Consider the following 72089-nt stretch of genomic DNA (forward strand, 5'->3'; position numbering starts at 1 on the left):
AAATTCACAAAAATATCATTTACAAGGAACTTAGTGGTTTAAGGATAAAATATAATGAGGGGTAAAATGGTAGTTTGTACATGACTTAGTTGTAGATCATCTATATAGGATTGAATGAAAAATTATGGTTGTAACAATGGATAACATATTTACTTTAAGTGTAAAGCATTCTATGAGTTCAAGAGTGCAATTCTGAGTCTTTAGCGGAGTCACGAGGAATTAATAAGGTAGTGAAATCATTCAATAATAATTTTATGGTAACTTATTGTAGCTTGAATTTATGAGTTCATGGTCCACACAATGCATTTGATTAAATCATCTAGATAATCTCGATTAATTGATTTAATTATCTTTTAAGATTGTCAAAATTATTTTGTGTCAATTTCGAACAATTTTACTAAGATGTAGAATTTATAGAAGAAAATATAATTTTGGGCAAATTAATTAATTATGACAAATTGATGTCAAATTGATAAATGGTATTAAATCAAGTTTCAAATTATAATTAGTTAGTTTGAATAAATGATTTAATTAATTAATTAATTATTATTTAAATATAATTGTAATTATATATATAAAGTTTTAATAAAACAGATTTCGTATATAATGAAATTGTTTTATAATATATATTATCTTTAATAATTAATTAATAAGATCTTTGTTTTATTATATAATTATAGAAAGTAATATTATTTGAATTTAAAAGTGGAGAAATCCCAAGACTTGGCAAAATATCTAATATTCAGCATATATGGATTTTTAAGCTATTGTTTTAATTATTTAATTAAATTAAATTAACCCTAAAATGTTCCTATAAATAGGGACTTAAGTCTACGGTTGTCAAGTAAGTGTGTTTCAGCAAAAACCTAGACTTAAAAGAGACCTATTATGGCCACCCATCACTACTCTCTTCTTCTCCATAATTTTCTCATCTCATGTGTTGAGCATTGCCCACCTTATTCTAGGTAATCAAAGGAAATTGTGGAATCCTGTGTAGTTTGAAGATCCAATTCAATCTCTTGTTATTTCTTTGCGACAGAAAGGAACAAGGGTTAGAGAGAGTGAATGAATGAGTCTCAATATCTGTCGTGTAAAAGTAAGATTCTTAAACTCTATTATTTGATTTAGTTTATGAAGTTCATTAGAAATATGTTTCTAGGTTGTTTTATATGTTAATTTGTTTAATATATGAAACATACATGAAAATATTTATGATCTTATAAAATATATTCTTAATAACATGTCCCGCATATCTGACTCTAACTTCTAAGTCGCTTTCTCTACGTTGTCATTTCTTTATAATACTTTCATTAGGGTGATAGTCTTATTCCATAAGACTTTATTCTTTCTATCCAGAACCTCCACTGGCTTCTCTTCTCAAGATAAATTCCGCTGAAATTTTCCGGGGTCTCCTAACCCAGATAGATGTAGTATTTGACACATCTTTCCTTAGTATTGATAGCTTAAACACCCTATGACCCCCGCCAATGCTGGGGCAAGGCTAATTTGCAGGCCACTTGCCTAATTCCTGTCAGGATCTCAAGGGTCCAACAACCCTAGGGTTCACTTATCCTTTTCTTCAAAATTATTTTATCTCTTTAATCTGCGATACTCGGAGAGCACAAAATATCCAATATTGGAACTCCACGTTCCTATATTTGGATATGCGTAGCTTTTCTATCCTTTCAATGAAGCGAGCATTCCCACTCTAACATTTCCCAATAATTGCATTGGTTCTCTTAACCGTTTTAGGACCAAGATACTTCCTTTCTCCCATTTCATCCCTAGAAATGGGTGGTTTAGACTTACTATCCCACAAAATCTCATACGGAGCCACTTCGGTTGTCAACTGATAACCATTGTTGTAGGAAACCCAATCAATGGATTGTACTTATTCCAAGGTCCCTAAAAAACCTAATTCACATGCCCAAAAAAGTTTGAATTGTCCCCTCAGATTGTCTATCTATATGAGGATGGTAAGGAATACCAAATCCCAATCCTGTACCCATCGCCCTTTGCATGCTCTTTCCAACACTTGGAAATTATTATGGAATCTCGATTCGACACTAAAGACTTCGCTGCCCCATGGAGACATACAATCTCCCTTCATATATAACTTAGCATATTGATCCACCCATATTTATTATGAAATGCTCAATCGTTATGATAATCCCGCTGGCCTCTGCTATTCATCTCTCACTTGTTGAAAGGTTAGGCACTTAGCCACCAATATATATATATTTCAAATTTGGATACACATTTGTGGTTACTGGGTGTAGCAAGCATGGAGTGGTATGAGACTTATCCAGAATCTCCCTCTCGAGCCAACATTCATCGGAACACATAGTCGATCGTCATATCTCAACATATCCATATCAAAATAGCAGAGCCTCAGCCACTCCAATTAAATTTCTTTTTCTATATTTCACCAATTGTAGAGTTATATCTGTCAATTTATCAATCACGAACTCTATACCGATTCTAGTCATTTCCTCAACTAATTTTTTTGTGATATGTTTTGGATCATACACTTGGCCAGGACCTTTCCAACTTAAGGCATCAACCACCACGTTAACTTTCCCTGGGTAATAAATGATTTCTCTGTCAATCCTTCACCAGTTCTTACCAATGTCTCTATCTTGTATTCACATTTCTATGGGTACAGAACACTTTAAATTGTTATGTCAGTGTATATCTCACACTTCTCCCCACATAAATATTGTCTTCATACCTTAATACAAACACCATTGCTGTCAACTCAAAATCATGTGTCGGATATCTCTATTCTTATTCCTTTAACTACTGTGAAGCATAAGAAATCACCTTCCCAACCTACATACCGACATATCCTAGTCCCTGTCATGCCGCACCTTCAAACACTACGAACTTCTCATTTTTCAAACAACAAAGACAGTATCCATTATACAGTCTTTGTATATCAATCCACCACATACTTATACTGATACCATGGTGCAATGATCAATCTCTACTTCAACTCTTGGAAGCCCGGTTCACATCTACCAATCCAGACAAACCTCAGATTCTCACGTTTTAATTCAGTCAAGGATATTGCGATCCTCGAAGATCCTTCAACCAAACACTGATAGTATCCTACCAGTCTCAAGAAATTCCTAACCACTAAAGCATTCCTTGGCCAATCATTTACTGATTCTATCTTAACTAGATCAAGTACAATCCCATTCCTTCCCATAATGTGACTTAGAAACATTACTAAAAAAAATCAAAACTCACCCTTCTTATACCTTGCATGCAACTTATGTTTCCTTAGCCTCTGTAATATCAAACAAATATGATGCTCGTGTTCTGTCTCTGATTGGGAGTAGGCCAATACATTACCAATAAACTCAAACACGAATTGTCCAAATAATCCTCGAACTCTCTATTTTCCAGATCCATGCAGGTCATTGGAGCATTGATTAGTTCAAAAGACATCACTGAAAATCCACAACATCCATACTTAGTGCGTAAGGTAGTTCTTAAAATATCTTCTTCCTTGATCCTCAACTGGTAATAACTAGATCGAAGATCAATCCTTAGGAACATTGTCTTGCCTTGTAATAGATTAAACAAGTCGTCAATCCTTAGCAGTGGATACTTATGCTCGATAATCACTTTCTTCAACTTTTGGTATTCGATACACATCCTCGTTGATTCGTCCTTCTTCTTAACAAATAATATTGGCGCACCCCATGGTGAAAGCTAGGTCAAATCCACCCCAAGTCGAGTAGCTCCTTCAACTAAACATTAAATTATTTCCACTCTGCTTGTGCCATTCTATACGGTGCCTTGGATACCAGTTCTACCCTTGGTGTTAGTTCAATAACAGACTCAATCTCCCGATGCGATGGCAATCCCGGTAGCCCTCTAATCCAACTAATACAACCCTTGTGGTATCCACCACACTAGCTAGGAATCACATGCACCATCCTTGGGATAGGTCTCTAACCTTCAATATCAACATCATAGGAATGTGAGGTTCATTCACAGCACCCAAGAGCACAAATGGGTCCTCTCCTTCAACTCAAGAGTCACCATTTTCCTCTTATAGTCTATGGTCACTACCATTTGGCCAACCAATCACATCCAGTACCATGTCAAACTCTTTCATTACTAAATCTATCAAGTCCACAGACCACTCCTTACTATCTACTTCTACTGATAATAACCTAATTTCACCTTCTAGAGGCTACCGATTCCTAGTAGGCGACAACATCCCAACTTCCACAACATACATATTCGAGGACCAACTCAATTCATCCATAACCTTACAAAATAAATAACTGCATGCCTAGTGCCAAAATAAATTCCTACTATACAAGAAGAGTTAATGCTATAAATCTGACGTGTCACCATGGAGGGACTAGCCTCAGCCTCCATTGGTGTCAAAGTAACTGCTAAGGGCGGGATTGAATTGTCGACTTTCCTTGGTTCCTCCTTTTCCAATTGCGGGCAATCTTTCTTGAGATGTCCCACCACGCCACACAGTAAACATGCCTTAGCACGATATTCTCTCATGTGGCGTCTCTTGCACCGAGCGCACTATGGTAAGTCTTCCAGTTCTCACTCCGCCCTGACGGCTACTCTGAGTGCCTTGGAACCCCCTCTCTGGTCTAGGGGTGCTAAACGTATCTACAGCCTTCCTTTTCTGATCACTGGGGCCTCCGCCCCTAACCAACCCAGTAAACAGAGGCACCACTCTCCAAGCATCGTGCCCTACGACGCTCTCCCTCCATACCTCATCCTCTTTGTCCTCAATAGTAAGGGTCTTCTCTACTATCTAAGTATAGATAGAAATCTTAGTTACTGGGGCGATTTTGATGACTTGGGCTACCTTGAAATTTAGCCCTCGAACAAATCACTCCTTTCGAGCCACATCAGTCGACACTAGGTCAAAAAGAAAACTTGGCCAACCCATCAAATTTAATGGCATACTCTGTCACTTTCATGTTGCCCTGAACTTGATTCGTAAATTTGTTCGTCTTCACAGTTCAAATTGTGTCGTTGTATACCACTCGTTGAACAACTGTCTAAACTCCTCCCAGCCCATCGTAACGACATTCCAAGTCTAGGATACCAATTTCCACCAAGTCTGGGCGTCATCCCACAACATATATGTGGCACAAACTACTCTATCATTGCCTGACACCCTCATAAAGTTGAGGATGGATCTAATCATGCCCATCCACTACTCAGCTCCGAGTGGATCTAGGCCTCCCTCAAAGGCTGGAGGGTAATGTCTCTGGAACCTTTCGTACAATGGTTCCCATTTGTTCGCAACCCCAGGCTGAGCCAAAATTGGTGCCACTACCGGTGAAAAAATGAAAGGGTTCCCTAGTAGAACCTGCTGTCTCAACCACCAGATCTATTCCACTTGCCTCTACAGTCTCGCTTGCGTATCTGTAAATATTTACTGTCAATTCTAAGGGGCAAGTGCAGGGTTCTGGCCCTAATTATCATTTCCGACTTCGATACCAACACTGTTTGGTCCAATTTACTGCCTTGGATACATAACTTGCAAGTATGTCTGCAATCAATGACTCAGCCTATCAGGCATGACAATCGTATCCAAGAACCGTCCCATGGTCAAAACCAAACAACACAGCATCCATATGCAGTAATAATACTAATACACATGTCTATAACATTCATATATCAATAAATAGGCCCTAATATAATAGTATATATCATGCTCTCTATTCTAGCATGCAGACAAGACATATAGTTTAATTAAACAACTCAACAAGTATCCAACCCATTGCCCACTGAACCGTGAGTCGAGCTTTTCATTAATAGCAAGTGTACATATTCGGTCAATCTTCAGAAACCATAAGCCTTGGCAGCTCTGATACCAAACTGTAACACCCTACTAATCCAGGACTGTTACACCATGTGTTTAAAACATTGCTTAACTTGTTAAGCGAGGCATTTGGGCTCAAAAGTGTAATTAAAGCTAATCAAATGTTTTGGTACTAAAAATTTTGGTCAAACATATAAATTTTTATTGAAACTTTAAATATTTACATGGGATCCCACAACTAGTTTTAAACAAAAAGTAGTTACAAACGTAGTCGGCCTAAGCAGCAAAATCAGATTTGTAACCTAAGCCCCTCAAAATAACTCGACCGTGGCGGCCGAGTTGGTCGAATATGTATGTGTCTCTCCAAAGTTCTCCAACTCATGGATGGTAACTTTTAGCTTTCCCTTACCTACATCATAGAGAACCCGTGAGCCGAGGCCTAGTAAGAAAACACCTAATAAGCATAATAACAATCCAATTATTCATAAGCAATAATCACATGCTTCACAAACACTAAATGCATTTATTCCAATCATATAAATCATAAACACGTTTCACAGTTTACAAGTATATTCACCCCAATCACATGAATCATTTACATGGCCCATGAAAATAGCCTTGCCGAACATCCCAACCGAGCGAGGTGTATATTCCGGTGCTAAGCTTACGGTCCATGCCAAGCGAGTGGGGACTACACCCTCAAACTGGACTCGCCTTCACGGCCTGCGTTACACACGTTTGCCGACCGACCCCACATTCAACACGATGGGAGAGTATAGATTTTACCAATCATTCATAGATAATTCATTTCTAGTATGCATAGCAACCAATCAGCTCTATGTGCATATGCCCGTATTCTTACCTCAAGTCTTATGCTGACGACAAAGCAACCTCGAGTGTGACCCTCCTTCCCAAGCCTCGCGGAACTCCCAATACTTGGCTGCAAGAATCTGAATCCTATGGAATGATGGTGCTCCCCAACAGCTGCTAATCCTTCCCTTGGTGCTAAATTCTTCAAGAATTTTTCCAACCCCAACTTCCAACTTAGATAACCATTGAGAAGACAAAAAAAAAACAGAACAACAAGAGGGAGGGAAGTGTTGAACGTGTGTGTGTGTATGTTATGCCCATCCCTTGGTCAAGTTTACTTAGTTTAATGGTCAAAAAGACCATTTTTCCTCTAGATCAACTAAACTTCAAATCAAGCATAAGGGCATTTTGGTCCTTTAACTTAAATTCTCACTAAACCTCAATTTATACCTCTAGTCTCCAAATTAAATCCACTAATCTTCCAAACACAAACATTCCACCAATTTATCTCATTTACCCAAAAATTCCCCAAAATATACTAAATTACCAAAATACCCCTTGGCTCATTCTAAGCCGAGTATTTATCCCCATTGTGACTTTTCGCTAAAATTGCTCAAGAGGATCCACTCCTACTGATTATCACAAATATATCCACATAACCATGTGGTCACAAGGGTGTATCACATAAAATAAAAATATACCGTCAACAGGTCAAAATTACGAAAATACACATTTTTAACAAAAGCGGGTCTTTAAACACATTTAATACACATAATCATGAATACTCAATTATATATTAATATAATTCACATATTTGTCCCACTTGCCCTCCCAACACGCTAATCCAATCCCTTAATCTTATTAGGAGTTTTGGGATATTACATCAGCTAGTTGGTGCAGGGCTTTGTTACTCTCATACATACGAGCATCAAAGTGCTTTACCATTGCCTTGTAGCACTCAAGGAGCACCCCTTCATACCGCTCTGGGTACACCAGTAGGCGGGGGATGTTCTCGACAACTGGGCTCTCCACTGCCTCGAGAACTTCGTAGCTTCGGGGATTTCAGCAGCCCCGAAGACTCTTTATACATCATAGTGGGGAGATCCACCCGAGGAAACTTCAAAAACGGGTGTATCCTCCACCCTGAGGCTGCTCACCTTGAGTCGATGAAGATTCCACCTACTACCTTTTAGGGGATGGAGAAGGTTCCATCCTCTCGCGGGGTCTGTGGGATCCTCCAGCCTCAAATCAGCTCGGTTTTGCGATAAATCCCTTGTTGGGGCGGCAAGGCCATAAAATCTACAAGGAGTAACAACAAGTGTTAGCACTTATAAAAGCAAGGGAAAAAATTATAAAAATAAAAATAATGACAACGTCCAAAGCACGTGGGCTTCTCGAGAAGCCCCACCGCTGGATTGCTCCTCCGAGTGAAGCATCGACAACGCAAACTCAATTTTGAGCCTCCCCGTTTCCTGAGTGGTGTTAGTCTCATACTGGAAGAACCACCTCGTGTGGAAATAAGTCACGTCATCCAAGGGCACAAAGCCTTGAGAAGGTATATGTCTCTTCAGATGGCAGAGATAAGGGCCAATCAAATCCTGGTAGTCTTGGTACTCCTCCCGAGTCCAATGACGATCTGAGGTGAAGCCGCACCTAAGAAGTAATGGAAATGCCTAAACGTGCTTGGAACTTACCCCATCTCCCATAAACTTAGCACTATAAACTACAATGGGGGATTTACCTTGATCTAGGGAGGAGGACTCGATGCCCGACTGAATCTCCTCCGCTAGCCGCTGATTATAACAGTTGTGGACCAGTTTGTTGATGTGGGCTACAACCATCACCAGAGACTTGGTGGAGTTCCTGAAATGAGTAAGGTCCAAGTTGTTGATGCACTGTCTCCTCTTGAGAAGTCCTACATTGACTAAGTTTTCCTTCGGAATCAACTGGCTTAGCTCCAGGTCCATGTTCGGGAGCGTATTCATCGCCTCTAGGAAATTTTGGAAAGCCTGTACATGGAGTGTGCAATGAAAGGGACCCGAAAAAAGGAAAATCACTAAGTACAAATGATTCTACAAGTTTCAGAGAAGGAAAACTCATAAGGTAACAAGGAACTTACCAATTCTAGAGAAGTCCAGGATAAGAGTAGGGTTGGTCCAGAGCGGGAAGCCATTAGGAAGAAGAAATGGTCTTTAAAATCACGTGTGTGGCTTTCATTGAGATGAGGGGCCTTGTATGTAACATTGGAGAACTTTATGAGGGTATATAACTCGTCAAGATTGATCCCTTTCTTCTTCAGGAAAGCCCGAAAGCTGTAGATATATAAATACTGCTATAGAAGGTTCGAGCCAGTTTCTTCTTTGGTATAGGACATACATGTCTGTGAGAACCCTGTAGCTGTCTGGGATTAATTGGAAATGAGCCATCCCTACATACTTCAAGAAATTCATGAAGTGTTGATGTAGGGGCAGAGTGGCTCCGCCTTGAAGGTGCGACTGGCTCCAAGCTCCGAGGTCGTACACACTCCGATGAGATCTCTCTGTATCCCGGCAAAGACGGACAAGATGGTCCTTACCCACAATCCCGTAGTGATTCATAATGCTAGTCCTAGCATCAGGGTGCTTCAACTTGCTCGGGATCTGCTCCGCCTCAAATCTCCAGGCCTCGTACCGCCCTATAGGGTGGGGGATGGGAGCAACGTTTACCTCATCCTCCATCATAAAGTGGATGCTTGGCATCGGCCTCTTTGCAACCAGAATGACCTCTTTCACTACCAGTGCCCTTCTCGGGGCATTGTCGTCAATTCGCTGTCAAACGCGTGAAATCTGTGTTGGTGTAGTTCCTGAAGCTCCTCTGACATATGAAACAAAACCAAGCACTTAGCACTTTGACCCAAGGAAAAATGGCCAAAACACGAGAGTACCCTAAGACAACTACTCAAGGACAAGGAAAGGGAGAATTTTTCTAAACAAGGAGAGTCCCTAGAGCCCCGAAATGGCCCCCGGAGCACCACCGAAAGCTCAAGAACACAGTCAGAATCTGGGAATTTCCTAAAAACCAATTTGGTATCAAAAAACTCAAAAAATGCAAAATGACCACTTACAGTTGATTTCGACACCAACAAAGGCCCAAACACAAGGCTTACAAGAGGTAAACAACCTCAAATCATAACCAATCCAATAGCCTAAACAGAAACCCAGAAACCCAAAGATTCACAAGAACAAGCAAAAGCAAAAATCAGTGGAGAAAACTTACTCGATATGTAGCGCCAATAAGTGCTAAGTTGGGTGCGAACACGAAGATATCATGTATGGTTCACTAAAAAATACCAGGATCTCCTCCAACCTTCCAGAGTTGACGATGAGAGATTTTTGGAATTGATAAGCAAGTTGTTAACGAAATGGGAGTTTCTTGAGCTCTAGGAATGAGAAATTTCGAATGCAAAAGTGAAATAAAAGGGAGTCAAATTTTTTAATATATACCAACAGACGTGGGCAAAAAGTAAGTCTATCTCAGTTTTTGATCACCTAGGGAGTAGGTACTCGAGCGTGATCCAACAGTCACACAAATCAAGGCGAGGATCGTACTCGAAAATTTGAAAGAATGTCTCGGGTACGAAAATGACCCTTTAAATGGCATTGATTGATAGGCCCAACAATAGGGAGCTGACACATGGCAACCTCTTTTTTGTAAATGTCAGGTTTCAAGGACACCCACCAGTCTCAACTCGAGTACGATCCCCCGAGGATACTCTTCTCAAATAAAGTCTCCACTGCCCAAGGACGAGTAAAGACTTGGGGAAAATGTTGTTTGTGTTTTCATCGAGTGACACATGGCACACGTTAAGGGGGATCAAGATTCCACATAAGATGATTAAGTCTCCTGGAGCCTACTCTAGGGTCCACGGGAGATAGGCCCATCCTTCAAACATAGTTCACCGCCATCGAAGGAGTACATCCTCCTAGAAACATCACTTTTCGAGGACCATGTTCCAAGATGGCGCTCCGAGTCTCATTACAAGACCATCTCCTCCATTCACTTCCTCTAAGTCTACAGGGACCTTCCTCCAACCTAGAAGAAGGGTAGCCAGGTGTAAAGGACAGTAACCCTGGACCACAAACAAATTTCTGACACCAACTATCACATGGATCTTGGTGTCGATTTCGTACAAGCGACAAAATGGCTATCCCACAATGCTGTCTGACATGGGAAAATGAGGAGCTACCACTCTAATAGTGTCAGGGATGTTTCCCCCAACTACATAGTAGGCTAACATTCCTCACAATGGGCCCACCAAGATACTCTGGAGCCCACCAACTCATTTATTACGAGAATATTTATTTATTTTGTAATAAATCTCCATTAAGGGAAAATAATTGTAATCAACTCCAATTAATGAGCTTAATTGCCCAAGCAACCTATATTTAGGGCTATGACACACATTGTAAAAGATCTCAATTTCATTTCAGAGTGAGCCTATACGCTCCCTGAAACCCAAGAGAACTTGAGCATTGCAAGTTCTCAGCATCCTAATACAAGTGATTCGTGGACTGGGGTTGATTCATAACCTGAATCACGTAAAAATCTGCGTTTCAATCTTCATTTCTTTAAACATTAGTTTAATTAGCTGTTAGCGAAAAAGCTAGCCAACAACCTGCTAGGAAGATACTTGCTAGAAAGAAACCTGCTTGTTAGTCTTTCTACACGAGCCAGTTTGCAACATTCTTTTTAATTGTATCTTTACTTCAGAATGTGCTAAATATATGTACAATACATTTATAAAAAAAATACTTAAAAAATTATTAAATTATTTCATTATAAATTAAAATAAATTAACAAATATATTGATGAGATTCAAACTATTACTATTTTAATAACATAAATTTAACTAATAGATAAACAAATTCAAATCCAAGTCTTTTATTAAAAAAACAAGTCCTTAATCCTTAAATAAATATATATATATAATTAATATTACTACTACTATTATTATAGAGGTACAGGTCAATTGATATTCCTTGTTTAGTGAATTACTTTATAACCCTTGAACTTTGTTTAGAAAATTATTGGTGGATGATTTTTGTAACAACACAAAACTATGAGCACCTGAGCTTTGTACACGAGCACTCAAATAAAATAACGATGACTCAATATATTTATGTGCTGAGATTAACATTTTTTAAGACTTAGGTAACAGATTGATATTAACATTTTTTAAGACTTAGGTACATCTATTTATAGGTCAATAGATGACTGTTACAATGGATTGGACCATTGTGATGGTTGTTCAAGACATATTTATCAATAAAAAATAGTTACAATATTAATAATAACACTTCCATAAAGTTCAGTTAAGTCGTTGGCCACAGATAAGAGTCGTTTGGCCTGGTTGCGACTTTTGTGCGTTTTCTGCTTGCTGAGCTGAGCATATCACACCTTTGAAGACGGTGGTTCGAACTTGCAAGCATGCTACAATGAGAAACTTGAGGTTATCATTAAAAAAAACTTGGGGTCATTCTCACTTTTGGTATCTCTTAACATCTCCATTATGTGAGCATTCTCTTTTAACACTTTTTTTTAATGGTAAAAGAACCTTCATAGTTCTTTGAAAGGCTAAAAGAAGCCAAAGTACATTACAAGCTAACAGCTCAAGGTCTAAGGCCAAATATAGATAGGTAGACCATGCCACCACACTTTCCCACTCTCTAGATAATCTAGAGCTAACTTAGCTAGAGAATGGCCTGTGAATTGGTCATTCTGTTGCAGTGCACAAAAGATATATCAATAAAATTCTTACACGGAGAATCTATACTTCCAAAACTACCCTAAAAGCAAAGTGTTTCATAACATTCTTGTTATTAACCTCACATACCATAAGGCAATCTGTATCCAGTATGATTGAGTGGAATCCCAATCGCTTACACAGAAGGAGACCCTGCCGTACAACCAAAGCTTCAACAACATAAGGTTCAGGCGTCAATCCAAGAGGAGCGGTTGTAACACCCTCACTTATTTTAGTTAAAACCATATTTGAGGTGTTACGTTTTAAAACTATATCATAATTTATTACTGCGGAAGTCTGGACATTTTTTTTTTTTTAAACTTAAAAACTTATTTCACATTATTTACATTAAACATAAAGTGTGTCTCAAACATATTATACATAAGTATTAAATAACCCAATTTATTTTCAAAACATAACTTCACACTTTATTACAAACATCTCACTGATAACTGAAATAACCCACAAAAGGTCGATATGTTCATATGTACAAATCAGGGTCAGGACCATGCTTCAGTTCTCCTCATGTCATTCACACATTTCTTTCTCTACCTGCAACACAAGACAACTGTGAGCCTAAAGCTCAGTAAGCAAAGTAATGCATGCAATGCTAATGATTACCCAATATCAATGGACATACACAACTTCTTTTTAAATTTTGGGCCCCTTAATATTGTGCACACTGTTTGAATTGGTCAATGCCTGCAGGGCTTGTTACACATACAATATAAAATCCCATGGGTTCTCCTCCGGCTAGCCATCACCACAGTAGGGCACATTAAAAACTTTATTCCATCGTTGCCCCGTCGGGCTCAAGAGTTAAGGCGGCCACACATTGTGGTGTCAATACATATAACAATAACTCATATGGAGGAGAAATAAAAACAGAAACATGGCAAACAATATAATTGGTTCACTAAAACCTAGCCCAAATTATTGGGCAGCCACTATAAGCCTACTATAGGCCTCCGTTTACACTTATTAACACTTTCATTTGCCTTTTCAAAACAGTGGCACTGAACTTAAACTTCTTATTACAACTTTCTTTTATGTTGCACAAAACTTGCAAAGGCATCATATAATTAATCATCATAATATCATGCATGGTCTTATATCATATAATAATTTACCATATCACTATTATGCCATGCATACAAATTTATGATGAAGTGTCAATGTATGTTAATACCACTTACTCACAAAATATTCATATAATGCATACTTTCACATAACATGTAATTCTTGTGTTGCAGTTGAGTACTTTACTTACCTTCTGTCCAAAATATAATTCACCGTGTAACAAATGGTGTCTTAGGTATTGATGTGCTTATCCTGACAATGGCATGGATTTCTCATCATAATGATGGCAGTAATACATTGAACTCTCATTTAAAAATACCCATAAAACATCATATCAAATTTCATACCCAAAACATGCCTAAAATGCCTTAAACCACCTAGATCGAGCATTAAATTTATCTTAGACATTTGGAGAAATTTTGACAGAGTTTCCCCTTAATTTTAGCTATCCTCAAATATCAAAATCAACCAATAATCAACATCAAATAACCTGTCATAACCATATATATCCCAAATACCAACATAATTCATCATAAAGTTATCATATACCGATTTTGATAAAATTCTAATTTCCTAGATCATCACCTAAATTAAATGAGTCTCCACATCTATTCAAACATTTATAAACATATATACTCTCTTATAAACTCAATCAAATAACCAAAAATTAGCTTGTACTCCAAGAACCCCAAAAACCTCATAAAACACAAAATTTCACTTACCGAGCAACTTTTCGGCGAAAACACTCTCTTCAAGCTTTTCTAAACCTCAAACCACTTGGAAACCCCAAGAAATATCTTAAAAAAGATAAAACACCATATATAAGCTTTCAGAAAAATTAAAAAACATGGTTTAACTTCCAAGTACAAGAACTTACCATAAAAAGGCTAGAACTAAGCTTAATCTACTTCTTTGGCTTTGCTTTCACTTGGATCTCCTTAGAATTTCTTCAAACCAGCCAAGAAATGGTTTTTGGTTTTCTTTTCTCTCTGTTTTTCAGAGTAATGGTCGTGTAAAGTGATAAGGTTGATGAAAATTCTTTATTTTCAATGATTTAGCCTTATTGTATCAAAATTTGACACCTTTCATCTCATCATTTCACCTTTTGACTTATGAAAACCTTATCACTTCAATAATTTCGACTTAATCATCTGCTAGGCCTATTATCCTTATGTGTAAAACACTCACACCAAACCTTAGGTCCATATGACTTCATACCCAATAGTTATGCTTACCCAATCGAGCGTAGCGCACTTATGCTAAGCTCGTTTTGACTTTGCATCAATACCACTGATTATGTATACCTCCCATCAAGAATTGATCTAATGGTTCTAAAACCATTTTTACATCATCAATGAGACCTTAATCATACCTCGATTACATTTGGTAAATCCATAAATACTCAATTTTACACCGAAATACTAGTAATCGACATTGTACTATTTTTCACTACTTAACCTATTTTGCCTTCTATATCTCACTTTCATCACTTAATTCCATGCCTTGTCCATATTTTTCATACTTTCTTATATCTTGAGCACATCAAACACCCATAAAAGACAACTCAAATACCACAAGGTTAATAATATTGAGCATACATATAGACATCACATACACAACTTTTATACTTATACATGAAAACACTTATAAGAATATGCATATGCTCAAATTATACATATTGTATGATATGTAATGCAATGCAATCATGTGATTATTGGCTATATTATATCAAAATAATGTGGGTGCTACAGCGGCAAAGGATCCCATCACCCCACCTAAACCATCGCACAACACCATCTCGATCCAACTTTGAAGTGAGTTAGATCAAGACATGCATCCACGTTGACTTTGATCAATCCACTTGCTTGTGAGGTCATTTTCTCTATATGAAGTGAAAATATCCCACGATAAAAATCATGTAAGAAACACAATGATTATTAATTATTGATGGATGAAGCCTCTCATTATAACTACCCAAAAATTAATAAAAGGTAAAAAAAAGGGGGTTTTTCATAAATATATATTTTCTTTTTTTTTTTTACAATTTTTGGTTATTTTTTTCAAAAATACTACCTTAAGTTTTCAAAAATAAGATTTCAATTTTTCTATTTATAAAAATACGATGTAAAAAAAAAAAATTGTACAACAACTAGATATCAACCCACTACATGCTAGCACATTAAAAAATAACTAAAAAGATAATAATTAGACAAGAACTAGGAGTTAATCAATAACATACTAAGACATTTTTAAAAAATCAAAATATATATGAAAACAACTAAATACCAATTAAATATCAACACAATAACAGAACAATTATACATAAACTTAAAAATACAAAAATAACTATATATAAACCTAAACAAGTAAAAAAAATATCACAAAAACAACTACAAGAACAACTCAAAAGACGAAAATCAGGCAAAACTAATTTTAAATTAGTGAAATTATAGTAAATGACCCAAAATAATAGCATGAAGAAGCTAATGTCTTTATTTTTAAAATTGTAGATAAATGACCCATTTATATTGTTGATTACCTAAATTATCATTTTACACCAAGACCCAAGTGAATATTATAGTTTACCTAAGGCTAAAGAGGTTAAAGAGGGTAAGGATAAATGTTGAATTTCCCTATACTAATTTTTTATATTGGGTTGTTAGTTGATTTTTTTTAAAATTAAGACATTTATCTAAATAATGGTTAATTTGAGGGATTTTTGGTCGATGTCCCTTTTAATTTTTTTTTTTTTTTTAAAGTATATTATGTAAATTTAAACAAAAAAATTATAAAGTAGAATACAAGCCAAGCCGTGAGCTGATGGGCCATGGCAATGGTCCATTGCTAGCGTATGAACATTGAAATTTTGGTTCTGCTTTTCGATATAGGGTTTTCAAAACTCACAACAACAATTTTTTTTTTTAATAAATTGTTAAAAACTCATTTTCTCAATTTTGTTCCACTTTACTTTCAAAATTTTCCCGAGCGTTGTAAACACACAGGTTTTCCCGGATTTTTTTTTTTTTTTTTGAATTTGGTGGCATTCCCATTTTTCAAACTTGAGAGAGTGAGTAGTGAGCGACGATGAATTCATCAGATCCATCTGTGGCATTACTGGCCGCGAGCGGTGGTGACACTGTCAAACTTTTCGATGTGTCTGGTAAGCCTGGCGATCCATGTACCTTAAGCTACACTCCATCTCCAGGTTGCCAAGTCAATTCTGTCAAGTGGAACCACACAAGTGAGTAGCTAATTATTGTATTTATTTTATTTGAATCCTTTTCTGCAATTTTGTTGAATTTTACTTTTTCTTTTTTGGCCTTACAAAGATCTGTTAAGTTTTAGTGTTCCCTCTTTTTGATTGAGGGTTTTTTTTTTCACATTACATGTTCCCTTCGCTTTGTGAAGAGGGTCGATTTTTGGTTGCTGGAAAAAATGAAGATGATTCTCGTGAGGTGGTTTCTGGGTTTTCTTTCTTTCTCTTTTTTCCTTTCATTTTGTTTTGTAATCATTTCGAGTTTGGGGTAGGTCAGTGGTTAGTGGTTATACTCATTGTTGAAGAATTATAGTTAAGCTTATTTGTTTTTTTTTTTGGTGTATGATTTGTTTTTGTTGCCTGAATTTTTTAGCTATTTCCTGGGTTTTCTTAGCTACGAAAACAGTTTATGTATCAATAGAAGTGGGGTGTGATTCCTGCAGATTTGGTGGTGGCCAGTGCTGGTGATGATAAGAAGATTTCATTATGGCGGAAGAGTGGACAGAGCATGGGGACCATTCCGGTTGCTGGGACTGATAGTGGAGACAACATTGAGGTTAGTAGTTTATCAATGCAGTATGTGTTTCGTTCTTATTCTCGTGATGTCATCGGGTCAGCATTTAGAGTACTTGAATTTAAATATGTCTGGCTCATCCATAACTAATTAACTACGAGCACATTTTAAGAGATATGAAGAATAGGAGATGGTTTTCTTCTAGCAGTTGTACTCAATGGATGATAAGACCATGAATGAGCTGTGTAGAATGTCACATCCAAACTTCTATGGAACTTTGAGTAGGTTACACATTCAAATCTGGTAGCGAAATCAATCTTTGATAGTCTTCATAAATCTACATCTGCAGGCCTGAATTTCTTTTCTTAGTTTAGTTAATTTATTTCTGGTTAATTCCTTTGTCCCAGGAGTCTATTCTAGCTATCAGTTTCAGCAACAAGGTTTCTAGATACATCTGTACGGGTGGAAGTGGCCAGGTTGTTAGAATATGGGATTTGCAAAGGAAGCGCTGTATTAAATGGTTGAGGGGTCACACAAATACGATTACTGGTGCAATGTACAATTGCAAGGATGAGCACTTGGCCTCCATTAGTCTTAGTGGGGATCTTATACTTCACAACCTTGCATCTGGGGCACGGACTGCTGAACTCAAGGATCCAAATGAGCAGGTTGATTTTGATGTTTTGTGTTTGTCGTTTACATTGCCAACTTCACGTGTATATTTTTCTAGTAAACTATATGTCTGCTGGATTTTAAGACCAGGTATTGAGAGTTCTTGATTATTCCCGGATTAGTAGGCACCTTCTAGCGACTGCAGGTGATGATGGGACTGTACATTTATGGGATACTACTGGTCGCAGCCCAAAGGTTCACATCTTTTTTTCTTCTCTTCTACTTGCCCTCAAGAGATATGGTTATAGTGAATAAAATATTCTAAGTTTTAGAGTGCATAGGTCACTTTTATTCTTCTGATCTGATCATTAACATTTGTGCTGAAATTGTCCTGTTGCTTCCTACGTTTGAATTACCAATTCCCATTGAAGTATTATTTTCTTAGCCAATTTTAAATTAAGGTTTATACTTCATATCGAGTTTCATATTTGGAAAAGACATAATGTTATCTGGAAGTATGTTCCTATTGCTCCCTTTGCTTGGTTGTCAACACTCCAATTTTTGTCTTCTAAATTAAATTAAGTGTATCTGACTCTCTCTCCATTTATAAATTTGACCAGGTCTCTTGGTTGAAGCAACATTCTGCACCTACTGCTGGCATCAGCTTTTCACCTTCCAATGATAAGGTCTCTTGTTATGCATATGCTCAAGCATACTAAGATGTGTACTGACTAACATTGGCATTGTATTTACACTGAACTTATTGTATGAATAACGTGACTTACAATCATAATGCAAGAGTTGCGAAGCTGCTTTACTGTCTGAATATTAGTGGGAAACAGTTAATCATTCTGTTATTTCATTCTCCATGACAGATAATTGCTAGCATTGGTTTAGATAAAAAGTTGTACACTTACGACTCAGGATCTAGAAGACCTTCATCTTGCATTTCTTATGAAGTACCTTTTTCTTCATTGGCATTTAGAGATGATGGCTGGGTACTGTCAGCTGGAACAAGCACTGGTCGTGTAGTCTTCTATGATGTTCGTGGAAAACCAGAGCCATTCACTGTTCTTAGAGCTTATAGCAGTTCAGAGGTAGCTTTCTTTTTTATTTTTCCTATTGCCTCTCTATATCTTATTAATTGTAAGTGCCAGCTCAAATGCTTGTTTTCCAAACATGCCTGAATAGTTTTTTGTATACCAGTAGAAATGAACATCTGAAAAGGGGGGAGGGGGATTACATCTTTATGGTAGTGTCTTTTTTCTAAAACTGAATCATCAAAAAACAATATTAATTAAATTTAGATTCACGAGGGTCCCATATGTTTGCCCACGAATGAGAGACTTTTCATTTCCCCTCTCTTTTATTTGTATTTTTATATTTTTCCTTTTTTCTTTAGAAGAATAGAACTTATTTTGTCTATACAAACAATTTGAATTCTAATCACTTCTAGTATTTTATTAGGCTGTTACAAGCTTATGCTGGCAAAGGTCAAAACCAGCTATTGTAAATGAAAGTAGCTGTACTGCTGAAACTGCCCTTTTAGGAGATGCTGTTGAAGATTCAATTCTTATGCCTGATCCACTTCCTTCTATGACTTCGTCGAGCCTCTCTCTATCTACAGCAGTACCAGGTTCTCGGAACCCTAGTCGTTCAGGTCCCTCTCTTGAAACACCTTCAATTGCAGCAACCAGCAGTGGATTTACATCAGGCATGCTACACATGCCTTCTGCAGAGGAAACACCACAGCGAAACCATTTGTGGCCAGGTGGAGCATTGAGTAGGTTACACGCCCCGCGTTCAAGTTATAACTTCAAGGATGAAATGGAGGTGTTCTCTCCTCTTGTGGATGTTCAACCCATCACACCCACTCTTGACAAGTTCTGGGATGATCCTGAGAAATCAAAAAAAGAGCATTTGCTATTAGACAAGAAGCCATCTTCACTTCTGTTTCCTTCATCTACAAGGAGATTTCCTTTTTCAAAGGACGGTGGCATTGATCATCCAATATTTGATTGGAAGCCTAACTCAACTTCTGAACAGGTCTTAGTCTTTCTTTAGCTATTATTTTCTCAGCTGACCATGTAATCCAATACATGACAATATTATCTTTTGAATATCATTGAGCAAGAGTCTCTGGTCCTTGGTTCTTTTTCTTTTGGCCTTACTGTGTCTATATTTTGCACTAATTTCTTACAAGTTACTGTTTTATATAATATGCTTCTTTTTGGAGCATTTATAAATTGATAGCATTAATTTACCTCTTTTAGGTTTTTTGTAGTCCCAAGTGCCCTGACATTCATCTAGATAAGAGGTTGTGCTATCAGTTTTTGTCACTTATTTTGATCCTCTTAATTGTTGTAAATGAATAATTTAAAGACATATTAAATGAAGGAACGAAAAACAGAAGGTATTGAGTATTTGCTTTTGGTCAGTTTTCTTATTCTCAGATTCTTAACGAGATAAAATTGTGGGCTGACACTTGACCTATAAAGAATGTGGTTACTCCTCCTATGCTTAAATTTAGCTGTAGCATTTGTTCCTTAATTATTTCGAGCTTATATGTGTAATGTGTACATCAGTTTTATGTTTCCAATAACATTGATGTGGAGGTTTGATTCCTTCTGACTCTTTTATGTAAAATTGTAAGTTCTCAATCAGTATTTCATGTTTTCGCAACGTGCAGGATGATGCCAAATCTTCATTTGGAATGTTGGGTTCAACACCCTCTCCATCTTCCAAGAGTGAGGACTCCTCATCCATCACACCTCCTGAAGCTTGGGGTGGTGAGAGACCATCTGATAAATATGCCCACCTGCGCACTTTGCCGTCTCGATTGGGAATGTTTGCTTCTAGTAGTCAGACAACAGGGTCACTTTTTTCTGGATTACCCGATCTGTCCTCAACAAGTCAAGCAACTATTAGCTCCTCGACAAATTCAAACTTTAGTTACGCAAACTTGCGAAATAAAGATATTTCTTTAAATCAAGAGAGTTCAATAGCCCTTCCAGAACACTTGACCTCTAGTTCAATGGCTATGTCTCCCAGTACCAAAGCCATTGTAGGACAAGCTAACCTTGATCCATCAGCTTCTCCATCCCTTCCTCGAAGATTTTCTACTTACGCAGAGAGAATAAGTACTACGTCTTCCTTTAGTGATGGGGCATCACTCTCTACGGGTTCGCCAAAAGTAAAGAAAACTGGAGTTGAAAGAGAAGAACTATTTAGCAGCATTTTATCAAAGTCAGAAGCATCAGCTGCCTTAGAACTGGGAATTCTTCCCACAATAAATGTAAGAGTTTAGATGTATTGGATTTAATATTGCCTTGAATTGCATCTAATTGTTCATGTTTTATTTTTATATTTCACTCTTTTGAAGTTATGAGCATTAAAGTTACAGCTACATATGAATCTTGGTTGATATTACAGCTAAGCAGATATTTCTATCATGCTCCTTCTGTTATGCATATTTAGATTAAAATGGTTAATTAATACGTTGCAGGGGGGAGCCTTACAACCACAGAAGATCTCTCAGCAGGATGCACAGCAAGGAACTTCTTTTACACTCCAGCTTTTTCAACGTACTCTGGAAGAGACTCTAGATTCCTTTCAAAAATCAATGCATGAAGATATAAGGAATCTTCACATTGAAACATTAAGACAATTTCATATGCAAGAGGTATGTATGTGTGTGCGCTTTGCTTGGACTAGAATTTCTTCTACTTTTTACCTTGCTCCTCCTGAAGTTGTTATGGAATCACTTTACCCAGATGGAAATGTCAAACGTAATGAATGTCATTCTGGAAAACCAAGCTGAGCTGATGAAAGAAGTTAAGTCTCTCAGAAAAGAAAACCAGCAACTCAGGCAATTGCTTTAAACATTGGTTGGTTGAGAGTTATCGTTCTCATATTCATTCCCGGTAAAAGATTTAAGCTTTTCATGTTTTTTCATTTTTATGTTTGCTCTTGGCGGCCACTTGATTGGAGGCAGCTGAAATTGGTTATCAAAAGGTAGAGAGAGAGGAAAAAAAATGTGAAGACAGAAGAAAATTTATGTACAGCAACTATCTCAGCGAATCAATTGAAGCTTTGAGTTGAGTGATGCTATTCAAAATTTGATATAGAAGGGGTTCGTTCAGTCATCCTTAAACTTTGTATGTCTTTTAATGTATAGCAATCAGCGAGTTCGAGTTTTAAAATAGAGCTCCAATACGAACTTGGAATGATTTTGAGTTTTTGAATTTGCTCTTCTAGGCAGCTTTGGTGCTTGAGTTTTGTTCATTTCTGTTTGCCATGAACATCTGGTGAATGCTGATCTAATTTGACTTGATTATACTTGATGTTCCTTAACAAATGTCGCACTTGCAAATTGAATTCAGAATTTGCATTTGAGCTTCTTAAAATTTTGCAAAAGCTCTTGGGAAAAAGATAACAATAAAAGTAAATTTCCAAGAACAACCGGTCTATAATTCACGAAAGTGTCTTATATTCCAATACTTGAAGCCATCTATTGAATTGAAAGAGAAGAAAAAAACAATTTATCAGCACCCACTTTAAAAACTCTACCTGATTTATTTTACTCAGCCAAGGAAACATAGCGGGGAATTTCAGTGGATTAGTAATGATAGGAAGGAAGATGGCCATGTCCTGAAACATGCTATGATTGCTACTACAGAGGATTTACTTGATGGTACACCAGTTGCTGGTAATTTGATAAGTGCAGATCTGACTGATGTTCATATTACATTTGACCTGGGATCAGTAGCTAACTCTAATGTAGTTGGGAAAGAGGGTAGACACAAAGTAGCAGTGAAAAAAATGCTGGTAGACTCGGGATGGAGAAGAAGACTACACCTACATCATCTAATGGCTATATTGAAGAAGATGCTCAACAAAGTGGGCCTTGCACTGAAGCAGATGTTTCTACAGTTTTTTATTCATCCACCTTATTGAATATACTGTCGACGAACCCTGTTTTCTAGGGTCGCCATGAGCCATGAAGATCAAATGTTGCAATGTCCAAGGACTGGGAAATCCTTGGAAAGCTCAAACTTTGTTGTCCCATATTCGTGAGCATCATCCCGGGATGATCTTTTTATCTGAAACAAGACTTATGCGCCAAAAGATGGAGTGGCTCAATACTCAGTTGGGGTTTGAATATTACCACTCTGTGGATGCCAAAAGGGAGGAGTTGAGGTTTGGCTCTCTTCTGGACTAGTTCTTTTACAGTAATTATTATTTCTTTTTCTTCTCATTATATTGATTCTTTTGTTACCCATGAATTTGGTCTTGACAAGAGGTTTACTGGATTTTATGGTGATCTGGATCCAAATCGACGAATACATTCTTGGGAGCTTCTTCGTCGTCTCAGTGCTCTGACTAAGGGCCCTTGGGTTTGTAGAGTGACTTCAAAGAAATATTGAGTGTGGCTAATAAAGTGGGTGGTGGAGAAAAACCTACTTATTTAATGAGAAATTTCAGATATGCAGTGGACGATTGTGCTTTACAAGAGCTGGCATTTGAAGGAGGAAGGTTTACCTGGTGTAATGGAAGACAGAACAATCTATTTTTGAAAGGTTAGACCATGTTTTTTGTAACGCTCTGGTTACTCCAAGATCGTTATTGTGGACTTTAAACAGTGCTTAACTCGCTAAACGAGTCATTTGGATATAAACGTGCATCTAGGTGTTATTAATAGGCTAAGGTGAAAAATCTCGATTAAAAAGAATTGATATATTTTATTTAAAACATTAAACTGTACATGGGCCCATAAAAGTGCTTACAAAGTTATTTACAATCCAAAATGGTCATTACAGTATAAAAGTTACAACTCCCAAACCTAAGCGGCAAAAATGAGAAACACCTTGGTTGTGGTGATCAAGAAGTCGCATATGTACACATCGCCACCTATGCTCTCCACTCAAGGTTGGGTGAGCTTTTCTTTCCCTTTACCTGCACCATATAGCACCCGTGAGCCAAGGCTTAGCAAGAAAACTTATTACTGCATGTATGTAATATCAATAAATGATTCTGATAATCATTTTGGGGCTTGTAGCCCTAATCAGATAGGTGACAAATAAGTCATACTCTGAATAGATGACTAATAAGTGTATCTCTATATAGATGACTGATAAGTCTATCTCTGAATAGATGACTAATAAGTCTATCTCTAGGGCTCTGCACCTTAATCCATGTGACGTTCAGCCACCTGAGACTTTTGGCCCTGACCCTACATAACTAGCCTTTAGACTAAACAAGCACTTTTATTTTTCATCAACTTGGGGTCGATCAAGCATTTCATGCTCATGTTGATTAGATCTAATCATTTCAGACTGAGTTAAACACATTAATGTCATTCTTGACTCTTAAGTCAATACCATATGACCAGTGCCTAGTATTACCGCTGAAATTGACAGATAAGTCACAGCTTCATGATCAATACTAAACACCATTGTTGTTCCCTGACTAATAAGTCAGTACCATACACAGATAAGCAAACCTTCTATGCATTTACAATGAAATCAATGTCCATATATAGAGCACTCAACATGCTTCATCAATAACCATGCATGTCACGTACTGGGTGCAGTTTTCTTACCTCTGGTTTGAGCGATAAATAATAAAAGAACGACCTTTGAGAACGATCGGTCCTTAAGTCTCTTAGCGGTCACCTAGTCATAACCAAATATGGAATTCCATTAATAAAATAAATAATAAAAGGTTCGTGGTCGAAACCCCGCTCCTCGGGCCTCGAATCATACTAAAACGGTTAGTAGATTCGATCCCGAGCCTTATGAAATGAGACCCCGAGCCTAAACCCTTGAAAAAACCCTCTTGGCACAAAAAGAAGGGGCGGGCCGCGACTTGACCTAGTGGGTCGCGACGCGCCCCCAAGACAGAGAGCATTTGTCTGGGGTACCAGGGGTGGGCCGTGACTTGGCCTAGTGGGTCGCGGTGCGCCTGCCTAACAGAGCCCAGGGGAGGCTCTGGCTTAGGTCCAAGTCGCGACTTGACCCAACAAACCCAGCTCCCCTGCCCATTTCTCAATTCAAACCAGCCAAAATCTTCACCAATTCAATCCCAAAATCTCAACCAGACATTACCACAACATATCCAGTACTCAACCAACAAAACATAAGCTTTATAACACTTAAAACCTTATCAAATTCTCAACTACACAATCCAAAATATCAATTATAAACCAACTGAAAAACAGAGCAAAAACCATAATTTATGGCTGGAATCTTACCTTAAACACAGGTTTGAATCCCCTTCAATGGCTGATCACTAGCCTAAACCCTCAAGCTTTAATTCCCAAGGTTTGATCCTCAAGCTCACTTCAAAATTCAAGCCAAGAAGAAGAGATGATCGAAAGAGATAGGAAAATAGTCTCTGTTTTGCTGTCTAATTCCTTCTACAGCCATCTACTTTGAAATATAACCCTTGGTTAAAAGACCAAAATGCCCCTAAGCCCAATTAAAACCTATACAGCCACCCAAGGGAAAAACAGTCATTTCACATTTATCCCGTTAATCATAATTAACGTAATTCAATTCCCGTTATTCCCAATATTCTCAAATAATAATTAAATCATAACCCATTACCCGTTCATTCCCAATAATGTACTAAGCATCAAATTACCCCCCAGACTTACCCCGAGCCTTGAAATTAATCCCGTTATGACCAAACCGCTAACTTGCATTCTAGGATTGTCTCATGCCGAATAACTCGAACATATCCACATTATAATGTGGTCTCATCCATAAGTCATAAACATGCACATAAATATACAGATATGCAATTATCATCATATATTCTACATAATCATGCACTTAATCACGTAATTGCATAATAAATCAATTATGGCCCTCCTATCCCCCCTAATCCAAGCTTAAATCACATTATGGAATTTTGGACATTACATTTTCTGTAATTCTAAATGGTATAATGTGTTTTCGTTATCCCTAGTGAAGCATCTGAAGAGGTGGAATTCTGATCATAGACCTTCGTTACTTCTGTTTATGAGGCTCTTCTTCAACATGGTCATGGAGGTAAATGACACTCTAGGTTTCATTATGAACAAGCTTGGGCTGATATGGAGGAGTGTAAAGTGATAGTTGATGAGGTTTGGAGTAGAACGAGAACAATACATAATGTTCAGTCTTCGAAGTTGCCTTAGGGACTGTGGTTCTAAGTTGGCTGGTTGGAATCGACCGCGGAAAAAAGACTTACAAAAGCAGGTCGCTGAATTAAAAAATAAAATGAACAGTTTATCCTCTTCTAATTCTAGAGAGGATTGGATTCTCAACAAGAAGTTGGAGAAATGCCTCAATATTTTACTGGATAAGGAGATCTTTTGGAAGCAAAGAAGTAGGGCTACTTAGCTGAAACATGGCGATAAGAATACTAGATAATTCCACCAAAAGCCTTCGAAACGTAGAAGGAAAAATATTATCCGTGGCCTTTTTGATGATAATCTTATTTGGAAGGAAAGGATGGAAGAGATTTAAGAAATAACAGTTTCTTATTTCACCAGGCTTTTTCAGTCGCAAGTCGATCAAGATGAAGCGAAAAAGCAGATTCAGCGGTGTGTTCCTCATCATTTAAGTTACCGCGATAATGAGCTTTTACTTAGTCCTTTCTCGGCTGAAGAGGTGAAGAAAGCTTTCTTCCAAATTGATCCTTGGAAAGCTCCAAGAGTGGATGGGCTGTCGGGTTTCTTTTATAGACAACATTGGGATACTATAGGCGACTCAGTAACAAAAATATGTTTGGAGGTGTTGAATAACGATGCAGATTGTAGACCTCTTGCTGAAACACTTCTTTGTTTAAATCACAAATATTGGGAATTTTTTTTATATATTATTTCTATTCAGTGAACATATATTTATACAAGTATATGATAGGTGTGAACCAGATCACAAATATACAGAAAATAAATTAGCAAATTAATAAGTTTCTTAGAATAAGAATAGCTGTCAAATCTTTGAATATTTGACAGCCTTACAAGAATCATTATAAGTTAGGAATGTTCCTAAAAACAGTTTGATTTTCCCACAGTTTAATTCCAAAATTGCAAAAGCCCCTCCAAGTCAAGGATTATCGGCCAATTATCCTATGTAATGTAGTCTATAAAGCGATCTCAAAGAGTCGAGCTAATAGAATGAAAAGCAGCCTCTCAGTTGTTATCTCCAAGAATCAAAGTTCTTTTGTAGGAGGTCGGGCTCTCCAAGATAATGCCATTATTGGTTTTGAAAGTTTACATTGTATGAAGAAAGGGAGATTTGGGAATGGTAGAAAAATGGCTCCCAAGCTTGATATGTCTAAAGCTTACGATAGAGTAGAGTGGAAATTCTTAGAAGCAATGATGAGTTGTTTGGGGTATGTTGAGCGTTGGATAAAGAAGATATGGAACATTATTAGTACGTTATCTTATTCGGTCTTGATAAATGGAGATCCTAGAGGTCATTTTATTCCCCAATGTGGTCTTCGACAAGGAGATCCTATTTCTCCTTACCTTTTCTTTTTTTTTTTGTGCTGAAGGCTTGTCTTGCTTAATTCATGAAGTTGAACGAGCTGGTACCATTAATGGTGTGCATATAAGCAGAAATGGGCTTTGCATTTCTCATCTTTTATCTGCCGATGATAGCCTAATTTTCCTTGAAGCTTCAAGAAAGGAAAACTATGGCTGATATTCTTTAGGAATATGCTGGGTTATCGGGGCAATGTATTAACTTGGATAAATCGGAGCTTTGTGTGGGTAAGAAGATCCCTAAGGATGAGGGAAGTCTAATCGCCATTACACTTGGAGTTCAACTAGTGGACTGTCATGCACAGTACTTGGGTTTACCAATATTTGTGGGGAAAAAGAAGAATGATATATTTGCTTACATTAAAAATAAGACATGGCAAAAGCTTCAAGGGTGGAAAATCCAACTTATTTTCACAAGCTGGTAGAGAGATTTTAGTGAAGGTTGTCTTGCAAGTCCTTCCTTGTTATATCATGAGTTGTTTTAAGTTACCTAAGAGCCTCATCAAAGAGTTACATGCTATGGCTGCACGTTTTTGGTGGGGATCCAGTCAAGTTAAGAGGAAACTTCATTGGGGAACTTAGGAGAAACTTTGTTATCCTAAGACGAGTGGTGGCATGGGATTCAAAAGATTGGAAGAGTTTAATATGGATATTTTAGCCAAACAAGGCTAGAAAATTATAAATAGATTTTCATCTTCATTGGCTCGTGTTTTGAAGGAGAGTTATTTTGTCAACGGGGATTTTCTTACTGGCAAGACTGGTAGTTTCAGCTCTTATATATGGCACAACATTTTATGGGGGAGAGAGCTCATTATGAACAGCAATAGATGGAGCATTCGGTCAAGCAAAAATGTGAGGATCAATGAAGATAAATGGATCCCCCGCCTTTTTATTTTCTCTCCGCGTAAGAAGGCCCTTGTTCAGAAAGATACTCGTGTGTGTGAGCTGGAATGTGACAATGGCAGCTGGAATGAAGAGTTAGTGGACCGAATTTTTCACAAGGATGATGTTGAGTGGGTCATTGGGATGGCTCCGACCACCTCTACAAAAGAAGATGACTTGATTTGGGGTTTCTCTAAAAATGATAGTTATGACGTTAAGAGTGGGTATAAAGTCACCTATCGAAAGAATGAAGGTCCTTCATGTTCTAATACAGTTGTCACAAAGGATTGGTGGAAATTTGTGTGGTCTATGAAAGTCTCTCCTAAGATTAGAAACTTTTGGTGGAGAGTTAGCAAAGGGTGGATCCCAGTTGTTGATAATTTACGTAAATAGGTATGCAACTTAATCCCGCTTGTTGCTGGTGTAACTCCTCCATTGAAACCATTCCTCATGCTCAATGGACTTGGGATCAAGTTAAAAATATTTGCAAAATGGTCAAGCTAAAGGAGTACTTCCTGATTGGTGAGATTGATCATATCCTTTTTAGTATCCATGTGAAGAATATGTGCTCAAAGGAAGAGTTTTCGAAATTTATTGTGTTGTCCTGGGTGTTTGGTATAGAAGAAATAAGAAGAGTCTTAATCTCTTTGTTCCTAAGGATGGCGATCTTGTAGATTGGGCTTTTGACTTGCTCCCTAGTCCTCAAGTTACTTAGTTGTTTAAAGAGAACCATATTTTTAATCTGACTGCAAATTGGATCCCTCCCCCTCCTGGTACGTTGCTTTTAAATCGTGTTGCTATGGTTCAACTTTCTTCCAAGAGATGTGGGTTGGGGGCAATCATTAGAGATCATTTGGGCCAAGTTTTGGCAGCAAATATGGAGCACAAGAAGGGTCACTTTTCTCATTATTTTGCAGAATGTCCGGCGCTTCAAATGGGGGTGGATCTTCTGGCTAGAATCCAAGTTAATGATTTATGGGTCTCCTCTAGCTGCCATGAAGTCCTTCACAGGTGGACTGATAACAACTCAAGTAAAGCTGATTGAGAGGTGTTGTTAGATGATCTGAAATTTTCTTTGTCATTTTTGCATTGTTCTAGAGTGTTTCATTCTACTAAAACTGGGAATAAGGCAGCTTATTCCCTTGCCAAGTATGTTGTGGTTAATTTGCTTTGTAAGTCTTGGTTTGATGAGAATCCTAGTTGTGCATCTGCCAGTATCTTAGCAGATTTGCCTTATTCTTGGTAGTTGCTTTGTTTGGAATAAAAGCTTTCCTTTAAAAAAACAAACTACTAAAACTCTCCTTTAAAGAGTCAAACACATATAAACATTATAACTAAATAAGGTAATATTAAAAAAATCTAAAATGAATCAATTAAAAATATATAATTAAAAAACCATAAATTTTTTAATATCTAACTTTAAATGTGAATTAGTTTTAAGAATACACTTTAAAATTGAGCATATACCCACTTACTTCATTGTGTTTTACCAAACCCTAATAAATACCTTTGCATATTTTTTTTTGTCAAAATTAATTTTAATAAGACAACAGTAATTTCAATTATTTACTCCAAATTATTTTTATATTTTGAAATATTTTATAAAATTTTTATAGAAGTTTATTTGAATAAAAAAATACTAAGAGAAATAGTATTTTACTTTTTGAAATAAATTATTTGTTGAGAAAGTCTTAAAATATTTAAAATCTATTTTATTTTCTATTTACATGTAATTAATTATATAACATGCTTAAAATGAAGTTTTATTTCAAAAAATGAAATGATATTTTATGTAACATTTATGTTTTATTTAATAAAAACAATTTCAATAAGATTTTTATAAAATGTAAGAGTATATATGTACAAAATCAAGCAAAGTACTATGGTTGTATTAAAAATAATTTTGACAAAAATTTTATTTGATGAGGTATTTTTTATTATTTGGTAAAACGCTTTTATTTGGTATTTTTTAAACCACGAATATGCAAGTAAGTATTAAAGTAAAGGGGTAAAATGATACACACCCTTTCAATTTGATTCAGGTGCATTATATTTGCACCCCAAAATTTGATTAGCATATTCTATTTTCATTAAAAATTAATATATATGGACATTACATTTGCACTTCGTGTTGACCGCGTTTTTGGTCAACGACGTGTAGACGTCAAAACGACAAAAAATCTTCAAGAGAAATATACGACACAGACAATTTTTATAGTGGTTCAGCCCCAATGTGTTGGTAATAGCCTAGTCCACTTAGAGTTATGATTATAGATCTACACTCAAGATCAGATGAACCTGAGTCAACTGAGTTTCTTCAGTGCAGATTAAAAGAATACAAGAGTTCTCTCAAGATACAATTACTCTCTTTGGAAAATTGGAATCCAAACCCCCTTTATGATGCCATGGGCCTTGTATTTATAGGCTCCAGATCGTACAAATGATGTCCCCCATAATCAGGATATTTCGCTATTCTCACTATATTCAATTAATAATAATATTCAAAATACAATAATACACTATTTTTGTGGGATAATCTGAGAGATTCCCGCGTAGGTATGACCGATTCTTATTGAAGCGGTTACTGGGATCTTTTGCGTAGCCCTGTTCTGTTTAGTCGGTCTACATCACACTCAGGAGGAGAACTGAAGGGCCAAAATTCCTCACTGGTCGGCCAAACCTTCACTGGTCGAACAAGGACATAACTGGTCGGACAAGCACCTGACTGAACGGACAAGCATATGACCGGTCGGACAAGCACCTGACTGGTCGGTCATGACACTTGACTGGTCAGTCAAAAATCTTCACCGGTCTACCGGACCACTCCTAAGCCAGATTACCCAGCCATTCCTTGCCATTTGTCACTTTTATTGACACATCATCGTTTTCAAATTTTGGGGATAACATTTGCCCCCCAAGTTTATTATATGATGTTCTCACATAATAAACTTTTTTCTCCACTACTGACGGCACAATAAAAAATCCAACTGCTCATTTTCCCGCCTACGCAACAGACCACGACTCCATAGCAGACCACGATCACTGGAATTAACTGCTCACAAACGTGGGGAGAAAATATACCCAAGGAATTCCAAGGGGTCTAAGAATAAGTGGCAATCTCCACTTTTTCCCTTTAAATAGACCCATAAGTACCCATAATCTCATAAGCAAAAGGAGAGCAAAAAATTTCCCTCATCTTTTCCCCTCTTGGCCGAATACCCCAAGTTCTCTTCTTGGCCAAAAGTCTCCAAAATTCCCAGGAAAGCTCCCATTTTTTCAAGCAAACACAAGGGCTCTTCAAGAAATCTACACATTTGGGTAAGTCTTCTTCCTTATCTTCACCTGTGTGTTTTTTTTTTCAAAGCTTTAAGAAAAATATGTGTAGGCCGAAACCCTCATAGGAAATTTTCTCTTGAGTTTGTTTATGAATCTTTGAAATACAATGTGTTTTGTGGCTGTTTTGATGTTGTTTAGGTTATGGGTAACTCTATCTTGTCTTCAATTTCATGGAAATTTGAAGAAAAATGAATTTTTCAACCTAAATTGCATATGTGTGTTTATGGATATTTGATGATATATAGGGTCCCTTAGAACCTTTGAAACCTTTCAAATCCCCCATTTTGATCTTGTTGTTGTGTATTTTGGATGAGGAATTGTGTTTGTGTCCTATGGGATTTAGGGTTTTTCGGAATGGGTTTAGGGAAAAAAAATTTCATGGCCGATCGGCCATGGCTTTTTTTCTTGCTTGAATGTTCAGAAATGCTTATGGCTGCTCAGACACAAAGGGATTTTGCTTGAAAGTTATGCCCACCGATCGGTCACCATACCTTAACCACTCGGACCAATACCCATCTGATCGGAGTGCCTCACATGCATCATCAGCTGCTCGGACGGAAGGCCCCTCGGACACGCGCGCACTGCTCGGATGCCTCAACGTGACACAGGCGCACCGACCGGATGTCATGCACACGGCTGCTGTACTCCTCGGACATGCGCGCACTACTCGGATGGTTCAGCGTGACACAAGCCATTCGCTCGGACACCCAGACCATTCGCTCGGACGCCCAGACCATCCGCTCGGTCTACTCGGACACGCCCCCGGATCCACTCGGACACCCCGAGACATCCGCTCGGACACCGTGCTGGCTCCTCAGACACACGCACACACCGCACCCAATTGCTGGGCCTAGCTCCTCGGGCATACGCATGCCCGCTCGGACATCACTTGGCCTACTCGGACACACCACACTTTAGGCACCAAATTTTTGCCTATCATTTTTTCCCTCATACATGCTCATTCTGGGGAGTAAAGTATATTTTTACTACCCAATAAAATATTTCCTAAGTAGTAAATAAATATTTTTCCTGAATCAATTGACTTATACTTGTTTGGTTACTCACCTCCCCTTATTTATTTTTTGTAGATGAATCGCTTCGACTATAGGGGAGGTGACAACCATACAAATTCTGACACTTCCATTCCGAAATCGAGCGATACTCCTCAAAGCAGTGACTCTTCGTCGAAGTCTCCTAGCAGTCGCACCCCCGTGGATCGCCTTCGCCATCTTAAAAAAATCCTTCCCCGATCAGCCTTATATTTTCTCCACGAAGAATAGTTTCTCAATCAACAGGCTGAGCAGTCAGAAATGAGGGTAAAGAAATCTAACAGACTTCCTCAGGACCAGGACCCTCAGGTAGCTCGCAGAGCGGTACAGAAAGTAGTGGAACACAGTGAGGTCCGAACTGCGGCTTCTTCAAGACTGCCTCGCCAGACACAAAAACCCAGCAAGCCTCAGAGAAAAATCACTCAGAAATTTACTACCGAGATTCAGCGATTAGCAGTTCAGAAACCAAGAAAAGAAGGAGAAGAAATATCTTCTTGGTTTACAGCCAAACCTTCCAAACTTAACCCCAGCATGTTCGACAAACACATTCAAGCCTTGGGCCTGAGAGGGGTTAACGTGATATGTCCGCGCCCTCACTAGAGAGCCAACAAGCCTGGTGGACCATACTGTGCCTGGTCTAGGCACCACGTATACGCAGGAGCTACCATCCCGCTACATCCTTTCTTCTGGTTAGTAGCGGACTACTTCAACGTCTCTCCCTTCCAGATTGCTCCCAATGGGATTCAGGCGTTGTCCGCTCTATACATCCTTTACTTCCTACAAGGTTGGGATCCACCCACTCCTCATGAAGTGCATTATCTCTTCAACTTCAGGACTAACCTAAGCCACAAGAATACAGGTTTTTTTCACCTCTTCCACATGCATAAAGGGAGTAACTACCTCCATGGTATCTCTCATAAGTCGAATCCTGGAAAATACTATACAGAGTATTTTCTTACTTCAGATATCAAAGCCAACAATTTAGCCTTCACACACGCAGGTCCATTTCACCAGCCCTTGCCTACCAAAGAAATGTGTTCCTGAGCAGAAGAGTTGGCTAATATGTGCACCGAGGAGAAGAATGTGAAAGAGTTGGTTAGTGTGGATAATCTTCAGATGGTGGGCATGTTACCAAGTAACCAGAACATCATAGTAGAGAGTACTACTGAGGAAGTAACTGCAACTAACCAATCCAATGCCGATACTGAGGTAGTGACCGATCAGTTCTCTCCTGGACCATCTCCCTACTCTCGTAGACCAGGTGACCTTATCATTAGGGAACCCCAGCCAGATGATCAACACAAACGTGTTATTCCCACACAGCTTGGGAAAGGAAAGACCATCCAACTTCATAGAGACTTAAGCTCATCGTCTGATGAAGAGGATGACTTCCTTGACCAAATCCTAAACTCAGGTTTAGTAGTCATAGTGAGATGTTTGATTTTAAATAACTTGGTTATATGGAATTTATAGAGTTGTCTGGTAGTTGTAAAGTATTTACCCACATATTGCTTTGCTTTTTACTAACAAATCTTGTGTTTACTCTTTTGCAGATTCAGAGATGTTCAGGCAATTCAACACCTATCTTGCCCAAAAGAGGAAATCTGGGGAAGGAAGTGGCTCCAACCCCCCAAGCAAGGTTCCAAGGACAACCCCGACCAACCAAGGAAGACAACCCGAGGAGCCAATTACAATCCCACAGCTGACCCCTTCGTCGATTTCTCCCTCTGCGAGCCTAATCCCTACTCGCCTGACTGGCTTGAGTGAGGCCCTTCGCACTGCTGGTAACATTGGGAAGGAACTGCTTGACCAGACCTTTCATGATGCTTCAATGATTCAAAGCTTTGAATCCTTGCCTCGGCTTAGTGTTGAAGTCGTCATACAAAGAGGGCTCACTTAGCTGATGAATGTAAGTATTTTATCACAAGACAGTTTGTTATTAATCATTTTTACTTGTAGTAACTTCCTGTTTTCCATGTAGTCGCTTATCACTATCAGCCACGCTCACCATCGAGCAGTAGACTATAAGGAATTGATCAAGGTCTTAAATGATCAACTAGTGGATGCCCAAACTAAAGTGGAGACTTTAACTTCCTCGGAAAAGGATCTCAAATCTAAGGTGGAGCAGGCAGAGAAAACCGTGGCTGAGCGGAATGAGTCTCTTAGGGGGCTGGCTGACGAGAACCAAAAGCAAACTCAAATCAACAAGTCGTTGACTGATCAGCTAGAGAAATTGACTCATGAGAACAAGGAGCTAAAGCGAGAGAAAGAAGCTGATCTTGCTCGCTACGAGGAAATTTGCTTCAATTGCTTTTACCAGGTGTGGAAGCTGAACAAGCCTTTTAACCTCGACTTTCTCACAGAGGAGGCCAAGGCAAAAGAGCTTTCAAAATGTGAGGCAAAGGCTGCTGAGGAGGCAGCTAATCCTGCTGGTACCACACCTTTTTCCCCCACGCTATCATTCCAACCGGAAGAAGCAACTGATGCTGAGGAAGGGGTTGATCAACCTGACCAGGGAGCCTCATAGCCGACCAGTGAGCCTCCATCCGACCAGTGAGACTCCATCCGACCAGCTGACTCCTTAGCATACTAGTAGACCTTTATTTTTTATTTTGCTACTGACTTCACTTTTTTAGACTTAATCATTTAAAAGTTTTATTACATAGATGCCTTATATTTTCATATGAGTGCTTAGTTTTCTAACTTAGAAATTCTAAACATTTCATAAGTTATTACTAAGCATGCTTTCTCACATTCTTATTGGTCTAACATTTTATGAGCATAGCGTTTTATTTACACACGAATAGTTGTTCTTAACTTAAAATTTTGAAAAAATTCCAAGTTAATTAAGCTTTGTAAAACAAGTTAGCTTAATGACCCTTTTTGACTTCAAAGATTTACAAGTCAGCCTGAAAACAAATATCTTTGCTCGTGTTCTTATTGCTTGTGTTGAGTTGTATACCAGTATACCCTATGTGCCCCCAAGTGATTGAGGGTTGAAAAATCCTTGATCACTTGCTACTTGACCGAATTTGTTCGAGCAGTTATTACTCGTGAAACACATTGAATATACAAAGGATATTTCAGCAGTTAAACACTGCAAAAACATGCAACTATTTAAACGTTGGTCATTCATCTGATGGATACCGACCAGTTGAACACTGCCCGATATTTCTTTCAAAAAACTTTTTTTGTTTTAAGTTGTAATGACAGTTGAACACTGCCAAAGCAAGAATAATCAATACAAATGCAAAATTTGTAGCAAGATTCGACCGCGCTGCGTGTGATCTCTTTTATTACTCGTAAAAAAAAGGACAAAGCGTGTCTAATTACGAGCCTCAAACCAAACAAAATTGTTTAAAATAACATGACTGGTTAGCAAATAGCCAGTTCACAAACAAACTTAAATAACAAGTTAAACACTTGAGACAAAGCTACTACTCTGTAAGCAGTATTTATTGATAATATTTCCTCAAGTGCTCGCCATTCCAATAGTTCCTGATCAGCTCTCCATTTAATCGAGCAAGTTTGTAAGTGTCGGGTGGCAAGACTTGCTCAAGTTGATACGGTCCCTCCCAGCTTGGTCCTAGTACTCCAGCCGCCGGGTCTCTGATGAACACCTTTCTGAGGACCAAATCTCCGACCTGGAACTTTCAATCTCTGACTTTTGAATTAAAATAGCGGGCCACCTTTTGTTGATGAGCAGCAACTCTCAAGCTTGCTTTTTCTCATCTCTCCTCAAGGAAATCTAAAGATTCAGCTAGCAACTGGTGATTCTCCTCCTGGTCGTACATGGTTCTCCGATGAGATGGTGGGTCTACTTCCACAGGTAACATGGCTTCATACCCATACGCCAAGGAGAAAGGGGTATGGCCAGTTGCTGTCCGAGCAGTGGTCCTGTATGACCAAAGAACTTCTGGTAATTCTTCTGCCCAAGCACCCTTAGCTCGCTCTAGACGCTTTTTTAGAGTATCTTTCAAAGTTTTATTTACGGCTTCAACTTGCCCATTGGCTTGCGGATGAGCTACCGAGGAGAAACTTTTTGTGATGCCATGTCTAGTGTAGAAATCGGTAAATAAGTCACTATCGAACTGAGTGCCGTTATCAGAGACTATCTTTTTGGGCAGACCATAGCGACATATTATATTCTTAACCACAAAATCTAACACTTTCTTCGAGGTGATCGTTGCTAGTGGTTCGGCTTCAGTCCTCTTGGTGAAATAATCCACAGAAACTACTGCAAACTGTACTCCTCCTTTCCCTTTGGGTAGTTTCCTGATCAGATCAATGCCCCATACTGCAAAAGGCCACGGGCTCTACATTTGGTTCAAGACATTCGGAGGGGCCCTAGGTACTTTAGAAAATCTCTCGCATTTATCACACTTCTTCACGTACTCCATGGAATCTTCATTCATTGTAGGCCAGAAAAATACTTGTTGCAAAATCTTTTTAGATAGACTCTACCCCCCAGCATGATCTCCACAGAACCCGTCGTGCACTTCGGCCAATAAGTTTTTTGACTGGTCGGGTGCTATGCACCTTAGTAGAGGCAAAGAGTACCCCCTTCTATACAGCACCCCATCCATCATAATGTACCTAGCATCTTGCCTCATAATCTTCTTTGCTTCGTTATGATCATCTGGGAGGATTCCTTGCTCAAGGTAAGCATTGATGGGCGTCATCCAAGTGTCAACTATTGTGATGGGCATGGCTTCTTGTTCATTAATGCTCGGCTCTGCCAAGTATTCCACCGGTACTATATTCAGAGTTTCAGCATCTTTTGCACTAGCTAATTTTGCTAGAGCGTCTGCGTTAGAGTTCTGCTCCCGCAGTACCAGATTAATAGTATACTCCTCGAATTGTGCTAGCAGATCCTTGATCTTATTCAAGTACGCCATCATGCGTAGGCCCCTTGCTTGATATTCCCCTAAGACTTGGTAGACCACCAATTGGGAATCACTGTTTACTTCAACCGACCGGGCACGAACATCTCTAGCCAAGCGCAAGCCTGCTAAGAGGGCTTCATACTCTGCCTCATTATTAGAAGCGTTAAATCCGAATCATAATACGCAATGAATTCGGTGCTTCTCCAGCATGACTAATATAATTCCTGCTCCCGAATGATGTTCGTTTGACGACCCATCAACAAAAAGTTTCCAAGCAGGAAGATCTTCTCTCTGTCCAGTTACACGCTCTTGCTGGTCGGGAATATCAGCAATCCCAGTACATTCAGCAATAAAATCCGCCAAAGCCTATCCCTTAATAGCATATCTCAGTTGATACTTGATTTTGAATTGGCCCAATTCAACCGCCCATTTAAGTAGCTGACCAGATGATTCCGGCTTCTGCAAGACTTGACGTAGGGGCTAGTCGGTAAGGACTTTAATGGGGTGTGCCTGGAAGTATGGTCGCAATTTGCGGGATGCAAGTACCAAGCAATAGGCCAACTTCTCGATCATGGGATACCTGGACTCTGCTCCTATCAGTTTCTTGCTAACGTAGTACACCGTATGTTGTACTTTATCTTCTTCTCATACTAGAGCAGCACTAACAGCATGCTCTGTGACTGCTAGGTAAATAAAGAGGTCTTCCCCATCAACTGGCTTCGAAAGAACAGGAGGTTGAGCCATGTGTTCCTTTATGGCTTGAAAAGCTTGCTCACATTCTTCCGTCCATTCAAACTTCTTGCTTCCTCTAAGCAAGTTAAAAAACAGGACACACTTGTCCGTCGATTTAGAGATGAACCTGCTTAGAGCAGCAATCCGCCCAGTCAAGCTTTGCACATCCTTAATTCTGGCCAGAGACTTCATTTCTGCGAGTGCCTTTATCTTTTCTGGATTTGCCTCTATTCCTCGGGAGTTCACAATAAACCCAAGAAATTTTCCAGAACTTACTCCAAACGAGCATTTGAGGGGATTCAACTTCATGCTGTACTTTCTCAGTACTGCAAAGCATTCCTCCAAATCTCGTACATGTCCTTCAGCTTCCTTTGACTTCACCAGCATGTCGTCTACGTACACCTCCATATTCTTTCCAATTAAGTCGCGAAACATGCCATTCACTAAACACTGGTATGTGGCTCTCGCGTTCTTCAAGCCGAATGGCATGACCTTATAATAGTACAGACCTATGTCTGTTCGGAAACTGGTATGCTCTCATCGGGAGGGTGCATACTAATCTGGCTATACCCCGAGTAAGCGTCCATAAAGGACAAAGTTTCATGACCAGAGGTTGCGTCCACCAACTGGTCTATTCTTGGCAAAGGAAAACAGTCATTTGGACATGCTTTGTTCAGGTCGGTAAAGTCCACACAAGTCCTCCACTTTCCATTGGACTTGGGCACTAACACTGGGTTTGAAACCTAGGCAAGGTAATATGCCTCCCTTATAAACCCGTTTTCCTTTAGCTGCTCCACCTCTTCCTTGAGAGCCTTTGCTCGATCTTTGTCAAGCAATCTTATCTTCTGCTGCACTGCTGGATAGCTTTCATCCATGTTGAGCACGTGGCTGATCACAGTTGGTGAGATACCCACCATATCCTTGTGAGACCAGGCGAAGACATCTTGATTCCTCCGCAAAAATTCTACCAGCTGCGCTTTTACTTCTAACTTTAACTTTTTTCCAACCTTGACCCCTCTGGTTGGATCATTCTCATCTATTAGAACCTCCACTAACTCCTCGGACGGTCCCACCTCACTTTCATAATCCCCAAAGCGAGGATCAAAGTCCATTCCCTCGCTTTGGGAAACGCCCTATTTGGTGACTTCATCACCGGATGGGGCTTGTTGTTTACTTATACCAAGAGTGCTTTCTTGGCCAAACATTCCTTCATGATCGGCTACGACTGTAAAGATTTGGTCGACATCCATCTCGTCTACCTCCTCTCTCTCGGCACATACAATCATGTTGTTTTCTTTGGCCCCCTTTCATGCTTTAGCTACCGAGGCATTATAACATTCTCTAGCCTCTCTCTGGTCTCCTCGGACGCAACCTATGCCTGCACTGGTCGGGAACTTCATAGAAAGGTGCCATATAGAGACTGCCGCATGCAAGGTTGTGAGTAGTGGTCGACCAATAACCACATTATAGGCGGACGGACAATCGACTATCAAAAACTCCGTCATAACTATCTCATGCTTGGGAGCATCCCCCGTTGTGACTGGTAACTTGATCATTCTAGTTGATGACAACCCTTCTCCAGTAAATCCATAGATGACTTGAGAGCATGGCTTCAAGCCATTGATAGATAGTTTCATCCATTCAAAGGATGATTTGTAGATAATGTTCACAGAACTCCCTGTGTCGACCAGGCATCTCTTCACCTTCATATTTGCTATTTGGACTGTCACGACGAGAGGGTCATTATGAGGATATCTCACGTGTCGTGCATCATCTTCAGTGAAAGTGAGGGACTCACTTTCGTATCGTGGGTTCTTCGAAGGTCGCTCCTCTACAGTCATGACCTCGGATGCTGATGCTGCGTCCAACTCATGCCAGAGTGTTCTAGCATACCTCTCCCATGCCTTGTTGCTATCCCCAGCCAGATGTGGACCTCCACATATGGTGTCTAGAGTGAAGTCCACAGGCTCAGGTTGCAAAGGTGGGGATCACTACCGCTTAAACCCAGGATTATTGTTACTTCCCTCTCCTTGGGTTTTTTCTTCTCGATATTTTTTCAATTTCCCCGACCGGAGGAGAAATTCTATTTCGTCTTTGAGATGATTGCACTCATTCGTGTCGTGACCATAGTCTCCATGTAAACGACAGAACTTATTCAAATCTCTCTTACTCATCTCCTTCTTGATGGGGTGGGGGTTTCCGGTAGGGGACCTCCTGATGACTTGCGAGATATATCTCCGCTCGGCTGGCCAAAAGAGTGGTGTAATTGGTGAACCGAGGTTCATACTTAGTTGGCTTGTTGTTTGATCCCGACTTAGCCTTATTTTCATTGTGGCGGTCAGACCCGTTATTTCCACGTTTCTTACCACCACTTTGATCATTTCCACCATTCTTGGGAGGATCAGTCGATCCGCTCGGATTTTTTAGGCCCTTCTCTCCCTTCTCAATCGTGTCATCCAATTTCATATACTTGTCCGCTCGGTCAAGAAATTTTTGTAACGTTGAAATTGGGTTGCAATGAATACTGTCCCACAAAGGACTCTGATAGATTATGCTAGAAGAAATGATCACCATCTTCCCCTCATCTCCAACTGCAGTAGCTCGGTTAGCTTCTCTCATGAACCTTTGTATGTAGTTCTTGAGAGATTCATCTTTCTCTTGTTTAATATCCGCCAAGTGATAGGCGTAAACTGGAGGGGTCCGAGCAGCACTAAACTGCTTACAAAACTCTTTCCTGAAACTTTCCCAAGAAGTGATGGAGTTTGGCTTAAATTTCCAATACCACTCCTGGCCAGTGTCAGACAATGTAGTGGGGAAAACTCTGCACCGACAGTCATCACTCACTCCGAGCAGCTCCATTTGGTCTTCGAATTTCCCCACATTCCATATCGGATATGCCTTTTCTGTATAAACTGGCAGTACCGATGCTTTGTACTTCGCTGGTGGCTGGGCTGCTCTAATTCGAGCACAGAACGGGCTGCCACTCCTGTGGTCTACTGGATCGATTGCAGAAGGTCGTTTCGACAGACCTTGAACTGCTGCTGTCAGAGCATCAAGCTGGGCTTGGATGCCTGGGGCCACTGCTTGGGACTCATTCTCGGGACCACCTGGTCGGGCGCTCCTATCCGGCACACCATCATCAAGTATTTCTACTTGACTGGTAGGTCTGTTCGGATCTCGCCCTTCGACCGGGACGGTCCTTCTCCTGTCAGCAATGACGTCTCTTAGATCCTTCTGAGAGGTGTGCCTCCCTAACCGATCGAACACCGTACTCCGAGTTTTTTCGGAAGGCTTTCCATGTGGGACATGCTCCTTGCCACTGCGCTGCTGGTTGGGATGCAGTGGTGGCTTTCCTGTCTGCGTTGGGCGGCCTTTTCCTCCTCGCTGGTTGTTGTCATTCTTCTCCTTCGACTGATTAGTGTGATGACTATCAGCTTCATCACGACCATGCACGTCTTTGAAGTGTGAAGTTTCTTTACCTCGAGGAGCCCTATTTTGCTCCTGCTCAGGTGGAGTTTTCTTACTGCCTGACTTGTGACTTCCGGATCTGGAAGTCTCTGATTGGTGGCTCCTTGAGGGGGTTTTGGAGTTCCCCCTTTGGGTTGAGGCAGTACCCAATCGGACCCCATCTTCTTCCCGAATAGGTGGGTTACTACCACTTCTATTTGGTCCTCGAGAATTGGGTCTGTCAGTGTTTTTGCGACCAGCTTCTGTGGTTCTTGCTCCTGGGGTGGTTGCTCCTCGTGCTGCAGCTTGGGCATTGTCTTGGGCCAGCTGCGTATCCGCCTCCAGAGCGAGTGCAGCCTCACAATGTCGCCTATCGGCCTCCTCCTGCTATCGTCGGATCTCCTCGCTCCTAGCGTCCATCTCCCGTCTTTGCTGCTCAAATGCATCCTTCTGCCTAGCCATTTCTTCAGCGAACGCCTCCTGTCTGGCGTTGAATTGTGCCATTTCCTCCTGGAAAGCCCCCATGGCTTCCTAGAGTTGTTCAACCTCTGGATTCACGTCCTCGAGCAAGATTCTAGGCTCAGTCTCATGGTCTTGAGGGCCAGGACCTTATGATCTAGCAGGCTCTTTAGAGGAACCTGGCTTCTTGGAGGCCGCACTGGTGTTCTTAGGCGCCATAATGCTACGGTGACTGTCTGTCTTTCTCTTCAGGCTCTCAATGAAAGCACCCAAATGTTGACCGCATTTTTGGTCAACGACATGTAGACGTCAAAACGACAAAAAACCTTCAAGAGAAATATACGACATAGATAATTTTTATAGTGGTTCAGCCCCAATATGTTGGTAATAGCCTAGTCCACTTAGAGTTATGATTATAGATCTATACTCAAGATCAGATGAACCTGAGTCAACCGAGTTTCTTCAGTGTAGATTAAAAGAATACAAGAGTTCTCTCAAGATACAATTACTCTCTCTGGAAAATTGGAATCCGAACCCCCTTAATGATGCCATGGGCCTTGTATTTATAGGCTCATGATCGTACAAATGATGTCCCCCATAATCGGGATATTTCATTATTCTCACTATATTCAATTAATAATAATATTCAAAATACAACAATACACTATTTTTGTGGGATAATCTGAGAGATTCCCACGCAGGTATGACCGATTCTTGTTGAAGCTGTTACTGGGATCTTTTGCGTAGCCCTATTCTGTTTAGTCGGTCTACATCACACTCAGGAGGAGAACTGAAGGGCCAAAATTCCTCACTGGTCAGCCAAACCTTCACTGGTCGAACAAGGACATAACTGATCGGACAAGCATCTGACTGGGCGGACAAGCATATGACCGGTCGGACAAACACCTGACTGGTCGGTCATGACACTTGACTGGTCAGTCAAAAATCTTCACCGGTCTACCGGACCACTCCTAAGCCAGATTACCGAGCCATTCCTTGCCATTTGTCACTTTTTTTGCCACATCATCGTTTTCAAATTTTGGGGATAACACTTCGAAATTTGATTAAGACACCTATTTTTATTAAAAGTTAATATATAATATATATTTTTCAATTTATGCTTACATTTTTCTATTTTTTTTCTTTTTCATATTCTAAAAAACATACATATAAATAATATATATTTTAAATATTTAAATAAATAAAAATTAAGACAAGAAATATAAAAACTTATTAAAGTGATAATTTTTTTCTAAAAAATTATACATTATTTTTTTAAAAAGTCATGAAAACTAGATAAAATAAAATTATTGAAATTAACAAAAATAGAAACTAAAGAATGTCAAAAAATATTAAAATTAATTTTTTAATTAATGGGGTGCCCATATATATATATATTTACATTTTTCTAATTTTTTTGTTATATTCTAAAAAATACATAAAAATAATATATATTTTAAATATTTAAATAAAAATATATAAAAACTTCGTTAAAGTAGTTTTTTTTCTAAAATTTATGAAAACAAGATGAAATAAAATCATTAAAATTAGCAAAAAAATGAAATTAAAGAATGTCAAATAATAATTAATTTTTTTAATTAATGGGTGCCTATATATATTTTTAGGATGCAAATATAATGTCGATCTTATATATTTATTAAAAACAAAGTTGTGGTAAATTAAGGCGTTTCAAAGATTTTGACAAAAGAATTATAAATTTACAACTTCTAAAAAATAATTATAAAATTTTCAACAAATTTTAAATCAAAAGTACATAGTTGATAAGAGCTAAAATAATGTGCCAAATTGTGCAATAAATAAAAGAGAAATTTACATTCCTTACTTATTTGTATATTTTAATTACAAAAATACATTTCCTAATTTAATTTACAATACCACTGTTTTTTATTACTTTCTTTTTGTTTTTTTTTTCACGGTACATGACCCTCTCTCTCTCCACTACACTTTTTTTTTATTATTAATTTCTTACATTATCTTATCTTTAATTTCAAAAATCTTTTCTGGCCACACCGCTAGTCGGTTGGGCTCAAAAGTGGTACCATCGCGACCTATTATTCAATGTGATCATTTTGATATGTGGGAAGCATATGTTTTTTGGCCGTCGCCGAAGAAGAATACCAGAATAAAAAACAACTTTTTAGTTTCTTTTTAATATTATATTGATCAAAAAGTAAATAAATTTTAAACTTGATCAAAATTTAATATACTAAAATTTGCATTCTTATTTTACGTTTAAAAGATACTATATTGTATTCTTCACAACTTAATTTTATTTAAAAATATTCAAACTAACTTTTTTAAATTAGATTATTTATGATATTGTTTGGTAACTTTTAAATAGAATATAAAAAAGACTTCTTTTGATAACTCACTAAGTTTGTTGGTTATTTTAAATTTGTGGCATACTAAAAAATTTAGTCATATATCAAATAGTAATCAATTGGTAATCTTAAATGATTTATAAAAGTGAAAATTACATTTAGTATTGATTTTTTTATTTTATTTACACTTTTACCATCGCTCTTGAAGGTAATCATTTTGATATATGACAAATATGAGTTTCTTGACGTCGCCGGAAAAGATGATGATGATGGGGTAGTTTTTGTGTTGTGTTTGAAAAATAACATTTAAGTTTCTTTTTAGCTTTGTTTATTAAAATAAATGGAAAAGTTTCTTAAAAATTAATATAAGTAATATCTGTGTTGTATTTAAAAAGTAACTATGTAGTTGTTTTTTTATTTTAATAAATAAAAACATAATAATAAAAGACCAAAATATGTATTTATTATTATAATTCGAAAGTGACTTTTAAGTTTATTTTTTGTTTGATTATTAAAAAAAACATTATTACTCCCATATAAATTACATTAGTGACTAAAAAATGAATTCAAACTTTTCATTAAAAAAATTACTGTATAGGATACTAAAAGTAATTTTTAATAATAAGTTATGTAGTAATTTGTTATATTTTATTATAATTCATTAGTTTCTAAAAAATGACTAATTGTCAACGTAGAAGTATCTTACGTAATAAGACACCATAATTTAACTTCAAAATGACTAATCATTGTCTCAATATAAAAAAATTTCAAAAAATAAATATTGAAGATAACCAAAATAATATGTTTATAAAATAATATGCTATAAAGATAAAAAAATTCATGAAAAAAGTAACTAATTAATAACTTATTAACATTTTAAATAATCAAAATGTTACTTTTTTAAACCCAGAAAAATAGGAAAATTAAAATTTCAGAGAAGTTTAAAATTCAGGTATATTAGTTTTAAAATCCGATATTTTTTGATGACGTGGCAAGGTATATTTGTAAATAAAATTTTATAGGTGATTTTTGTAATCATTTTATATTATAGGTATATAATTGTAAAGATCTCTAAATAAAAAAATGTTATTATATCTTGGCATCCTGTTGTCAACAAACTTACCAAGGTCGTGAAGGAACACATATAAGCATTAGATCTTTTAAGTAAAAAAGAAAAAGATAATCATTCAACTTAATATTATAATGTGGCAAGGCAAGAGATGCTTAATGCCCGTGTATGCCTGACTTGACAGTGTTGGTGGTTTCGGGAATTGCGTGGTCGAAGCCCAACAAGAGGCACTTGACCCTTATTTCTTCCGCCTAGGCAGAAGCACTTGCTGCAACTGTGGGGTGGGGCTACGGGAACCAATCCTCTTCCTGGTTTGATGTCTTACTTCTTAACCAATCTCAACGCATCACCCACAAGGTGTAAAGAGCCAGTTACCAGGACCTTATCAAAAGCAGAAGAGAATTGGAATATTATTATATAATATACAGTATAATCAGTTGATATTTCCTGAGAATCCTGTCTAGAGTGCCAAAAGAATCAGCATTACCTGGAACCGAACAGATTGATTCTGTTGGACAGTGTCCCGGAGCCATTTAATAGCTAACGGGAGCGAAGAAAATACTGCACTAGTTTCACCACTTCGAACGCGCATTTCCGAGTCATCCTTTAAGTCTTCGCTAAAAGCATCTGTGGTCTTGTCATCACCTCCTGATTTATGATGAGTTTTAAAGTTTATTCAAGAGAATCCAATTCTTACTCTTCAAAAGAAATCAGTTACCATGATAAATTTCTTACCTCTGTTTGAGTGCATGATGTTCTCCCATATCTTTTGAAGAGTGAACTGCCATGACAAATCAACTTCAGTTGGTGGCAAAGAATGAGATCCAACCTTGAAATAGACCGATGTATTAGGTACAAAGAGCGCCTTCTTGAAGTGTACACCTAAAATATCAGACAGATACTATTCAATTAAAAATCTCTACCTACATCTATTAAGAGACAATCTCTTCATACATCCTATCAAACACCTCACGACCAGTTTCCATTTCTTCTGACAGAACTTTAGTTTATATTTTCCAAAATTTCTTAAATTGTCAGTTTTCAATTCAGGATGCATAACTATTCTCCATTCTTGGTCAAGAAATTCATGTTGGATTCAGAAATTTATGGTGTATGTAGTTTGATAAAAGTTCAAACGACTATCACATCTGTTCAAAGATAGTTTTGGTCAAGTACTCACCATGACTGGCACATGTTTCCATCAGGCGAGGAAGAAGAACTTGAGGATCCCGCACTGACATGCAATTAAACAGCAGTATCTGCAATGGAATACATCACAAATATGAATCATTGCAGACTTAAGAGAATGGAGCATCAGAAATATAAAAGAAAAAAAATGACATGCTGTGTATATTGTTACATAGACAAACCACAAAAAAAAATTATTAACTCATAAATTTTTTATTAGTTCTCCATTTTTGCGGATGGGGACAAAAACTGAAAGTAAAATGGATGTTCTATATTCATGAATTGCACAAGTAACAACAGCTTTGTACTCCACCTGTGTGGTTTGCTTTCTGACTCTCTCATTCAGGTGCTTGCTTACCAACTCGTGTGAGGACTTATCTTGTGGTTGATAACTTAAGACTTGTTGAGAAAACCATCTAGCACATACTTCTAAGCTTTCTGGGCTATGGGCTCCATCCAAATAGAAAACTAGTTCTCCATAGTTGTCAACGTCAAAATATGGATCAGGAACGATCTGAGCCCGCCCTTGCAAACTGGCTGTTGTTAATCCTTTTATGAACTGCTCAGGCAAAGAGCTCTATTCCAAGCACAAACAAGAAAGAAATCAACCAAAGTACAAATTGGGCATTTATAGAAAGTAGTCTCACTTACAGTATGTTCCAGGTGTGCAGCTTCAGCACGACCTGTCCTCTGAAGCCAAGAAGAGCATAGTGCTACGGCAAGACCTGCATTAACATATTGGTGCTCGCCTTCAAGCCCAAGTTTTAAACCATTGAGCAAATTGGCATCTAATGGTGGAACCACTTGAAGCGGTACCTGGTAATCAGCAAGATTTCCTCAGCACATTGAAGGGTATAAATTGAAGCTAGAGAGTATGAAGACTCTTCTTTTCTGTATATTTGATAGAATAGAATACAAGGTATTTATACACAAGCTGAAACAAATAAAAGACTATACAAATCCCTAGTAACTGAAATAGAGTAAATACTAGTTAATAGAATAAGTTCTAATCTAAGACTTATCATATTCTAAGACCTATCCTTCCACCTTCCATAACCGGCCAACTTGACATTCTACATAAATAAATGCATTAAATACATCTATACTCATTCTGATTTCCTAGATGAACATCTTATCTTGTTTATAGTTTTAACAATGCATGGAAGTTGGAAAATTGGAATTTGACGAAGCTTGTGCAGCCTAATTAGCATGCATGAAGACATGGAAGGCACACCTCTAGTCGAAATGAAAACCTCAAGTTTTTGTAATAACAGTGAAGCTTTGTCAATTTTACAGTACTTCACACCATCAATTTTATTGAGTCCACACCTAAATCATTAATTTTCATATTCTTTACAAAGAAAAAGAAAAGCGGATAACAAATAATAAAAGAGTGGAACTTACATCCAGCTGAGAAGCTTTCTCCTTGAGTACATTCATTGCTTCCTCAGGTTGAGGCACAGTAAATGCAGGAACACCATGCTGTATCCCAAGAAAGGAAAAAGGTATTAACAAGTAGTACTTCACTGTAAGTTTTCTTAGACAATAGAAGCAATTCTAGTTCTCATATGCTTCGACGAGCATCTTCAGCAAGTGTTTAATTGGGTATCAAAAGAAAAGGAAAAAAAAAAGAGTGCACCTTGAAGATACCAGCCTTCTCCCCAGCAATTTCTCCAAGGGTATTACCTGTTATCAGTATCCACAAAACAGAATAAATAATAATCATCGGGCTCAAGAATTCTAGCTTGCTTTTATCAAACTACTTAAAAAAATCCTCACTAAGAGAAACCATTAAAACATGAAATGTTATACTACAGGCGAGAAACTATATCTCTATGACAATTTACTCCAATGTATTGACGCATAGTTTATCTGAAATCTTTAGTCATTATGACAAACACTTGGGATTTATATTGCCTGTCATGAGTGAATGCATAATGATATCACAATGATATTCATGTAACAATGTAAGCACTGACAAATTAATTATACAGTACACTCATAATTGCAATATCACGCTTTACATAATTACTTGTTAGTACCTACGCTACAGAAACAGAAAACTAACCAAGAATTTCCATGTGGTCATACCCAAGGGAAGATATACCGCACACAACAGGTGCCTCAACCTGAAATATATGATCATCTACACTTAAAACAAGTATTGTGAATAATGATTAATTGATCTATTTCCCTAACAATATTACATACCACATTTGTTGCATCAAATTTTCCTCCTAACCCAACCTCCAAGATAGCAACATCTACCTGCATGAAAGATCACACTAAAATTATAATTTTTTTCCCCAATTCCAGTTTATTTATATCTCTTGCAAGTTGAAATGGGAAAGGATGTTAAATGGAAGCAGCATGTCCTCGAATATGACATGACACACATCAAACCTGCTCTGCTGAAAATATCTTGAAGGCTAGCAATGCAAGGAAGCGAAAATAAGATGGCATTGGTATATCCTCATTAGTCTTTTCCTGGATACAAAAATCATAAAAAGTAAATAAATCAAGTTATCTATGGAAAACTTGAGTAAAAAGAAAAACAGACGCAGGGAGAGAAAGGAAGGAATGGATGCCCCATTTCTCACTGTTGATACAATGTACCAAAATACCACCAGAAAAAAGAAAAAGAAAAAAAAGTGATGGTGAGAGGGGGAAAATTAAACGTGGCAAATAAACTTACCTTTAATCTGTCAAAGCACCACCAGAAATATGCCATGTATTTTTCTTCACATATATCGACACTGCGGTATCGAGAAATATTGAGAAAACTCAATCAGTACCTTTTGATGTGGGAAATGAAATAGGCATATAACCAATAAATTAACAGCTGATATAAGTCTTGGGACCGACAAAAATAGTCAACAATTTACCAAAAAAAAAACTCAGGACAATGATAAAGTTTGAAAAAATATTTAATCAAACATAAACCCAGGTTTTTAGAAAAGAAAAAGACAACAGTTGTCAAATAAATTCGGACTCTGTCAAGTTGATGTAACCCACACCCACCCCCTAAAAAAATTAGAACTGAATCAAGTAGTCCATGGCCCCACGAATGGATTTCCAAGACTCACCCGTTTAACCGAAACCTTTCTCTGACATCAATGAGATGAGGAGAAGTAAAAAGTCCAGTATGAAATCCACAATTACGCAATATAGATTCTGTGAAGGTGCAGGTGGAGCCCTTTTACACCCCAAACAGAAAAATAATTAGCATCACAGTATATTAAGAGCAAGTTGTGACTGAATGCACATTTACTGTTTTAGCAAAATTCTCAGCTACAAAACAAGATGTAAGCAAAAACATGCAATATAATTATGAAGTTCTTTATAAAAGCACCATTCAGAAGAAATTAGAAACAAACTTTAACAAGCAAAAACGAGTGGAGCAGAAGAATTTGATACCTTTCCCTTTGTACCAGCCACATGAATAACCTTCATTTTGGATATTGACTCCTCCAAATCCAGCATCTATTATTTCCATCCCAACAACATTAACATACGCAAATTTGAGCTCAAATATACTAATTCAAGCTAATAAATACAAAAACTAAAGCAAAAAAAAAAAGATTTTCTTCAACGTCCGTTAACAATTCATACTTAGTCTAGCAAAGAATAAACAAAACTTACCTTTATATAATCAACGAGCAGTTCGAATCGATCGCCGTTATTGCTCTTATCGGCGCGACTGCGTTTCGTAATCAAAGAAGACAAGGCGTCCATGGCTTCTTGGTATGCAGTTGCTTTTGGATCTTCATATTGAACAGAAAGTTAATCAAGTTAAGAAGTAAAAATTTGCATTAAAAGAGGGAAAAAAGTAATGAAGAAGAGATGAGGCACACAGTACACTGTACCTTCAGCCATGGCGATTCGGGTATGAGAATGACAGAGAGCGAAATGGGTGCGTTTGGTGAAGTGAAAACGAGTGGGAGTGGGAGTGGGAGTGGGAGTGGGATTGAGATTGGGTTTGGGATTGGGTTTGAAAGGTGGAAAAGATAGATAGAGAATGCGATGCGGTCGAAGGAGTCTTGTAGTCGTAGTTGTATCAAACCAGCCAACGATGAACAACGAACGTTTTCTGTCTGATTCACCACCAAACAAAAGATAGATGAGTGCAGTCGTTGGATGCAATTACATAATTTACATTTTTCTTTTATTTATTTTTTAAAATATTTATCCTATGAAACGGTGACAGAATATATTTTCAAACAGAATCTTTTATTTATTTATTAATGACATTGTCGATTGATAGAAAGAAAAGAAAAAAAAAACTTCTTCTTACATTGGGAGCATTGGGAGCATAGGGTAGGAGTGCATAACTCAGAAGCATTACTGCCATGTCCAATGTGAGGCTTTTGCCGCGCGAGGGAGGGTTGCTCGAAGACCCTTTTTGTACACTCAACAGACTTTCACCATTCCTCCCATTAATTGCTTGCAAGCCCAAGCAAGAATTCATTCAAAGTAGGCACATCTTTATAGTTACTCATTCATGAGTGTTTTGTAAAAATAGTAATAATGAAAAGTTTTGTTCGTACACTAACCACCCAAAAAAATTTATTAGTAAAATTGACCATCTTCTTTTAAATTAAACTAAAAATGATTTAATAAAACTTAAGTAACATTAATTTAATATTATAATTTTCTGAGTTGGATTAAACAGGAAAAAAAAAACCCCTCCCCTCAACCTCTCCTCCTATTTCCATTTCAGTTTCACGTTTTCTTGTTTTGATTGACTTTTAAGATATCACTATCTTTTAAATTCATTCAACAATAACTGAAAAAAAAAATCAAGAAACCATTGAAGAGGTTTTCATCTAACAATTGTAAATGTTAGCAATCAACTTGAAGCTCATATTTAATAATTGGGTATTCATTATTTTGAATTATATAAATATATTAAGTATACATTTAAGTTTTTCTGCGAAAAAATCAAAATTTTGGTGTGAAAATAGGTTAATATCGAGATCGAAGATGACCTGCAAATAAGCCACCATGTGTGATCCTACGATCTTAAAGAGTCGCACAAGTCGCTCAGTGTATTGTTTTTAGTAATAGACAAATTTCACTAAGCGACTCTATTTGATTTATAGGGTCACATGAGGTCGTTTAGGGTCGTTTTGTGAGTTGAAACTGAACTTAAATGATTTTACAATGACTATAAGCTAATTAATATGACATTTATATTTTACACTTATTAAACTAAAAATTTAATTTTATGACAGGTATAGATTGTGTCTTTATTTGTATGGAGTATAATAGTGAGTGAAAAATTATAGATACAATAAAACCTTTATATAAGAATAGCTTTAAGGCCAAATTATTTGTATTCTAATTTAGAGGTTATAACTAAATAGATGTATCGGTACAAAAAAAATCCAAACACCCAAAAGTATCAATTTTAACAATAATAATAATAAAATCTATCTAATAAACTATTACATATTTAAAAATAATTCATGTAATTCAAATGTGAAATAAATTTTTGATTTTCTCATTTAATTACAAATAAATGACATAATATATATTTATTTAACTGTATATATAATTATTACTAGGGTAAATACTCATTTGTCACCCTGTGTTTTGTCGAAATGCACACTTGATACCTTATATTTATAATAATGATCATTCAATACCATCTATTTGCAATTCGTACCACTTAGATATCCTCCACTGCAATCTGGTCAACGTATATTTCAAATATGACCACATTGCCCATCTTTTTAGTGATTATTTAATTTTTCATTTTGTTTTTGTTATTTAAAATGTTTTAAAAATATTTTCTGAATTAATAAAACAAAAAAACATATAATTAAAACTTTGAAATAATTTAAATAAACAAAAAATAAAAGAAAATCCAACCCCTAAACTTAAACCAAAAAATTAAAATCAACACCCTAAACTTTGTTGACGACCGTTTTGGTCAACGACACTAAGTCAATTTAAACAATAGAACAAAATTATAACGAACTGAAATCAAGAAAACGACAAAATATATTATAGTGGTTCGGCCCCAAGAGTTAGAAATAACCTACGTCCACTTGCACTTTTGTTTATCAAAGAATTGTCAAACACAAGATCAAGAAGAAACAGGGTTCAACTGAGTTTCTTAAGCTGACAAAAGAATAAAATTCAAAGAGTTTTGTATGTAAAGTGCTTACAAAAGAAATCTGTAGTTTTTCCTCTCGTAATTTTCACTTAGCCTTAATGACTGAATGAACTCCTTATTTATAGAGAGTCTTAGTGGATTATGGGCCTTTACAAGAAAATCTAAGTCCTGCATGTGTAGGTGTGGGATCAGTACATTCAATTACATATTCAAATAATATAGAAATAATACAATTTAAATATCAGTTACATAAATATATTGTGATATTTGATAGTGTCTCGTGAAATCTGGATCTTTGGGTTAAAGCGTCCTACTCATCGAGCAAGTCTTGTACTCCGAGCAGCTTCATGGTATGGTGCTAGTCTGCTCCATCACCGATGAGGCTATTGGATCTTTGCTAAACAATATTTTATATTATGACGTACCCTCCTCGAGCGCCTAATCCTTCCGACCAGCTTCTGAATTTAATGTGGTATGATGCCACGTGTCTCTTTCATAGAAACCACGTCATCAAGTCAAAATTGGGTTAAACAAACTTGAAAGCCAAAATTTAAAATAAATTCAAACAAAAATAGTTCAATTAAAACTTTAAAAAATTATTAGGCTTTTAGTTTACTTTAATTAATTTTAAAATAATGGTTTTAGTTTTTTTAATTTATATTTGGAATTAAATATATTTATGTTTATTTAATTAATTTAAAGAGTTTTATTAAATATTTTATTTAAAAATTTACATTTAATTGATTCATTTTATAAAAAAATATTTTATTAATTTTAAAAATATTTTTGAATCATTTTAAAATAAAAAACAAAAGAAAATAAAATAAATCATTATAAAAAAATGGGTAAAATTGTCATATTTGAAATATGGGTTGACCACATTCCAGCGCATGGTACCAAATTGGTACGAATTGCAAATAGAAAAGTTTTTTTTTTATTAATTCCAAATAATTGAATCACACTATATAAATCTTTTATTAATAATTTGACCATTTAATTACATTATATAAGCGATAATTTCATTATATAAGTGTATTATAGAAGTTCTTTAATTAATAATTTGACTATTTAATTAACCTATATGAGTGATTTTATCATTAAATCATATTATATATGTCATTTTATTAACGATTTGACTATTTTATTAAACTACATGAGATATTTCACCATTGAGTTACATTATATAAGTCCAATTTCATCATTAAATTACATTATAGAAGTGATTTCATCATTTAATTATATTATTTTAAGCGACACTTAGAGTCTTTTAGGGTCGCTTAGTGTAAATTTAGGTTGTTAATATTATTATAAGCGACCCTCAGGGTCTTTTAGTGTAATTTCAGGATTGATTAGTGCAATTTGAGGGTTGCTAATATTATTCAAAGCAACCCTCATCAAGGTCTTTTAGGGTTGTTTAGTGTAATTCCTGGGTCGCTTAGTGCAAATTCAGGGTTGCTAATATTGTTCTAAGCGACCCTCAGGTTTTTTTTTTAATGTCGTTTAGTGTAATTTCAGAGTTTATTAGTGCAAATTCAGGGTTACTAATATTATATCAAATGATCCTAAGAGACTCTGAGGGTCGTTTAGAATAATTTAGGGTCACTTAGTGCAAATTCAGGGTTGCTAATATTATTCTAAGCGACCCGGAGGGTTTTTTAAGGTGGTTCACTATAATTTTAGGGTCGCTTAGTGCAATTACATGTATAAAAACACAAGTCCATTATTAAAAGTCTCATCAACCAATAATAATAGTACTCATATTGTAACGTCCCAAAAATGCTAATAGGGCTTAGTGCCTTAATTAGCATGTCGGGAGGACATATTTGGATAAATGCGTGATTAATTGATTAAATGTGTGACTACGTGGCATGCCTGACTTATATGATAATATGAATATATTTATATGCATGTTTATGAGTATTAAATATGCATGTGGATCCATTCTTATTTATAAAGGCATATCTGTAATTTTGGCCTGTTGCAGGCATAAATGTGATTATATGTGTTAAATGATTAAGACCACATTATTATGTAGATATATTTGCACTATACGACTTGAGGCGATCCAGTGAGCAGATTAGCAGAATAGTCACAATAGGATTTAATACCCGGCTCGGGGTGAGCTTAGGGGTATTTTGGGAAGTTCAACGTATATTTGGGGATTTATCGAGTAACGAGTAAGTATTTGGTGATTAGTTGGGTATGTCAGGATTAATAGGGAATTTGTAGGAAGACTCGAGGAATTAGCAGAAAACGGGGCAAATGACCGTTTTGCCCTTAAGGGAAACAAAGGGGTTGGGTTGTCTTTAGGGGTTTTTTGGTCCTTTGGGTTAAAAGGTATACTCAGCCGAGATTCTAGGAAACAATCAAAACCACTAGAAGTTTCTCAAACTCTCAGCATTCTCTCTCCCTTTCACTCACGTTCTCTCTCTCCCTCACTTGAGCCTAAGGGAGTTTTGAAGCTTTGGAAGAGAAGGCTTAGGGAATTGAAGTTCGGAGATTGAAGGATTGAAGAGAGAAGTGTTTGAGGTGCAACTTAGGGGCATATCCGTCTTTAAGGTAAGGTTTCAGTTCTGAATTAATGGTAGAACTTTGTTGTTAGTTTAAGCGTTTGTAGCTTCTAAGTTTCAAAGGGGATTTTGATGAATTATGGGCAATTAGAAGGATTTGTTGGGGTTTTATGCCCTAATTAAAATCCAAATTATTTGTAATCTCATTTTATTATCAATAAAAGAATATAAATCATTTTTTGACTTGGTTAATCACTTTGCTCATATGTTTTATTTTCATGATTATTTCTTTAATATAAACTTCTATTAAATCCCGAGCATATAGCTAATCTTATTTATAGTGACGTAATCACAGTGGAATATAAATATGATTGTATGTTCAAAATAAGTTAGTCCTAAGATTAGTCAGTGCACCGGATTTACACTGACTTGCCAATCTACGATATGATCTACTTATACATTACAGTATTATGTTCTTTCCAGAACATTAGCAAAGTAGATAAGATCGGATGTATTTGTTACATCGGACATGACCGATATTGACAATTGATAAGATAAGTAAACATACCGTTATTATCTATTCTAGTCATATCATATAGTTGACCATAGGTCAATTCAATCTCAATTCTGAGTGGTTAGTATTCTAACTGATTGTATTATTTGAGTTCTTTGACTCGTTCGTTATCAGCTTACCCTACGGACTAGCCCATACTTACTTCTTGGGAACTCGGTAGTATAATTGAGTGGGAGTGTTAATCATAGATATGAACATCTATAGCTTCTGATGAAGAAGTGAAACGATGGTTTCCTTTTAGTTTGGTTCAAGGTGTTAAATGATAGAGATTTCATTTCAATAATTAAATTAGTTTACTGAAATATTATTTACAAGGAACTAAGTGTTTTAAGGATAAAATACAATGAGGGGTAAAACGGTATTTTAGTCCTATCTCGTTGTAGACCATCTATAGAGGATTGAGTGACAATTATGATTGTAGCAATGGATAATTAATAGCGTATCTATATTTGTTATAGAGCGTTCTATGAATTCAAGAGTGCAATTCCGAGTCTATAGTGGAGTCACAAGGAATTAATAAGTTAGTAAATTTATTTGTTAGATTTATGATAACTTATTGGAGCTTGATTTCATAGGCCCATGGTCCTCATTGTACCCTTGATAAAGTTATCTAGATAGTATCAATTAATTAATTTAATTATCAATTAGAATTATCAAAGTTAACCAGGTCAATTTTGGATAGTTTCACAGAGTTGTGTAATTTTGAGAAGAAAAGAGAAATTATGGTAGATTTATTTATTAAAAAAATTGGTATCTAAATTAATCAATAAGTTTAAATCAAAGTTCAAATTATAAATAATTAATTTGATAAAAGATTTAAATAATTATTTAATTAAATAAATCAATAGAAAATAATACATGCCTTGATTTTAAGTCCAATGGGCTTATAATCAAATGAGAAATTTCACGGGCCTAAAGCCCATGATAATTTCGACCTAGGGCTTTAAAATGGCTATTATTTTATTGATTTTTCAATTAAATTAAATGACATAATTGAGTCTATAAAATGAGTGCTTAGAGAGAAGTCAAAACATAAGTTTAATCACTCGTTTTCTGATTGTTTTAGATTCTTTCTAAACACAAGTCATTTTCTAAGCCTATTTGATTATTTTCTCTTCTTCTTCTCTGTATCTATTTCATGTGTTGAGAATTGCCCACACTATTCTAGGTGATTCTAAGGATACATTGGAAGACTGTGAAGAAAATAGAAGATCGATTCAGTTTCTTGATAATACTCTGCGACAGAGAGGATACAAGAGTTGGAGAAACTGAAGGAAGGACTCTTTCATTCCGTTGCGTATACTGTGAGTATTCTATTCATTGTTTCTCTTTGAATTCAATTTTAGAAACATGTTTTAGGCTATCTCGTATTAATTTGTTTAAGATTAGATATATATGAAAATAAATAAAGATCCTGTATAAGTTTTCCTAATACTTTACATATATAGTTTAAATATTTATAATTGTCTTTGAACGTGTTAAATATTTATAATTTTATTTTGTATTTACAAATAAATATTTATATTTATATATTATAAGCTTCATCAATAAATTATTTAACAAATATAACTTTAAGAAAACAACGGTCTAAAAAAACAGAAAAAACAATATGGGGTTATATATATAATCAAATATATTTTTATTTTTTAAACAATATATATAAATATAATTAGGCAATATAACATGTAGTCTTTATAATAATAAATATATATTTTTAAATTACATTTTTGGTAAATTTTTATTATATCAATTTTTTTAAAAACAAAATTATTTTTTATGCATAATATGAGAAATTATTCTATCAAAATTTCATTTCTCACTTTCTTTTATTGTATGCAATTAGCAATGTTAAAAAGATAAAAGTATAACACAAAAAGAATAATATTATAGGGTCCTAGTTTTCTTGATTATTAAGTGGAAGCAACATGGAATGGATGTTTGCTTAATTTTAAAGTCCTAAATATATATTTATATATATATATATTCAAACGTGTATTTATTTTTATTATGTTTTTTGATTATCATATAAATAAATAAAATATGTTTGATATAATGTATGAGTTAAACATATTTTAAGAAAAATTAAACTAATAGTTCTTTTTAAAAAAAAAAATTGCTAAGTAGAATGACAATGCTATATACTTTTCTAACAAAATAATGAAATGTTTGAATTTTGTAGTGAAATAATCAAATACTATCAAATATAGAGTTTTACATTAACTATCCAATACTTGAGAGTGAGAATGAATTTTAATGAAACCATGTTTTGATTACTATTTTGTTTTTCATATTATCTTTTTATTTTTTTTCTATTATTAAATGAGATTGAATGTTTAAATAGAGTAATAATAATAATAATAATAACTTGATGTTTTCACACTAATAAACTAATGCACCTTAACAGATATACAAGCATAATAGTTAAATTAATAATAATCAACTTATACAACGCGTTACTTTAATTTTTATAATTTTTTCTTCAAAATTATATCAAACTCTTTACAATCTCATATTTATTAAGCCTTTCATTTTCAAAATAAAACCTGAAATCTCAACCTTACATATTTTTAATTTTATAATTTAATTTAATTTATATTATACATATACTTTTAATAAATAAGCAAATTATAACATTTAATTATATACTTTTAGTTATTTATTTTGTATTTTTTAATTCACAATTATATAGATATCTAGTTATTATATAAATTCTAATAAATAAAATTTATTATACCTGTTACACCCCAAATTTTGAGAATAAAATAGCAACCTCAAAATACAGGCTCACAAGTGAAAAGATCCAAAATGAGAAAAGTATTCAGCGTGATTACTTGTGCAAATATTGAAAATATATTTACGTGTCACATCGCTGGCACTCGAGCATGCAACGTGAGCTCGAAGCCAGAGGTTTCCTCCGATGGACAGTCTCGGAAGACTAACGATGATAAGGCGGTGTTAACGTTGTGCTGAACTTGAAAGAGCATTCGCATAGTGTAACTCCCACTTCCTTCTACAAATGCATTATAATAATTATGAAAAATAAGAGAAGATGTTTTTATTCATACTTTTATGTGCATTACAATGTTAATCGAATGCTAGAGCTATTAAGTAAAGTGGAAGAATAACTAATGAATACGCAACTATTATATTCATGGGCATTTCATTAGTATAATACCCATAGAATGATGTTAAATACAAGCAAACAATCACTAAAGTTAAGAACAATAAAGAAAAATTCATGATTTGATGATGAATTTTATCTAGAAGGTTAAGAGATGAAGAAGATGTGCAAGTAAATGGTTGAAGGAACAAGTATTTATAGGACAAAAACTAGCTGTTATGACCGTTGGTGAATAGTGATCCGACCATTGGAAAGAGTAACATGACCGTTGGGGATATAGTTGTTTTCTATTGTGGGATTTTAACAATTCAAAGTTGTTGAAATAACTAACAGGTGAGAATAATTAATTTATGGATGTTAGAGAAACTTTTTCAGAAAAGTTTGTGAGTAAAAAATGCTGGACTAAGTAATATAAGAAGATTGGGAAATTTTCATTTTTTTAATATTCACCGGGTACTATTCATAGTGGGTCCCACAGTAGGGTCCACATGGGTCCCACAGCGGGGTCCACCCCATGGTTCCCACATAATGATGCAGTAGTGATACAATGATGACTTTAGCAAACCACTATGCTTAATATTTTGAATATTTTATTATTCTACTATGCTTGATATTTTAAATATTTTATTAGCATAGTATCCAAATTTTTTCCTATAAATAGCTCTTCCAAAACTCATTTTGAATCACAAAACCTCATTTTCTTTCTCTCACTCTACCCAAAAATCTTCTTAACACCCTTCTAAAGTTCTAAACCTTGAAGATCTAGGCGAAGTTCTGTCCGTAATGCTAGCCTACGAAAACCTTTTAGGTAAGCTCTTTCCCGAGCCTTTCATTTCAGTTATTTAGTTATTATATATATACAGATTATTTTACTATGCTGTTATAATGCCAAAATTTATATATAGATTATTTTACTATGTCGTTATAATGTCAAAATTTATATATAGATTATTTTACTATGCCGTTATAATGCCAAAATTTATATATAGATTATTTTACTATGTCGTTATAATATAAATTATGTTACCATGCCGTTAAAATGCCAAAATTTATATATAGATTATTTTACCATGTTGTCATAACTTAGAATGCCAAAATTGAAATATAAACTATTTTTATGTATCTTTATAATACTAAACTTATATAAGCTATGGTCACACTTTGGACTATTATGGACTTTTATTATATGACCTTATTCCCTATTATTATGGACTGATACTATGACCTGGACATTTCCGTATGACCATGACAATGACCATGACCACGAATTTTAGATCGGGATCTTGCCATGGACAAGTATAGTATGACCATACGCCTGGACATAAAATAAACAATAAAATAAGAAAAATAGAATAACAACAATTATAAACTAAAATTACATCATGTAGATTTTATGTAAGTTAATAGTTTGTGTTTTTATCAGGAAGCTAACCATTTCGGTTGTTTTATCAAGACGCAAGGTAAGTAGAATCCTCATCTACAATACAAGTCTTTTATGTGTCTTATGTGCATATGTTATTCTGCCATGTTGTTATGCATAAGTTATTTTTAAGAATGTTATATTTCTTATGCATAAACACACTTAATGTTCACAAACAAGTTATTGAAAGCGTTAAAGTAGAGGTGCTGCTTGGGAGACCTAAGTCCCAAAAATGTAAGGAGGGAGATGTACTTCCCTATATAATGAATGTTTATGAGGGAGAAAGTCCCTATTATCATGTTTATGTTCAGGTGGGAAAGTGATTCCCTATGTAATGTCGGCAGCAGCATCCTCTAGGGCCCAAAAGAAAGGAAAGTGAAAGAAAGAAAATACATAATCATGTTTGTTGACGCCGTTTTTCGTCAACAGTAAATATAGAGCACGTTAACAGTAAATAGTTATGGCTAGAAAAATACAATAAAACAAGGAGGATTTTTACATAGTTTAGCAGTTAACTCTGCCTAGTCCACGAGTCTTTGTTATTAAAACTTAAGAAATTTCTGGAAATTCTTCAGAGACGAATTCTCCAGAAATTCTCTCCAGATCATGAAATTTTGGTCCTTTTCAAAGGTACAGGACTTCTCTATTTATAGAGGAAGTCTCAGGATACTATCCCACACGTTTCTGGGAAGTTATCCTTTACATTAATAAATTTAATGACTTTAAAAGCCTGTAACTCCTATATACAAGGAAACGTCCCCTGAAGACCAGGGGGCGTATAACTGACTAATAAATATCCCTTTATTATAGGGAAGTTAGAACTATAAATGTAGACTGCGTCTCTCCAAGTGATTCACCAAGCTATTCGAGGTCAGTAATCAATATCGACAACATCGTGCCAATCCAGGACTCTAAGTGACTTTCGAGTTGTATTATTTTCTCAAGATCAACTTGGAAAGGGTAAATACCATCGAGGCCGCCTTACCCCGAGCTCACACTCAGGCAAGCTCGGACCACTTGATCCGAGGTTACCCAACAATGGACGTACTCCGATATTCTATCTTTCGAGCTTGTAAGGACTTCGAGGCTGCCCATCTTCGAGGTTTCCACCTACTCCAAAGGTTCAGCGTCTAGGTTGCAAACACGTATTCTAGATATTGCGAGCTCACACCTGACGAAACCAGCTTTAGAGATTACAATTCTCAAGGCTCGAAATCTGGGTGTAACATTTTGCCCCCTCAAAAGTATTTGTTCGAATCCTATGAGGAGGAAACTTTTGAACTACTTTCCTCGGGAACTGTACCGTCACACATACTCGAGTATGGACATGCGTCAGTTGGGTATTGCTCATTCACGGTACTCGAGTACCTTGGAAATTTGCACACGATCGTTCGCCTGCCACCTTTTCGGTACCATCTTGTCGTTTATCCCTAGCCATCGGATTTGATAAGGATCCTGGCCAATGGCTTGGATTAACCCATTTTTATCATTTCTGATTGTTTATATATAAGGCCTTAGTCATCTTCCTCATTTTACCTTTACATTCATCAGAGGAAAAAAGAAAAGAGAAAAAACCAGAGGCTATCTCTGAAAGCTTTTTGCTTTTTCATGTTCTCCCAGCCAAAGAAGCAAAGGACCGCCAGCTTGCCCGAAACCGTGAGATTATACCTGCAGCCTCTCCTTCAATCAACGATTTCTCTGCAATCGCCATCTTCATTGCGTAAGTATCTGATGATTTTTTATTTCTTTTTTATCAGTTTCTGGCTTTTAGTTCTTGGGAATGCACTGGTTCATCTTGTAGTTTTGACATACTAGGACGCTTTGATCAATAGATATTAGGTTTAAGTTCTCCCATTACTGGTTCAAAATCCAGATTATATGTAGAAAGACCCTAAATATGGGTTCTTTCTTCTGGGTTTTCAAAATTCGGAAAACGTATCTTGCACACCAAGATATTAGGTACAAAATCTTGGTTTTAACGGATGCACGATACCCAAGGATACCATTTTTGAATAACCGCCACTTTTTTCCCTGATATTTTGGGATTCTAAAAAATTAGACACACTTCCCTCCTTTTTTCCGTGGAATGCACGTCGTGGCCCTTAATCAGGTTTCCAGGATCGAGCCTGTCTCGTACCCAAGCACTTCCGAGCTTGTTTTACCAAGCTCGTTATTCTTGACTCCTTGCATGCATGGCCCTCACCATTTTTTCTTTCTCGCTAGATGTCACAGAATCTAGAAAGACGGTGGGGGTCACTGCTTGCCATCCCGTATTCGCCAAAAACTCTGAGCCCGGAGTCGCTGTTTGCTTGGAACCAACGTATGATTCGTGAATACGATCTTGCTCGCGAACAAGAAGAAACCCGAGCTCACTACCATCGCCAAATTGTCGAGGTCATAGAGAAGAAAAGAAGGATTCTATGAGAAGCTCTTTACCCGGAGACTGACTCTGGGCCTAGACCGATCCCCCTCGACCCTAAACTCGAAGTGACAGTTTCCTTCAAACGGTGACCTGCAATTTTCACTAATGAGGGAGCCCTCTACCTCACAGCCAAGGAGGGAGTTTTTCAAGGCCGAACACTATTGGAGCTCGGTTACCTCGTTAGTTCAGATAAACGATATCCTGGCCTTTCATGGTACAAGATTATCAGGCTCGCTAAGGTGTCGAGCCCCCACCTCCAGGGAGCGAAGCTGTCGCGCTCCAGGAGAGGGAAACCCTGACAATAAGCTAAGATACGCGGCTTGGAGTCAGGAACACATGAAGGCAGGAGCAATACTGCCTTTGAAGTATTTTTTCAAGGACTTCACAAACTTCGTTGGGCTGGCTCCATTCCAGCTCAACACTAATTCTTACAGGGTTCTGTCTGCCCTGAGGTCGAGATACCACGAGATGAAGTGGGACGGACCGTCGCCAAAAGAGATCCTGTATCTTTTCTGCTTGAAAAGCAATCCCTCCCGAGCTCGGGGAGGAGACGGCTTCTATTACCTTTCGAGCTATCCCAAGGAGAAAAAGATGTTTGAGGACCTTCCCAACCATCATCCTGATTTTAAGAAGGCCTTATTCTGGACGGATGGCCTATCCCCGTCTCGATACTATTCATTCAGACGGATTCGTAAGTATCCCAACCTCCTTTATCTCTGTGCTCGGACTTTTGTCTATAGGCTCGTACTTAGTTGAAATGTATTTTGTTTTCCAGCCAACTATCATCGTCCCACTCCTTATGACGAGATGAAGGAGCATAGAGAGGCTCTGCTCCAACTCCCTTATGGCAGGAGATCTCTCTCATACCTTTTGCATGAAGATAAGCTCCAAGCCTGCAGGCTCTTGGGAGATGGCCAGTCCACCTCGGACTGGTCTAACAAAAAATATGACCGATGGGAGCTCGTGCCTTTGCCAACAGGCATCCTCCCCCCAAGGAGAGAGGTGAGGCCCCCGCCTCCAGTTCGCCGAAGGAGCCCACAATCAGGGAATGAGCCAAACGATGAAGCCTCAAGCTCGGGCTCGGATGATCAAGGTACAGTCATCCTAAGCTTGAAAATGTGGTCCCCCACCTTACTAAAACACAAACCCGATAGGTTAGTGCTGTGCGAGGATGATAAGAACCATTTTTACGTATGGACTTGGGTAGATGAATGGGTTCATAGGTTTGATAGCTGGCTCAAGCAATACGATACTATGTATAGCCTGAACGAGGTATGGAATGGAATAGCCGTCCAATACGGGACAAATGACTATAGGGACCTTTCGAGGTTGGCGTCCACATATAGGGAAGGTACTCCCCCCGCCTCTTCTGAAGATGGGGGAATTTCATGGTCTCCGAGCTCAAGCTCGAAGGAGAGTTCCAGTTAGGTTTCTCTCCACTCACCTTTTCATCACTTTGCATACTGGTGTGATGTTGAGTTACTTTATATATTTCTTCTACCTTAATAACTCATATTGCGGTGTGACTGTGTAGGTGAGATGGACTCCGATCTTGACAATATTCTTGAGAGTGGCGGAGCCAAACGGAGCAAGCGCCCCAGGGGGTCACGAAAGATTGACCGGCCTGTCAAGGTCCCTAAGAGGACCAAAAAGACACCTCCTCCACCAGCTCCGCCTGTCACGAGCTCCACTGTGGTGCCGACTTCACAGGTCGGAGCCTCCACTATGGTTAAGCCTCAACCTCCTGTCCTAGTTCACCCGACTCTCGGTCCACCTCCTAAAAAACCTTCTACTTCTTTAACCCACAAGTTGTCGGTTTCTACTCACGTTGAGGAGTATGTAATTGACAATGCTGCTGGGTCCCATGGGGCTACGCTGGGCTCAGACGTCTTGTCCCGAGTGGGCCAGAGCTTTAGCAGTTTTGATGCTCCTCAATGGAAATTTTTGAACAACGCCCGAGACTGCAACACACTCTACGAGAAGAGTGTCGAGCTTGCCGCCGTGGTAACTTTTTTTTTTTTTTTCCATTAGCTATATTTATAGACGATCCGTATGCTAATGTTGATGATTTTTTTTTTATGCCAGACTCTTGCAGTTTCTGCTCAGCTCAACTATAAGTTGAATAACGAGATCCACTCGAGCAAATCCTATGCTCAGGAGGCGAAGGATCTTCAACTCAAACTGAGTGATGAACTAAGGGTAGCAAATGCAAAGCTTGAGGTAGGAGCCGAGGAGCTTAAGGCCAAGGCATCCGAGCTTGAGAAGCAGAATGCTAGGCTCGCGGAGCTTGAGAAGGAGAACGCTAAGCTCGTGGAGCTTAAGAAGGAGAACGCTCCGCTCCAGGAGGCTAATAAAAAGCTCGAAGAAGACAAGGCTGCCACTTTTGATATAATTGAGGGTGAAAAGGCTCGCCTCCTTGCCGAGTACAAAGAGAAGAAGGACCAGGCGGTTGATCTGGCTATGTACAGAATATGGGCCAATAATGACGACCTCAATACCAGCTTCCTAGGCCTTCTCGAGGCAAAGCTCCTAGATAAGTGGAATGCTCGGCTTGAGGCGGAGGAGGCTGCTCGAGAGGCCGCTAAGGAGGCTGCTCAGAAGGATAGTCATGCTATTCGTCCTGAGGAGTCTAGTGCTGCTGGTGTTGAGAAGGCCAAGGAAACTGCTCCTTCTTGAATCTCACCTCGGGGCTGCGTCCCTTTATTTTTGTAACTGCTTTAATTTATGCCCGTAGGGCTGATACAATTTCTTTTTCTTTTCTTTTAATACATATGCTTTACATTTCTTGGTTTGAAATATTTTGCACATTTTATATTAAAGAATCGCGTATGTTTGTTTATTCGCACAAACATAGTTTGGATTTAGGCTCGAGGTTCAATGCATTCATGCACAGTTTGCTCGAATTATCCGCTTCCGATCTCGTTATTCGTCAAGGTCAGATATTACTTTAACCATGAACCTGGAAGTACTTTTATGGTGTGTAATGCGAACAATTTAGTTATATCTTATTTTTTAGTTACTTTTTCTCGTCCTCGGTTATCTCTCCGAGGTTATGAGTTCAAAACTATTTTTTTATAAGATACTCCAGCCTCGATCTCGACTTAACTCGAAGTGGGTATATGTTCCAACTTATCGTCGATTAGTTTTAGCCGGTTTACTCAAAACCTGTTAAGGTCGTGACTGGTTTGTAATCCATACACTTATATGTTTTTGATAATTCGGTTATAAATTATCTTAGCTTGCGCATTTGGTTACATCCAAACACTTGTATGTTTTTTATAATTCGGTTACGTCCAAACTATCCAAGCTCGCGCATTTGGTTACATCCAAACACTTGTATGTTTTTGATAATTTGGTCATATCCAAATTATCTCAGCTCGCGTATTTGGTTATATCCAAACACTTGTATGTATTTCGTATATCCTAATTTATTTTTCAAGCTGGTGGTATTTATATATATACCAATGATGCCCCCTTAATATCCTATGAATGTGACCATAGGTTATTAGATTAAGAGAGATTGCAAAATAAATCATATCAGACGAAATAACTCTTTATTTGATAAAATCCAAAAGTAGGCAAAACAATACAAATAGACAAGCATGGTTACAGGCAACATCCTTCCTACACTATTGATAGTAAGGTCTTAGGTGTTCGCCATTCCATGCTTGCGGTATTAGGCTCCCATCCAATCTCGCTAGCTTGTAGACACCGGATTGGATGACTGACTCTATCTGGTAGGGTCCTTCCCAATTTGGCCCGAGCACGCCAGCTTCTGGATCTCGTGTTGCCAAAAATATACGCCTTAGCACCAAATCTCCCACACCGAATTTTCGATCTCGAACCCTCTTGTTGAAGTACCGAGTAGCTCGCTGCTGGTATGCAGCGTTTCTCAACAGAGCTTCGTTTCTTCTTTCTTTGATCAGGTCTAAGGCTTCTTTGAGCTGAGTGTGGTTCGAGCTTTGGTCATAGGCGTGGGTTCAAATTGTAGGAATTTCGACCTCAATAGGCAACATAGCCTCGCAACCGTACGCCAGAGAGAACAGGGTATGTCCTGTTGATGTTCGGACTGTAGTTCTATATCCCCCCATAGGACTTGGGGAAATTCTTCGAGCCATCGCCCTTTTGCTTCTTCCATTTTTTTCTTCAGCAAGCTTTTGAGAGTTTTGTTTACAGTTTCGACTTGGCCATTCTCTTGGGGATGAGCTACTGACGAAAAACTCTTTATTATTCCATTTTTTTCGCAAAAATTGGTGAACAGATCGCTATCGAACTGGGTTCCGTTGTCGGATACAATTTTCCTCGGCATCCCATATCGGCATACAAGGTTCTTTACCACGAAGTCAAGGACCTTCTTGGAAGTTATTGTCGCTAACAGTTCAGCTTCTGTCCACTTCATGAAGTAATCTACGGCAACTACAGCATACTTCACTCCGCCCTTGCCAGTTGGGAGAGACCCTATGAGGTCGATTCCCCATACCGCAAATGGCCATGGGGAAGTCATCATGGTCAGCTCAGATGGTGGAGCTCAAGGAATCGTGGCGAACCGTTGGCACTTATCACACTTCTTTACGTATTCGAAAGAATCTGATTTGATGGTAGGCCAGAAATAACCTTGGCGTATGATTTTCTTGGACAGGCTATGCCCCCAGTATGGTCTCCACAGAACCCTTCATGAATTTCTTCAATGATCTTCTTGGCCTCGGGTGGAGTCACATACCGAAGTAATGGCATGGAATATCCCCTTCTATATAGCTTTCCATCCAAAATGGTGTAACGGGGAACTTGATACATTAACTTTCGGGCCTGGTTCCGATCTTTCGGAAGGATGTCGGTCTCGAGATATTCGACTATCGGGGTCATCCAGGTGGGCTCGGAATCAATCATACACACGTCTTCCTACTCCAGCTCGTTAATGCTAGGCGCCGAGAGATGTTCTATTGGCACAACATTTAGCTCATCATCCTCGGTGGAAGTAGCGAGCCGAGCTAAGGCATCTGCATTTGAGTTTTGCTCTCGGGGAACCTGTTCGATCGCGTAAAACTCGAAATGTTCCAACGCAGATTTTGCCTTTTCCAAGTAAGCTGCCATTTTCGTGCCACGAGCCTGGTATTCTCCCAAAATTTGGTTAACCATGAGCTGGGAGTCACTGTAGCAATGTATTGCTTTAGCTTTGAGCTCTTTGGCTATACGAAGTTCCGCTAGTAAAGCCTCATATTCAGCCTTGTTATTTGATGCGTTGAAGTCGAATCTTAAGGCAGAATGAAATCTGCTTCCTGCGGGAGTAATCAAAATGACCCCTGCCCCCGATCCATTCTCATTAGATGACCCATCGACGTAAAGTTTCCACAGCTCGTGGGCCGGGGTTATAACTTCATCGTTGGTCATGCCAGCACTAACTACTATAAAGTCTGCCAAGGCCTGTGCCCTAATGGTCGTCCTTGGGTGGTAGGTGATCTCGAATTGCCCGAGTTCAACCGCCCATTTAAGAAGTCGACCTGAAGCTTCTAGCTTAGACAAGACTTGCCTCAGTGGTTGATCAGTTAATACATGGATGGGGCGCGCCTGAAAATAGGGTCGAAGTTTACGAGATGAATGAATTAAGCTAAGAGCTAGCTTTTCCATCAAGGGGTATCTTGACTCTGCCCCCAATAATCTTTTACTGATGTAATATACGGGCCTCTGTACCTTTTCTTCTTCTCGTACGAGCACTGCACTTATTGTGTGTTCGGTAGTGGCAAGATATAAGTATAGTACTTCTCCCGTAATATGTTTTGATAAGATGGGGGGTTCTGCGAGGTGCTTTTTAAGCTCCTGGAAGGCCAGCTCGCCCTCTTCCGTCCATTCAAATTTCTTTCCTCCCCTCAATAGGTTGAAAAACGGAAGACACCGGTCTGTAGATTTCGAGATAAACCTACTTAGCGCCGCCATCCTGCGGGTCAAACTTTGGACATCTTTGTGTCTTTGAGGTGAAGGCATGTCGATCAAGGCCTGGATCTTGTCTGGATTAGCTTCTATCCCACGAGCATTTACAATGAAACCCATGAATTTTTCGGATGATACCCCAAAGGAGCATTTATGACGGTTAAGCTTCATGTTATACTTCCGGAGCACGGCAAAACACTCTTCGAGGTCATCAACATGGTTATCGTTAAGTCGAGACTTGACTAGCATGTTATCAACATAAACTTCCATGTTGTTCCCTATTTGCTCTGAAAACATCATGTTCACGAGCCGCTGGTATGTGGCCCCAGCATTTTTGAGCCCGAATGGCATGACGTTGTAACAATATAGTCCTTTGTCTGTTATAAAACTCGTATGTTCCTGGTCAGGGGCATGCATGGGAATCTGGTTATATCCAGAATAGGCATCCATGAACGACATCAATCCATGCCCTGCCGTGGCATCCACGAGCTGGTCAATCCTTGGCAAGGGAAAACAGTCCTTTGGACAAGCCTTGTTGAGGTCTGAATAGTCAATGCAAGTTCGCCACATCCCATTAGGCTTTGGGACCAACACCGGATTGGCTACCCAATCAAGGTAAAAAGCATCCCTAATGAATCGATTTGCTTTTAACCTGTCGACCTCCTCCTTCAGTGCCTTTTTTCTGTAGTCATCCAGTTGTCTTCGCTTTTGTTGCTTTGGTGGGAAGCTTTTATCAATATTTAGTGCATGACTTGCTATGTTTGGACTTATTCCTACCATGTCCGAATGTGACCACGCGAAGACATTCTGGTTTCTCTTCAGGAAGCAAATTAATTACTATTTAGTTTCCTCCTGGAGATGTTTCCCGACCTTTATCGTTTTGGAAGGATCTGACTCTTCGAGCTTGATTTCTTCGAGCTCTTCTAATGGTTCAAGGTCAGCTTTTTCCTCCACCCTTGGGTCGATTTCTTCATCTATCTCCAAGATCGTCCCATCTTTTTTTTTGAATAATGACGAGCGCATGTACGCTCGTCTGTTTCTTTCCTCTTAGGGAGATGCTATAACATTCCCTTCCAGCCAACTGGTCCCCCTTCAACGTCCCGATGCCACTAGGAGTAGGGAACTTAATGGCCAGATGCCTCACAGACGAGACTACCCCCAGCCCCACTAGGGCAGGTCTTCCGAGCAGCACGTTGTAGGCCGAAGGCAAGTCTACTACTACGAACTCCATCATCTTGGTTGTTGAGACTGGGTAGTCTCCCAAGGTTACGGGGAGTTCGATGGACCCCATGCAAGCGGTCCCTTCTCCTGAAAATCCGTACAGTGTTGTCGTACATGCTTTCAGGTCGCGAAGGGCGAGTCCCATTTTCTCTAGGGTGGCCTTATAGAGAATGTTTACTGAGCTCCCATTGTCTATGAGAACTCGGTGAACTCTCTTATTTGCCAGCTGGAGAGTGATGACCAGTGGATCATGGTGAGGAAACTGAACATGGGACGCGTCGTCCTCAGTAAAGGTTATTGGTTGAGACTCAATTTTTTGGCTTTTTGGAGCTCTAGGTTCGGGTTCATAAGGGGACCCGTCCCCAGTTTTAGCTCATTCACATATCTTTTTTGGGCATTCCTGCCCATGCCCGCGAGATAAGGCCCTTCCGAGATGGTTATCACGTCTTCTCCATCAATTGGAGGGGGCCTATCTTCTTCCCTGGCTCAGGAATTGTTATTTTGTGCAGGTTGTGGCGTAGCTACCCTCTGGCCTGTAGACACCTTATTAGTATTCTGGTTTTTGAAATATTGCCTAAAGTAGCCTCTCGAGATCAATCCTTCGATCTCGTCCTTCAATTGTCGGCACTCATCAGTAGTGTGCCCGGTGTCTCTGTGAAATCGACAATATTTGCTGGAGTCCCTCTTGGACTTCTAATTTCTCATGGGGTCTGGACGTCTGAAGGGGACCTGGTTTTCATTAGCCAGGTATATGTTCTCCCGAGACTCGTTGAGCTCGATGTACACTTTGTACACGGAGAAATATCTTTCCCCCTTCTTTTTCTTTCCTCCTTCGGCCTCGGGGTTACTCCCTTCGTTCTTCTTTCTCTTGGAAGGGTTTTCCGTAGCAAGCTTTGAGGCTGGTGGGTCCGCCGAGGTTAAGGCAGAGTTTACGTTTATCGTTGTAGTTACGGGCTGGGAAGTCATATTCAGTGTTGACCTCGCCTCCTCTACATTGACAAACCTCTGTGCTCGTTTGTTAAACTCGGTTAGGGACCTCACCGGTTTTCTCTGCATGTCGTCCCAGAGAGCACTTCCTGGCATTACTCCAGCCTGGACAGCCATTAGATGACCGCTATCATCCACATTTCGAGCCCGGGAAACTTCCAAGTTAAACCTCGTAAGGTAAGTTTTTAATGTCTCGCCTGGTTGCTGTTGAATGATGGACCCAAAATGGGTATGTTTTAAATATTTATAACTCGCAAGCGCACGAATCGTATTTATAGAATAGTGATCGTGTAAGCAAGGATGTCAAACCCAAAGGAGTTGTCTAAAATCGAAAAGAGAAAACTATTTTAAATCAAAAGTAATAAATTCTAACCTAGCTCCAAAGATTGATGAGTTTTAATATTATGAACATAAAATAAAAGATTGAAAAATAAAGCTATTTAAGAGAATAAAAATAAAGCAATAATGATTTGAAAATAAGTGTTAAAAGAAAAGATTATTAAGATACTAGAATCCACAAAATGTAAGTTTAATAATATTTATTAGTATATTGATTCCCAAGTTTTAGTGATAGTTAAAATAATTCAAACTATCATTTTCCAAATAGATTTATAATTTTAAGCACAAATTACTTCTTAAAAAGATAAGATTTTTCTTCACTTTTCAAAATTATAATTTCAAAGCATTTAGTGTAAATCAATCTAATGAAATAACAAATAAATCAATGAACATTATTTATAAGGCAAAACATAATATTTTTGTTCTAAGCATGGATGTGTACAATTTAATGACACATCTTACACAAAGAATATTATGGTTTTGCACTAATGAAGAACAAAGTGTAAATATGTGCTAACAATCCAAAATACATGATATTTAAGATGAAAGAAGATATTTTGAAGAAGAAAATTTCATAAACTTTGTTGCACAAAATGGGAAATCAATATACAAAATAAACACTATCTAGTTACATATTGTTTCATCATCACCT

The 72089-nt window shown here is 37.6% G+C and overlaps 3 protein-coding genes and 1 long non-coding RNA gene across 6 annotated transcripts; 2 read left to right on the forward strand and 2 right to left on the reverse strand.

The window, feature by feature from the left end:
- Positions 1-12792: 12792 nt before the first annotated feature.
- LOC133798367 (uncharacterized) lies at positions 12793-15054 on the reverse strand. Its single transcript, XR_009875837.1, has 4 exons — positions 14368-15054; positions 14213-14287; positions 13681-13742; positions 12793-12962 (listed from the first exon to the last, which is right to left on the reverse strand). It is a non-coding gene; the product is annotated as an uncharacterized LOC133798367 (long non-coding RNA).
- Positions 15055-16306: 1252 nt separating this feature from the next.
- LOC133798366 (protein NEDD1) lies at positions 16307-22208 on the forward strand. Of its 2 annotated transcripts, XM_062236622.1 has the most exons (11): positions 16610-16731; positions 16899-16945; positions 17190-17302; positions 17668-17928; positions 18023-18127; positions 18493-18558; positions 18748-18969; positions 19340-19918; positions 20562-21167; positions 21378-21554; positions 21646-22208. In XM_062236622.1, the coding sequence occupies exons 3-11, from the start codon at positions 17255-17257 to the stop codon at positions 21751-21753; spliced, it is 2172 nt and encodes a 723-aa protein (XP_062092606.1). In that variant the 5' UTR covers positions 16610-16731; positions 16899-16945; positions 17190-17254; the 3' UTR covers positions 21754-22208. The 2 variants fall into 2 exon arrangements, with proteins under 2 accessions (XP_062092605.1, XP_062092606.1); XM_062236621.1 differs by lacking the exon at positions 16899-16945 and having other exon boundaries at positions 16307-16731.
- Positions 22209-34467: 12259 nt separating this feature from the next.
- Positions 34468-35340, forward strand: LOC133794040 (uncharacterized). The gene is made up of 2 exons (XM_062231219.1): positions 34468-34583; positions 34656-35340. The coding sequence occupies exons 1-2, from the start codon at positions 34578-34580 to the stop codon at positions 35199-35201; spliced, it is 552 nt and encodes a 183-aa protein (XP_062087203.1). The 5' UTR covers positions 34468-34577; the 3' UTR covers positions 35202-35340.
- A 10266-nt stretch (positions 35341-45606) lies between these two features.
- Positions 45607-51229, reverse strand: LOC133798369 (folylpolyglutamate synthase). Of its 2 annotated transcripts, XM_062236623.1 has the most exons (17): positions 51092-51229; positions 50664-50891; positions 50440-50561; positions 50215-50280; positions 49884-49993; positions 49493-49553; positions 49201-49284; positions 49009-49065; positions 48866-48926; positions 48437-48483; positions 48202-48279; positions 47449-47613; positions 47111-47374; positions 46790-46868; positions 46345-46491; positions 46097-46257; positions 45607-45990 (listed from the first exon to the last, which is right to left on the reverse strand). In XM_062236623.1, exons 2-17 carry the CDS (start codon positions 50671-50673, stop codon positions 45931-45933), a joined length of 1572 nt encoding a protein of 523 aa, XP_062092607.1. In that variant the 5' UTR covers positions 50674-50891; positions 51092-51229; the 3' UTR covers positions 45607-45930. The 2 variants fall into 2 exon arrangements, with proteins under 2 accessions (XP_062092607.1, XP_062092608.1); XM_062236624.1 differs by lacking the exons at positions 49884-49993; positions 50664-50891; positions 51092-51229.
- Between the last annotated feature and the right edge of the window lie 20860 nt (positions 51230-72089).

Source organism: Humulus lupulus, chromosome 8, assembly GCF_963169125.1.
Source record: "Humulus lupulus chromosome 8, drHumLupu1.1, whole genome shotgun sequence".
Lineage (NCBI taxonomy): Eukaryota > Viridiplantae > Streptophyta > Magnoliopsida > Rosales > Cannabaceae > Humulus > Humulus lupulus.

Coding starts and splice junctions, on each gene's coding strand:
- LOC133798366 (XM_062236621.1), top strand. CDS start 16,575: ATGAATTCATCAGATCCATCTGTGGCATTACTGGCCGCGAGCGGTGGT. Junction 18,128..18,492: donor CTACTGGTCGCAGCCCAAAG/GTTCACATCTTT, acceptor AAATTTGACCAG/GTCTCTTGGTTGAAGCAACA. Junction 19,919..20,561: donor CTAACTCAACTTCTGAACAG/GTCTTAGTCTTT, acceptor CGCAACGTGCAG/GATGATGCCAAATCTTCATT.
- LOC133798369 (XM_062236623.1), bottom strand. Junction 49,285..49,492: donor GGTGCTTTGACAGATTAAAG/GTAAGTTTATTT, acceptor TTTTGTATCCAG/GAAAAGACTAATGAGGATAT. Junction 45,991..46,096: donor ATCAATCTGTTCGGTTCCAG/GTAATGCTGATT, acceptor GCTTTTGATAAG/GTCCTGGTAACTGGCTCTTT.